The following is a 71,890-nucleotide window of genomic DNA, read 5'->3' on the forward strand; positions in this document are numbered from 1 at the left end:
TCCTGTTTTTTGCTGGTTTACTTCTTTACTTCTATTTTCTGGAAGATGTTCAGCTCCTTATAAGGAGTTAACATTTATTCATTTTATTATCTCAAAAGTTAAATTTCTAAGCTTTAAAAAACATGGAGTTAAAGGTGGAAACCAACTTTGAGAAAAATGGTTAAGCCCAGATCCTCTTCTTAGAACTGTTTAAAAAAATAAACCTTTTAATTTTAAAGTAGTTCTAGACTTACAGAGAAATTTGCAAAGATACAGCACTCCCATATACCATTTCCCTGTCAATGTCTTACATGAATATGGGACATTAGTGACAGTTGATGAACCAGTATCAATACATTATTTTTAACTCAAGTCTGAATAAAATACCAAATATCCCTTTTCTGTTCTAAGATGCCACTCAGCACAACACATTGCATTTAGTTGTGACATCTCCTCAGGCTCTTTTTACAGTTTCTAGGTTTTTCTTGGTTTTGACCTTGACATTTTTGGGAAATACTGGTCAGATATTTTGTAGAATATCCTTCAGTTAGGAATTACCTGATGTTTTTCTCATTATTTGACTCTGACTATGAGTTTGGGGGAAGAAGACCACAGAGGTGAAGTATCGTTCTCATCTCATCTCAAGCCTACGTACTATCAACATGATTCTATGACTGTAGAATTGACCTGTAGAATTAATCCACAATTAAGGAGTGGGGAGTTATCCTCTACCTCATTGACAGAAAGATATTTATACAAGTTATTTGGAATTCTGTAGAGGAGATCTGTCCTTTGTACCCCATTTATTTATTTATTCAATCATTTATTTATACCAACATGGATTCGTGGATTTTTTCCCCCCTTTTGGGTTAAAACCTAATACTACTTTGTTTTGTTGCTCAAAGTCTTCCAGCTTTGGCCATTGAGAGCTCTTCCAACTGGTTTTGTGTCCCTGTGATCTTTGGCCTACTTCCTTACTTTCTGGAACTACTAGACGTGGTAGGCTTATCTTGTATATTTCCTCTTCCTAGAATCAGGCATGTGTCCAAGGAGCCCTGATTCTTTTATTGGAGAATGGTGTTGGAGATCATGATCTGGGAGGGCTAGATGCTACTGGGGTGTCATTGCTTCTAGGCCCTCCTGGCTGACAGAAAGAATATATGTGTATGTGTAACACACATATATACACAATTATCTATGAATATTTCTCTGTATCTCTATTAACCTAAATATGGGTCATAGTGATGTCTCCAACTGTAACCCATTACTACATGGATCATTCTAGACTTCTTCCCTTGCTCATCTACAACCTCTTCCTTACAATGAGAATCCCAGCTCCTATTATCGGCTATCCATGGCCTAATCGCTTGGTCCCAGTGTACTGTATTTACATCATTCTTAGCCCACAACCTCAGCAGAACATAATTTTATAAGTTAGAGTGCTTATGTACAATTCCTTTTGCCTTTTTTATACAAACTCCATTCATTTCCAAAGTGACTTAGGTCAGCACTTTCTGCACCCCTTCTTTGGTGACAGCTCAGGCATTTATAACATAGTTACATTCTTTTGTCTTATTTTGTATTCCATCCTGGAATCCTAGAACCTCCTAAATGATTTTTAAATTTGCATAATTAAGGTGCACTCTGTGTGCTGAGAAGTGCTGACAAGAGTAAAAAGGCATGCTTAATACACCCCATCTTGCAGAGTCTTTATTGTTGGATCTATTTTCACTGGCACTGCCTGAGACTCCTCCTGACCTCCCTTGTTCCCAAGGGCTGAACAGTGTAAGCCTCTCCGGATGCTTGGGGCAACCTTTCCCGCTTCAGATCCTAGTAAGATGAGGTTGCTTCTGGCATTGATGACCCGTGCACACCTGTTTTCTACTTCATGCTCTGCAAGCCATGTCAAGTGCACCTGTTGTGGGGTTTCGTGGGACACGGGAGGTGGGGGGCGATTCCTTGCTCCCTTTCACTGCCATTTAACATTTCTCAAATCTTTCCACTTGCCTGAGAATCTAAATAGTTACCGATCTCCCTTACCCATCTATTCTGTGTTCCTTCTTCTTTTCCCAGTTTCTTGTGCTATTGTATCTCCTAGGCCATTCCTGATGCTTCATTCACTCAACACACACTTGGTGCACACAGACTCTGTGACAAGAATTGTGCCAGGTCCTAGGGACACAGAGACAATCCTCCTACCCGGTAGGAAAAACAGAACTGAATATATTTTTTGAGATTTGAGAATGTGAGCATTTGAGAATGTGCCAGTCACATTCATAAAAATTCTTCCACTTAATCTCATATGTACTCTTAAGATATGTTCTTGGCCCCGAGGTCCCACGGCTAGCCAAGGGACAGCTGGGGTCTGCACCCAGATGTCTGACTCCAGAGCACATGCTTTTCTCACTTCATGCCATGGCCCTCCCAAAGATAAAATTCAGAGCACTTTCCCATTCTAACCCATCAAGGATGTGTGTCTTTTTTTTTTTTTTTTTCAAAAGAAGCAAAATTATTTAGAGACAAGCCAGCAAGCAAACAAAGAAGCAAAGTCCATTCTAGACTAGGAGGCTCTGCCACTAACTAATTAGATTGACCTTGAGAAAATCACCAACTTTTTCTCAGCTTCCATTTCCTCTGCTATAAAATGAAAGGGCAGGACGGGTGACTTTGTGGGTTTTGTTTTTTTTTTTTTAAAGATTTTTATTTATTTATTTGACAGACAGAGATCACAAGTAGGCAGAGAGGCAGGCAGAGAGATAGGAAGGGAAGCAGGCTCCCCACCAAGCAGAGAGCCCGATGTGAGGCTCGATCCCAGGACCCTGGGATCATGACCTGAGCTGAAGGCAGAGGCTTTTTTTTTTTTTTTTAAGATTTTATTTATTTATTTGACAGACAGAGATCACAAGTAGGCAGAGAAGCAGGTAGAGAGAGAGGAGGAAGCAGGCTCCCTGCTGAGCAGAGAGCCCGATGCGGGGCTCGATCCCAGGACCCTGGGATCATGACCTGAGCCGAAGGCAGAGGCCCTAACCCACTGAGCCACCCAGGCGCCCCTAGACAGAGGCTTTAACCCACTGAGCCACCCAGGTGCCCCAGGACAGGTGACTTTCTAAGGTCCCACTGAGCTCTGATGTTCCTTTAATCAACGAGACACATCTGTAGCACCCTTTGGGAGAACTGTTCGATAGGAGGTGGAGACAAATGGAAGATAGAAAGCCTTTCCTGCTTATCTGGTGACAGGAAACATCTCAAAATTTTCTTAGTTGGTGTTTCTGTCCAAATGTGTCTTCCAGGGTTGTAGACTCGGTGTGTTGAAACCACTGTGTGCTCACACCGGGGGTGAAGCAGAAGCAAGGCAATGCATTTGTCCACACCCAGAGAATGTGCCACACCAGGATGAACCCTGCTATAAACTATGAGCTTTGGGCGATAATGATAAGTCATGCAGGCTCCTTGATTGTAACAGATGTAGCGCTCTGATGCAGGCTGTGTGTGTGGAGGCAGAGTGGATGGAAACTCTGTACTTTCTGCTCAGTTCTGCTGTGCCACTAAGACTTCTCTAGAAAATAAAGGAAATCACTCAACAAATACATGTTTTAATTTAACTGAATTTTCTATGCAACCCTCATACATTTGTAAATCTGAGTTTGAATTCCATCTTTGGGTTTTCCATAAACTCTGCTTTCCTTTACAACAAACTAGCTCATTTGCCTAACAAGAAATAATAAAGCAATTAAGGAAGAGAATGGGACCTCTGACTGGGTCATTCCTCCATGTTAATCCTAATTTTTAGGTATTTTAGGACAGCATGAATCTCAGAGTAGGCAGCTCACCTCCCAAGCAAGGTTAACCATACTACAAGGTGGTATAAAACTTGGATCAGCCAGAAGGCTGTGCAAAAGGATTAGGATTCTAGCTCGTTGGTTCTATGGTTCCTGAGAGAATCCTCCCTCCCAAGCCTGTTCTCCTTGCAAGAAAGCACAGCAGTCTTTGTTGTGTGGGCAGGTCATTGTTACAGTGACCTGGGCATGTCCTTCTGGGGTCCATTGCTAAAGGAAAAAATGTTAGAATCCACAGTCAGTGTTCTGCTGGTAAAGAACAAATATTGAGGAGAACTGGGGCTCCAAGCTGACAAAGTGACAGGAAGTCCCTGATAGTGGGTTAGAAAGAAGAAGAATGATAAGGAATGAGGAAGAAAAGGTCAGAGAAGGCCAGAGATAAAACCTCAGATCCTTCCTCACAAATCAAGTGTTGGAGCCTCACTGACATCCTTGTGGAGGCCTTTGCCAGGGTCATAAAGACCTCTGCAGTACCGGGCCACTCAGACCAGGTGTCCCAGCCCCAACAGAAGGGAAAGTCCAGTGACCACCCTCTCCTAACACCTATTTCAAATGCTACCTCCTCCATCAGGCCATCCTCATCACCCTACCCAGAAGCAAGCTCTGCACTTACCAATCCCCCTGCCATGATTTCATCTGTGTTTCCTGGAGCCCAGGAGAGTCAGGAAGGAATTTTGAGAAACTCCTTAATGAGAGAGTAGAAGGCCCAGAGAAGAAGAGTTCCAGAACAGCTGCACTTTCACCTGTCAGGAACATCGGGGTCCTGCTTACAATTCCATTTAAAAAGGGAAAAACCTCAAAACCATAAATGGACAATGAAATATCAGTATTACTCGGCCCTCTGTCCCCGATAACCCAGATGGTCTCAGTTGAGATACACGCTGGGCTGTTGTCAGATAACGTATCAGAGCGCATGTCCTCATTTGGCATTTGGAAAATAACATGGAGTTGATGACATTTCTCATATCTTGTCTGTATTATAGTAACGTGTGTCCTTCTTCCATCATCTCTATACATTTTAAACTGCCTATGTGTAGGAAGTGTATTCTTCTTTGCGTCCTTTAGAGTACCTGTCCCCGGGCCTTTCGCTCTGATGTTTAACAAATATAAGCCAAATGACTGTAAGAATATCAGATCAGATTCACTAGCAAGCAGATGTACGGAATGAAGGTGTTAAATTCTTATCTTTGCTTTTTGGACAGACACACGACAGTCAGAAGCAACTTGCCGTAGAATTTTACAAACCCAAAAGGAAGTCTTAGGCCCCTGTAGGAACAGAGGTGTTAATACTGTGCCACGAAGGAGACCCCGGCCTTCGGGATGTCCGTTTGTATAAATCTCAGTGTTTCCGGGCTAAGGTGCAAAGCCTGGCGTCACCAAGTGCTAGGTCTTACGTGGGTGCCTAATGCGCTTAACGTGGCCTTCTGCTCAGACAAGTGACCTGACCACAGACAGGTCCACCTAGATGTCCCCAGAAGATGATGATGAATGACTTTGGAATACAGGTTCCACATTAGTCAAGCAGGTTTGGAAAGATGAGAGAAATATAGGTCAGCCAGAGAGGAACACCAGCAGGACAGGCCTGGTTCCTTGGCACGGAGTGCTGCCCTAATAAATATGAGTTGAAGTGGCTCCCCTCCCCTCCTGTTCCAACCTGTTCAGTCAGGAGTCAGGCAACGCAAAGCACTCCCAAGGCCAGCGCCTGCCTATCTCTTATCTTTCTTGAGGAAAATACCAAGTACCTCAACTATCGTGTCCAGAGAGTCGACGTCACAGACTAGGGAGAGCATCCCCTCAGGAGGAGGAAGAGCTATCCTTGAGAGTCCTGTGAACCCCTCAGAAGGGTGGGCTTCAGGACAAGGTCTTCACCGGGAACTCACGTGACCTTAGGGACCTCATTAGGACACTATTGTCAGATTTGGTTTTCGAACAGCCTTGTGGAACAGTGTCTGGGAAGAAAATGAAAGGACAGTCCCAGGTGTTACCCCCCCACCCACTGCACATTTCCTGGTTTGCTTTGTGAGAGTCCAAATTCGAGGACCTGTAGTAAACCCCTCAGAAGATGGTTTGTCCATTGTGTTCATGGACCCCTAACACTGGGTAATGCAGGACAAGGAGAGACAGTCAGGACATTGTCAGGCAGGAGTGTGTTTTGGTCATGAGTTGGGGAGAGGTACATGGGTCCTGTGGTCCCATGTATGTGTATGAATCCCTTGGGGGAGCAGCAGAAACTGGGGGGATATCGTTGTGGACCTCTCTCTTCCCCCATATGCTTTCATCTTGTTTATCACTAACCCAGAACATTGACTGAAAGGACCGATTGCGTTTCCTGCTCATTTTATAATCACTGAAATAGCTCTGTAATGTTCATCTGGGCAGGGAGCAATTGGACGAGCAAAGAAACTCTGCCAATATCAGTGGGATAAGCCTCTGCTTCCAGCTCAGGTCATGATCCCAGGGTCCTGGAATCGAGCCCCACATTGGGCTCTCTGCTCAGTGGGGAGCCTGCTTCCCCCCCTCTCTCTGCCTGCCTCTGCCTACTTGTGATCTCTGTCTGTCAAATAAATAAATAAGTAAAATCTTTATTTTTTTAAAAGATTTTATTTATTTATTTATTTATTTGACAGACAGAGATCACAAGTAGGCAGAGGCAGGCAGAGAGAGAGGAAGGGAAGCAGGCTCCCCACTGAGCAGTGAGCCCAACGGGAGGCTCCATCCCAGGACCCTGAGATCATGACATGAGCCGAAGGGAGAGGCTTAATCCACTGAGCCCAATAAATAAAATGTTTAAAAAAAAAAAAAAAGAAATTCTGCCAATAGTTAGGACTTGCTAGCAGGTATACAAATGAAGATACTGCAGAGAAAGAAATAATAGAAATTGAAATCTTGATACATCCAGTTATCATTATCTGCATGATCTTGAATGAATCACAGGCCTTCCTCTAACTCATTCATTAAAATATTGTTTTATTCAACAAATATTCATCTTGTGCCATGTAGCTACACAAAGCACTGAGGAACCATTCCTTCATTTAACAAATCTTGAGTAAGTCCACTCTGTGCCAGGCACCCATCAGGTTGTTGGGGTGCAGCAAGGAATAAAATAGGCCAACTTTCTGCCTTCATGGAGCGGACAGTGGAGTGGTGCAGGGAGAGGGAGATAATCAACAAATAAATATACGGTATGTTGGGTGTGGGGTAGAGGAGACGACCCACAAATAAATACCCAGTATATTGGGTGATAAGTGCCATGAAGAATAAAGGCAGTGAAGAGATAAAAAGGACCATGGGTGACCATGGGTGACATATAGAATGTCCTGGAAGGCCTCTTGGGTGCTGCCATTTGAGCGGAGGCCTGAAAAAACCTAAGGGGGGAGGCTACAGGTGTCTGGAGAAAGAGGACATCCCAAAGAGTACAATAGGAATGGCTCATTATACACACAAGGTTTTTAAATTGCCTTTAGTCCCTTCTGGGACCAGACGAAGCATCAATTAACCACAGGGGCCTTACCTACCAAAGGGGGACAAGCGACCTAAGAGGAGGAAGAAACCCAGTGAATGTAAACGGTTTCGTAAAGCAAGGAAAGCTCTACAGATGGGAGGTAAGGCTATTTTTTAGCCGCTGACTGGCTTCCAGGCAACAAACATGCATCTATATTTGAAGGCCTTATCCACAAAGAAAATTGGTGCTGTCTGAGATCAAAAACTAATTCAAATGCTAAGAGAGTCCAGGATTTGGCTGTGTCTGTGAATGACGGTCTGACCTGCCCAGAGCTCCACACTAGGCCTGCCTTCTGCATGCTGATGTAGTCTCCCCTAAGCCATTTCCTGCTGCATCTGATTAGGCAAAGTAGATGTGACCCAACTTTATTTACAAGGAAATCCCTGGCTCACAAATGCCTTAGCTTTCGCCAATGGTTCAACCAGATTCATTAGCACTGGTTAGCTTTACTTCCGGGACTGGTGACTTTCTAACAGGGGAATCCTCCAGCTACAAGGACGTCCTCGTTCAAAGTGTTCTCAACTTTCAGCTTCTCTTACGTTTTGCCTTAAATCTAACTTAGGGGGATAATCGAGAACATATACACACAAATTCAGTCTGAATGTGGCATTTTGGAGGAAAACCCCAGCTGAGTACACAAGAGTATGTTTCAGCTTTGCTAGAAGAGACATAGCTATGCATTATACATGGACTATAAAGACATTTTTTGTAAGCCTGACTTTTCAACGTTTGAATTTTAGAGCTTAAAATGTTCCATGTGTTTAGTATTTCTTGTTCAGCTACACTAAAGAAAAGTGGTCAAAAATTCAGTCCCCGCATATGTGTGGCATATTTCAGGAATGTTTAATATATCATTATTTCTGGAGCTATGAGGTTTGTGAACACGGCTTTTACATCCATTACTGGTTGTAGCTAAGAGGTCGTTTATTCCATACATATTCATCGAGTGCCTACTATGTGCCAGGTCGCCTTTTAGAAAGATACAAGATCCAAGTCCACACACAGACCAGAGGAAACAGGCCATAAATGAACCTGTAAGTAAATATAATGTAATATCAGGTAATGAAGAAAGTCTTCTTGCTTTAAGCCCAGCAGAGGGGAGGTGTGTGTGGGTGGGGCTGGTATTTTAGAGAGAAAGCCTCTCCCCTGAAGTCTCATTTGAATAAAGACCTTAATGGATCATTTGGTTATCTGGGGAAGAAGTGTCCAGCAGATGAGCGCCCCAGGCACGCTGGACTTCCTGGAAAAGCCTAGAGGCCATGTGGAGTGAGAGACAGGGATTACTCGTAATCGGAAAAGAGGTCTTACAAGAAACCGTATGTCCTAGGTAGGGCTCCTGGTGTCTCCAGAGTGAAAGGGCCACCGAACCCAGTTCCATTTTCTGGAGCTTCTAAACGATGATGATCAATAACAAGGCGAACCTGCTACCAAAAATGCAGTCTCCTCCTTAAGTTTCCCCTATGGCCTGTAAAAATGGAGGTTTGGTGTCTCATCTCCTGGGCCCCCTTATCTCTGCATTTCTCCCTCCTGAAAAGCCCTTCATGACTCCTCTCCCTATTTAATTTCTCCCCTATTCCAAAGATCATTTAAGCTCTGCCTCCTGAAGGATGCTCCCCTCCCTGGGGGTGTTGGGGCTGACCATGAGTGGCTCTTTTGGCTTGGCAACTGGAGGCTTTTACTGGGGACTACCTCACCGTTCATACATAGACTGGTGTTCAGGGCACCTCGGAAGCTGAAGGCGGGAACGTTGGTGGGTAGTTCCCTGTGTGAGTTCCTCAGTCCCATGAGATTTTAAAACGAATTTCTGATTTAAAAAGAGTGAGAACTGGGCACCTGCATGGCTTAGTTGATGTCATGATCCTGGAGCGGATGGATCGAGTCCCTACATCAGGTTTCCTACCCAGTGGGGAGTTTGCTTCTCCCTCTGACCTTCCCCCTCTCTTGCTCTCTCTCTCTCTCTCATTCTCAAATACATAAATAAAAAATCTAAAAAAAAAAAAAAAGATTGAGAACCACTACTCTTGCCAGTGCTTCTCCAACATCAAATGGGCACACAAACCATCGACGTTTCATTAAGATGAAGACTAAAATTCGGTAGCCCTGGCGTGAGGCTTGGTGCTGCTGTGTCTCATAGCCCCTTGCCCACACTGGGTGGCAAAAAGCTAGAATACTTCTAGCCAGCACTTGCTTGCAGACACTGGCATGTTGCTCTGCCCTGTAAGTAGACTGCAGGTTTCTGGACAGCAAGGGAACCGCTGACACTTCTTGGCTCTTGTCCCACAGTTGGGACTAATAGACCCACTGTGGAATCTGCCAGATGCTTGCCCTACCAATGTGAGTGTGCTAATTGAGCCTGATTAGAACATCTTTTCTATGTCCACTTTTTTAGTCTCACTTAGGCTTCTAAAGTTCCCCCAAGTGTTCAAGGCTAAACTTCTCCGTAATTCAGAGCAGAATCCCAGAACCCCTTAACAGTTCCTCATGCAACCCTTTTCTTTCCCCATAAATGAAATAAAAATCCACCAAGCCTAAAAGACTAAAATGTACTCATTTGGAAGGATAATGCACGGTCTCTAGGAGGGCGCTCCCGGTCACTGAGGTTGATCAGTATCAAGAAGATGGCAGTACGAATCGATAATGTGTAGCAACAAGACCAGGATTCAGCAAACCGGTACCACCAGGCCTAGAAGGGACAGGTTCTGGACAAACTGTCTTGAGCCCAGAAGAGAAGTCTTACAAAGCACAGAGATGGAAAGTTTCTAGAAGATGAGGAATGGTGTAGAAAAGTGAAAATGGGGTTTGGGAATAAAATAGCTACCCCAAGCAAGCTGCCACTCTATATTTGCACAAGCTGTAAAAGAAGCAATTTACTTAATGTGGAAAAAAAAAAAAAAGTGTTTTTAACAGCGGCTAACTATAGAGCAAATGAAAAAAAATTTACACGTAAGACATATGTGTAAAGAATGTCTTTGTGTGAGCAAAAGGAATTTTTCATGTGGTATTTAATAAATATATACAGATATTATTTGTACTTATAAAAATACCACATGCAATGAAAGCTATGCATAAATATTTATAAAAATCCCTTTATCTAAGTAGGCCAGTAACATTTAATATTTTTCAATAAATCCATACATAAAATATATACGTTCGTGCCAAATGGAACATATATTTTGAAATATGAACCTCAAGTAAAACTCTGAGGAATCTGGAGTAAAATCCAGGTATCTGCCAAAGGAAACTTTGGAGCAGTTGTCATTTGAAGAAAAGAAACAACGCCGGGTCTCTTTATCTTCCCGGACTGTTTTGCTGGTCAGATTTCTAAGGTCTCTTCGGCTGAGTTTTGTACTTGACTTCCAGCCTGACTGCCATTTGACCTGCCTGCCAACTATTATTTTCTTTGAGGGTTTTACCACTCCACCCAAGTCTTTTGCTCTCCAGAGCTGTTGGGTGCGTTTCCTTTTTCCTTTTCACTTCACCTTAACGTCCGCCTCAGCCCTGGCTTACAACGCCGGCTTGTTGTGCATCCTCTAAGGTTTCAGACCCGGGGGCTTTGCGGTGAGGACCTGAAGCCCAGGGCGCTCGGCAAAGTCAAGGTCCTCTGCAGGGTATCTGCTTTGTGCCAGGATTTCCGTCCAACCCGAGAGTTCCTGGGCCCCACCGAGGCCTAGAGCGCCGGATTGCAACCCCCTACCCCACCCCCCTCCCGCGCCGGGTTCCAACCACCTACCCAGGCCGACCGTGCGGGCTGGGACCTCGCAGCCGGAAAACGCCGCCCTTTCCTGTCGCCTACTCATTAACCCAGGCCGACTCCTCGAGAAGGAAGAGACGGAGACGGATTAAGAAAATTAATTAACTGGGTCCAAGCTGGGCCTCCGGGCGGAGGGGCGGGGCGTGCTGCGGCGGTGGCCGGAATGACCGGCGGGCGCAGGTGCCTCCAAGGGCGGAATTTTAGGCTCCCGGGCCGACAGCTGCGCCACTTGCGCCTCGTCGCGCATCGGGGACAGCCGCCACCCGCCTGCCCCAGCTTCAGGCAAGTCTCTTTAGGGACCCCGCGGGAGAGGAAACACCTCCCTCTGGACTGGAAAAACCTGCAGCGTCGGCTGTTTGCGTGCCCACTCGCTCAGCCCGCAGACCCGGGAGTCTCCAGTGCGCTAAATCCACTCTCCGGGTTTTGGCAGCAGCTCCAGAGGGAACAAGCTGGAAATTGACAAAACACGACCTTTCCCCCGAGCGGGGGCCACGAGTGGCTGGGGCACCCGGGGGCCGGGCAGGGTCGGCGCGGTCAGGTGGCCTTCCCTTCCTTGAGAGTCACCCGCGCGCGGCGCCCGAGACGCGCGAGGCAAGATCGGCTTGTTGGGACCAGGAGAGGTGGGCACAAGAGGTTTAGTGCAGGTGTCCAGGGTGCGGGCGGAATTCCTTTGTCCTCGGGCACCCAGGTGCTAGCACCCCGGGGTCCCTCTTTGAACCGAGCTTCTCCCGCGACCTCTCTTTGTGCCGAGGGAGCTGAACGCTGCCGCTCGGAGCGTAGCCGCATCCCTCAAGGTGACGCCAGGGCGGTAACAATGGGTGCCCATTGTACTCCGGGGGCCCGCAGGCGCTGCAGCAGCTGACCGCCCCCTCCTCCGCCCGGCCAAGGCGCAGGTACCGCGGCGGGGTGGGTCTTGGGGGCCGCGCGCGCCCTGCGGCCCGCCCCGGCCCGCCCCCTGCGCCGCCGGCCCCGCCCCGGCAGCCCCGCCCTTCGCAGGTTCAGGCTCAGCGTCCCGTCGCCCCGCGCTCAGTTGGCTCGCACCTTCCCTCGCGGCGGTGGTCCGAGCGGTCTAGGAGTCCAGCGGCGGGCTTGGAGCGTGGGCAGAGCCTAGAGACCCGCGGCCTCGGGCACCTTCACGCCGACTCGGAGAGGACAGTGCTGTGAGGTGCCGCGCGGGCCGAGTGGGCTGGATCGGCGGGTAACGGGCCGGGACTGCGTGTGCCCTCGGGAGGCGTCCGTGCGGGGCGTCCCGCCCTGGGGCAGCGGCTGGGATCGTCGGGGTGGCTGGTGAGTCGCTGCCTGCCCAGGGCTCCTTCCTCTTTGCCTGTGAGTCTGTCCGATCCGCGGTCGTGGCCGCTTCCGGCGTGCGCGGGGTGCTAGGCTTGGAAACGCACAGGGAGCGGGGATACCGAGAGCATCGCCTTCCCAGCTGGTGTCCAAAGGACCAAAGGGGGCCAAAAAGCAAACCGGGAGGGGTTCGGGTGGCACGACCGGGACGCAGAGCTCCACCATTTGTGCCCACCACTTTTCAGGGTGGGGCTGCACGCCTCTGCTGCACCCTCCAAGCTATTGACAGCCATTCTGGGCGCGTATTGCATTTTTCCATCTGAGAACAAACCGCACATGGCTACCGCTCCCCTCCCATCGTAGGCTGGCACTGGGGCCACACATGGGTGCACCGTGCAGATCTGCGGTGACACTACCCCCCGGGTGCCCACTCCTGCCTTGACAGCGAGCATTGTGGCTGGAGCTCCAACCTGCAGGTCTGGCAGTTTATAATTTTTTTTTTTGACGGTGGTTTCTGAACAGCTGAAGCGTTTTCAAGATTTTTTTTTTTTTCTCCTTGAAACTGCCTTGACACAGAAGAGTATCAGACATGTGAGGACGAATGGATCTGGGCAGTCAGTCATTTTTTTCGTTATGAATTATTGTACTCCATCCCCCTCTCGACTTTGGGAGGCATGTGTTTCATCTTATAAATAGAAAGTAGCATATTTTTTGGCAGGACCTCCTTTATACTGTACAGTCTAGGAGAGGTCAGTTTAAAAATAAATATGCACTTGAATGTTGAATTACCGAGAGCCAGGCTGTGGCTGGGACAAGCTGCGTGGACAGCAGCATCAAAGCCAGGAGCGCAGCTGTGTTGAAAAGAGTAAAAGCCCCAGAGTGCAGCCCAGGCTGACAGTCAAGTAATTACATTTTGTTAAAAAAAAAAAAAAAAGTGAATTAAAATGAAGGCGGGAATAGGAATGTCAGGAGGGTATTGCATCATGAATCTTTCCAGCTCTGGTGTATTTGGGGGAGGCACTGGTTCTATTTACTGAGGGTGTTGGGGGTTCTGGGGAAGGAGGTGCTGGGAAGGAGGAGGGAATTGATGAATGTGTTAGGTAGACAAAGATTTTTCTCCCCACCCCCAAATTTTAGGCCTCACAATATTCAAGAGTTTCTTGGGGGTGCTGCCTTTTAGAACAAGAAATTAGGAGTGCAGCAGATGTCCCTATTTGAATAGCAGGGCCGGCCAGTCTTGGAGACTTTTCCCTTCACGTCTCCGGGAGACAAAAGGCTCCCTGAAGCTGTGATCATGCCCCAGGGGTATCTCGAAGGCCATTTAAAAGACTCCTCAAACGTTCTTAGAAAAGATCTTGCGTCTCACAACCAGCAGCTTCTCTTTTTTCCTAAACAGTTAGTTCTAGAGGTCTTCTCATTGACACCACCTGTAATTTGTCTGAGCTCCGATCGGCAGTTAAAGAATCACCTAGACCCCTCTGTGTGTGACACAAACCCTTTTCAGAATGGATCTAAACACTCAGGAGATAAGTTGGGGCGGTTGTGAAATGTTCAGCATTGTCACGGGTGGAATCAGGGATTGCCTGTATTTGTATAGTAGAGGAATGGTGGAAAGTTCTTCATTAAGTCTCCCAAAGAATGTCGATTTCCTAAGGGGACCTCACTCACTGAATGCAACACTGAGTACCAGCCTCTGGGCTCGCAGATAAGAACTTTACAGAAATTTGGAAGGGTTTCTGGATCCATGGCAGTTTCTGTTTTCTAGTGGTATCATCTGCAAGAGATTTACATTATGGATTCCATGATTGGAACATGGAGCTGTGGCTGTGGCAGCAGCTACAGACATGAAATCAGATGAGCTCCCCCTTCCCTCCAAATCTTAGCAAGGAAATTCTGTTTTCTATCTGTTTCTAACGTAACATATAAAGACAGCTAAAGTAATGAGTGTTGCACTTTTTCTTTTCTTTTCTTTCTTTTTTCTTTTTTTGCTTTCCACTGTAAATGTAAAATGTGCACGAAAAGTAAATACAAAACCCTAAAATTTACCGCAGGAGTGCTCGCATGTGCTGGTTTGTCTTTCTGCTGTCCAGCTTTCCTTTTAGCATGGTGTTTTGTTTTATGTCCAACATGCTCATAAAAGCTGCCCTTTTTTTGCTTCTAGAATTCATGGTATTCAACAGCACTGGGGATAACGTCGTTTTAAACCATATCACCCAAAAATTTTTACCAGGCCATAATTTTTTCCCAAGCTCTGTGCCCAGCAGCCATCACATTTATCCAGTGGTGAAGTACAATTCATAACCTGAAGAGACCCTCCAGAAAGACTGCTCTAATGTTTTCTTTTTAATTATTAAAGTTCTTATTTTTGGTCTGATTTCGTTTTGGCCTGGCCTAATTCTTTTTAACCAGTATCCTGTGTACCTGATTATTCATTGATTGAATAAGATCCTCAGTCAATTTTTAAGTGCAGTATGTTTGCCAGAGAGCAAGGATGGTCACTGGAGCCTAGTAGATTCAGCCGGATCCAAAATCTCCTTTACCAAGGACTGCAGTCCCAGAATTCTGCTAATACATCACGCTGTTCAGGACTTTGGGTGAGAAAGGTACTTCCTACGTGGAGCCTGTCCTGAATGCCAAGCAATCTTCTCAGCCCTTTACTTCCATTTAACCTGGTTATTTCTAGCAAGCATGCTGTGCTACAGATGTGGAAGCTGAGGACAGAACTATTTTATACTTGCCCAAAATTGCACTAAAAGGAAAAAATCTAAATATGCCTATATAATTTACTTGGCATGCAAGAGAGGCTAACCCTGCATGAATGTCATACCTCTTGAGGGTAAGGAAATGGGGGGAAAACCCTAAGGCTAAAAAGCCTCTCTGAGTCAGGCTCCCCAGGGATCAGAGCCTGGCTCTGGCACTTGATACCTATGTGACTTTGAGCAAATTACTTAGCCTGCATACCTCAGCTTAGCAGTTATGAAATAGGGATAATAATATTAACTTTGAGAATGAAATGAGTCAAAAAAAAAAAAAAAAAAGTAATGCACTCAGAACAGTGCCCAGTCCAGAGTAAGCGCAGGAAAAGATTGATGCTTTCATTGTTGCTTTTAGTTTTTTTCTTAGGTCTTTAAGGCTGGCTCTCTTGTTTAATATCCGTAATTACTCTTTGAGGTAGACAGTATTCTTCTTGTTTTCCGGATGAGAACACAGCCTCAGAAAGGTTTAGTAACTTGGCCAAGGTCACACAGCTGAGTAAGTTAGCAGAATCACGTTTGAATTCAGGTCTAGTTGACCTTGTACTAAATACCACATCCCCACCCCTGGGGAGGAGGGGCAGGGAGGCTGTGAAATCTGACTCCTGTGAGGGTTTGGGGTTTCTGGCCGAGAACTCCTTTAGTAGTACTCCATATTCAAAGGAAGATGGCAGTCCCTGCCAGCCTTAGGGAAAACCACGTGAATGATTTCATTTTCGAAGATAGTTTAGTGTCCCAGCTGTGGCACCAGTCTTCTCTTGCAGTGGATCCAGCCTCAAAGGGCCAGAGTGAACCTGAGCATCTGATTTATGCCATAAATGAAGAGATGTGCCTCGTGGACCCAAAAGCAAAAAGGGGAAAGAAAAGCTTGGAACATCCAGAAGCGAGCCCAGGATAAGCAGGGGTGAGGGTGAGCCGCATGGTTGCCCTGATGTTCTGAGAGGCCGAGGTCCCAGTGTCCCATGAGCAAAGTGGACGGTCCCGTCCTTCAGGCCGGTGACCACACCCACAGTGCCTGGCCCTTCAATCCCCTGGCACCCAGTGGACCTTTAATACATGTTTCATACCGACACTGCCTTGGGAGGAGCTACTCAAGAGGCAGGAGCCACCAGTAAGCCGGGCAGGAAGGTTCTGTCCTTGGAGGAAGTCGGGCCTCATTAACAGTTCCAAGCTCTACACAGGCCCTGGGCCCTGCCAGATAAGTGTCTGCTGAGACAGATAGAGGAAGGGGGCCTGGGGAACCTACCAGAGGTAGCCTGGATAACCCGCAGGGGGCTGGCCTGGCCTCCGCTGCCTGGGACTTGTGGGAATGTGATTAGCGGGGGCGGGGAGCTGGGCTGCTTGGACCCAAGTCGGGGTTCTGGAAAGCATGGCTCGAAATAACTCCGGTTGCCTCAAAACTAGGAGCAGTAGCCTTCCAGCTTTCCGCCTCCATTTGGAATCTGTCCTTCTCCTGCCCCACCCTTTTAAAGGTTATGAAAAGAAACAGCACCCCACAAACCAGAATAAATAATATAAGAAGCCAAGTAGTTTTACAGCAATAGTTGGGTACATTTCTTTCCTTTAAAAAAAAAAAAAAATGCCTTCCTTGGCCTTGATAGATTTCTTCAATGCCAAGTTCACCAGTGTCTCATGATGATGGGCTGAGTTCGACAGTACCCCTGGTGGAAAAGCCATTTTTAAAATGAAACCACAGTTTAATAATACGAATTGCAATATTGATATTTTAAAAGTTCTCTGTTTCTGAAGAGCCAAGCAAACGGATGGATTTGGAAGCTGGTGACTTCTGAATTAGTATTTGTGGAATGCTTGTTGCTCGCCCAAGTCATGGATTAATAGTAGAATCCTCGAGTTTCAAGTTTGAAATTTAAAAAAGCTGATTTTCAGTGATTTGGGCTTTGTTTGCATATTTGAAAAAGTCATTATTTGCCTTCTAGCCTTTGGTTCTTTGTTAAGCTATGTTGCAGTGATAACACATCTGCAGTTAGCTAGGACACCACCACCTACCTTGGACCCTGAGAGAGGAATAGCATCAGGAAAGGATTCTTTGGGGAAGTAGCCTGATGAAGGTCCCTTTCTGCAGGACTTTGTAGAGCATTTAATCTGTCACTGTGTTCAGTGAATCTCCACGGGGAGATGGTGTCCAGAGTCTCAGATCATTAGCCCACAGAGCAGTTGGCAGGGCTAGTCTGGCAGGAAACACACTCTGGGAGCCACAGAGCCAGAGGCAGAAACCACACCAGGCAGTCTGCCCTGCGGAGCTGAAGAAACCCAAGGACTTTTTAGAGTACCACAGGGTGAGTCCCGGCCACAAGGACACACCGGAAGATGCGAGCACACCTGTCATTCTGCTGTTTGATCAAGATAAGCCAAGACTGATGGAAACAATCACAGAGGTACAGGACGTGAGACAGCAGGGTCCGGTCTTAGCCCTGATCCAGTGTAACAGACCTCAAGGTCTGTCTCTTTCGATAAGCTGTTTGGTGCTACAGCACCTCTAGCTGTAGACTCCAGTGAGCCCAGAGCACACGCCAATCAGCATAGCTCTGGTCCCGCTAATAATGTAAACCCCTGGGTTAAAAACAGAGCAGGGCAGATCTGCAGCGAGGAGCCCCGAGCCAGCGTGCAAGGCAGAGAACTTCAAAGCCAGGCCTCTATTTAGACAACTTACACACTCGGGAATCTGTCATGTTCTGGTGACAACTTGAAGGTCGTATTTGTGGACACATCATGCCAGCGATAAATCACTGTGTGTTTAGTTGAAAAAGACCTGTTCTGTTCAAATTCATTCTAATCATTTAGGCTGCACACATTTTTAAACAAGCCATTTTTGGTTTAACGTGGCTTTGCCATTTCAGAATGTATTTGATTTCTTTCCCTTTTAATTTATTTGTTTATTTTAACTTTCTTGACTTTTTTTTTTTTACTTTTTTTTTTTCTTTTTTTTTTTTTTTTTGCCAAGGGTCAGTTCAGACACATAACACTGATTTTAACACAGCAGGAGATGGGGCTCGACTGGCCAGCTGTGTCACAAGGCAAAGCTCAGGTCTTCTCTGGGCAGGCTCTGCCCCTGCCTCTGTGAAGCTGTGGAAGGGGAAGGTTGGGGGGGCAGGGGAAGCAGATGGATGCTTTCCAGGCTCTTTTCTGGCCCTAGGCTGCTGTCTTTCTCTGACTCTTTCTCCCCCTTGTATTCGAGGCATTTCCACAGTGTCTTCTACTTGGTAACACTTCCTGCATTTAAATGATCATTTATTGCCCCTCATGGTGACCTAGCTAGACTCCTGGCTCCTCAAAAGACGGGAAGAACCTCATTTATATCCGTTTTCTTTCTTTTCTTTCTTTCTTTTCTTTTCTTTTCTTTCTTTTTCTTGCTTTCTTTCTTTCTTTCTTTTCTTTTCTTTTCTTTCTTTGTTTTTTTACAACAAAACCTAGTGGAAAAGTAGATAGCCTAACCCCAGTCTGTGACATTACTCTGCCTCTGGCTCGGTCTTCTCTTAGTGTTGTCGGGCCAAAGTCACGTTCACTTAGCAGCTTACTCAGATCCTGGCCTCATAATGTTTCCTCATACTCTTTCCCAGGCGACACACGCACGTTCGAAGGGAGGCAGCACTGGTCCTTTGGTCCTGGTGGTAAGGGTCACACAAGGTGTTCCAAGAAGCAAGCCAGCCCCAGAACTTCCTTCTCGGCTGGGTAGAAGGTGGTGGATGTGAGTGACTAACCAGGAGCTGGATGGCGCCAGGTGAGCTCTCAGTGAGCCCATCGGCTGCAGTCACATGGCCCACCGTGTGCCTATCACAGCACCAAACTGCCAAGTGGTTTTCTTGCCCTCAGATGGCTTCAGAGTGAAATGTCTTCTGTGATGATGTTAATTTTTTTTTGGCTTCCTGTAAATTTAGTATAAGTTTCTGTTCGTGGGTGGGTTTTGTTCTGTCCCATCTGCGAGCTGCCCTGAGGGGGCAGGTGGGGTAGAGCACTGCCAACCTGTCCCCAGGGCAGTGGGGTGAGGGAATTGGTGACTTCTTCCCAACGCCAGTTTTTTCTCAGAATGAGGAATTATGCTTGGAACCAGAACACCCCCGGGGGGTGGGGGGGGTTCACACAATTTAAAACAATCAGTTTATGCACGTGGCTAGGTCCCGATATCTAAAAGAAATAAGGTTGGAGAAAAATCTAAACAGTGAACTTCTGGCCTGGCCTCTTCCTTACACAGCTCTGGTTTCTTGGAATGATTAGTAATCCTTGCTTCTTCTACTGATTTGTCAGCTCATTGCCTAACAGAACTTCGTCAAGCATGTGACATGTGTTATCTCTGCTTTAGAAGACATGATTACTGTCCCCACTCTGCAGATGAGCAAACTGAGGCTCTCAGAGAAAATTACTGGCATTACTTTGTACCCTTAATTTGGTACCAGGAAAGATGGGAAAAGATGATGAACATTTTAGAAGCTGGTTAGCGGTATTTTGATTCTAAGGATGCTCTTAACTTCATTAAAAAATACTCTATTTTTTCCTTCAAATTCCCTGAAAACTAGGTGTTTCTGCAGACGTAGAATCCCAAACCCTAACATTTCACAGATGGAAGGGTCCTTTCTTCAGCCTTTGTCTCTCATTCTGACAAGATAAAACCAAGGCCCTAAGAGTTGAGTGACAGAAAATGAGTCCTTTTTCTTGGCCCAGTTCTCTTTCAAACTTTTTTTTCTAGCCAAAGCAAAGAAAGAAAATCTTAATATAAACCCAGTCTATTAACACATTTTAGAATTTTTTTTTAGTGCAAGAGGGGGGGAAAAAATGGGTAGGGAAGTTGGCCCTACTTTTCTCAGTCTCCCTTCCCGTCACCAGTGACCCAGAGGTGCCTTCCTTGAGCTCTAAGCATTCCAGGGAACACGGTGTGAAGAACATGGTCATAAAGTCCTTCGCCATACTAAGGACAGATAAATCTTACACACAAATCTGTGATTATATCATCTCTGCATGTCTGTAGCTTGCAGACACTTGCCAGGGACTGCTCCTTTAAGTTAGGAGCGTGGCTTAGAGGATGTCTACTCTAACTTCCCCAGGCACAAATGCTTCCTCCATCCCTCCCCTCTGGAATCCGGACTTGGGAGGACTCAGCGGGAAAGCCTCTCCCTTTCTTCAGGCTGATTAACTCAAGTTGTTTTAGATTTCTTCTTGAGACACAGCCCCACCTGGCCTCGCCATGAACTTTCATCACATGCCTAGTTCTGTCCTTGGGACCATACAGATTCCCTCTCGCCTGACAGCTTACCACATATTTAAAGAAAATAAGTAGAGGCCCTTACGTTTTTCTTTTGTGACCAGTAACCGTTGATTGTAATTTGCCCAACTCCAAGAAGTCCCATTGGTTCTCAAGGCTGGGAGAATTATACCTGGAGAGAAAGGATGCTTGTCCATTTCCATTTATAGGAGAAGATAATCTCGCCCCATGTCAGAGGAAGGAATTAATCCTCTGAGCCAGCTGGAGGTGGGAATTCCTTCTAGTTGTAGAGACTGTTCACAGGATGGACACAAACCATTTTATTGATGACTGCTTTAAGAAAACATTCAGAGAATAAATGAAGGTCATTATTTTGGTAATAGAATGCTTCCCCTCCTTCATGTTGAATCTAGTAGATGTTCTGGTCTTTCCTTCTATATAAAGATGATGCTGGGTGTCTGCACAGCACTCAGCTCTTATAAACACCTTTAAGAGAAGCAGGGTTGTGGTAATGATCTCCATTTACACAGAAGGCAACTGGCCCCCACGTGTGTCTGGAGTTCTACAAGGAACCTATAAGCCTGGCTCCAAGGGTTAGCCCAGGTGCCTTCTCCCCTAAGGCCTAGAACCACAGTGAGAACTCTCTCTGCTGTTGTGTTTGCCAATATGTTCATTCATTCAGTAGGTGTTTTTCTTAAGTACCTGCTCTGTGCTCATCCCACATTGCTCTTCAAAGCAACCCTTTTCTGTAGAACGTCCATTATAGTCTCTTGAGGTTTCTTTGTACCTCTTGGGCCAGATAATCCAAATTTCCCCTTAACCCGTTTCATTTTGAAAGGAAAGGTCAGGAGAGCAAGGTCTTTGTTTCTCCAGGGCCTCATTCTTTAAGACTGGCTTAAATATAACTAGCGAATCTGCATTCAGGGGAATGTATTGTCAATTTATTCTTGAGTCTTGCCTGTCTCTCTGAGATGCTATTTGTACATTGTAGTCAAGGATAGAAGCTCTTTCCCTTTCAAATAGCATGATGACAAATATTCTCTGCCTTAATCCCGAAGATCTGTAAGAGCCTATAGAATTACTGGAGCTTGCATTGATAGCCTCTAAGATTCTTACCCTGCGTGGATAGAGAAAGGCTAAAATGTCTTACACATGGATAAAGGGAAGAAAGCCTTTGTCACAAGAGGCCACAACTCTGTTGTTAATTGATTTTTTTTTCTCCCCCATAGGAGTCCTATAAAGATTCCATCTTGGATTTTCAACAGGATGGGCGGGGAAGGAGGAAGTCAAGGCAGTCTCTTTCAAACTTTCTCATTGTTTATTCATTCAACAAACATTTGTTCAGTGCCAACTATGAATTAAATCTAGTTGTGTCTCCCCAGAAGCAGGTAGCCCAGTGGGAGACCCAGTAGTAATAGCAGCAAAGTGTGCTGGCTGATGGGTTTGAGGTATCAAGTAGGTATGGTAGAGGCTTGGTTTGAGAGGCCTTGGGGGACCTGGCAGGAAACACCGGCTGCAAGGCTGGGCAGGACCCTGACTGCTAAAGTGGGCCTCACACGAGTTGTTTTCTGTCCAGGCTGTAAGGGTGGGCTGGCCATCGAAGACGGAGAGTGACAAGGTCACTTGGGCACTGAGGCTGGCTCACTCAAGGAGATGAGGCTGGAGGCGGGAAGACAGGTGAGGTGACAAAGGCCATTTGCAGGAGAGCGGTCTGGAGGCCTAGAAAAGGCTGAGGCCCTGGGGTTGGTGAGGGGAGACCTCAGTGGGCCTTGAAGTGGAGAATGAGGCAGGGAAAGAAGTTGGGGATGACAGCTGGGCTTTGGATTTGGGTGCCTTCCTGCCATTTACCGAGGGGAAAGTGTTTTGTGCTAGGGAGGCAGGAGGAAAGATGGCACATTCGTGGAGTAAGTTGAACAGGAAGTGCCCCAGTGGGGGGTCTGGGGAAGCCAAGTGAAGTCTAAAAAGACCAGGGGCGAAAAGTCCATTGCTGTCTGTGAAGGAGCCGTGTTTTGTTTGTGTTTGTTTTGTAATTTCTAGCTACTGATACCAGTGTGCACAACGAGTACCTTGGGCCCACACCCAGCTCCAAACTTGTCAATAGCCTATCCAAGGAGAAAAATCACTGATCCTGTCCTTGATGGTTACAGCAATGTCAAAGAGCTTCTGGTAGCTCTCTTTTGATTTCTTTACTCATCTTGTCATCAATGGGCCTTGGTCCACAGAACTACCTTTGGTAGTTAATGAGACTTGTTATATATGAACTAAAGACTCTAACTGGGAAGCTACCATTAAGAGGGGATTGTTGAAGCCACGTGCACGGTTGTGACTGCAGAGGGATTGTTAAGGGTTGGAGGTTGGACAGCAACTGTCCAGCCCTGTGGAAATGCCGTATCTGGGGCAGGGGCTCAAACTTTTTCTGTAAAGGGGCCAGTTCATAGTTTAGACCTAGAGGGCCACATAGCCTGTCACTGACTACTCAACTCGGACCTTGTCCTGTGAAAGCATCTCTCCAGGGGTTTCCCAGCCCCAGCACTACTGAGAAGTGGAACCTTGTTGTGGGGGGGGCTGCCCTGTGCATTGAAGAATGTTTAGCATCTCCCCTGTTCTCACCTGCTAAATGCCAGTAGCACCACCACCCCCACTCACGAGAATCAAAAATGTCTCCGGATATTGCCAAATGTCACCTGGGTGGGGGTGTGGAGTCACCCTCAGCGAAGAACTACTGAGCTACAGACAACGTATAAATGAATGGGCATACATGTGTGCTAATAAAACTTTATTTACACAGGGACGCCTGGGTGGCTCAGTTGGGTGAGCGGCTGCCTTCGGCTCAGGTCATGATCCCAGGGTCCTGGGATCGAGTCCCACATCGGGCTCCTTGCTCGGCAGGGAGCCTGCCTCTCCCTCTGCCTCTGCCTGCCTCTCTGTCTGCCTGTGCTTGCTCACTCTCTCTCCCTCTGTCTCTGACAAATAAATAAATAAAATCTTCAAAAAAAAAAAAACTTTATTTACACAAACAGGCCAAGGTCTGGATTTGGCCCATGGACTATATTGGCAGACGCAGGGTCTAAGGGATGGATGAGGGTTTATTCAGTAACATGTGAAGGCCTCTGGTGATCTTTGCCCAGAGAAGGTTCTGTCAGAATCCATTGTAAGGAGGAGATTTTTATCAACAGTAGCTCCTACTCATAGCACCTTTGCCTTCCTCGTTTTTATTGAGCTTAACACCTACCTGAAGATACCAGACATAAAATCACAAAACCAGAAAACAAAAATAACAAATAATAGGCTCTTTAAGAGTCCTCAGAAAGCCGCCTGTCCGCGCAGTACCGAGCCTGGATTACGTGATGTGAGTTAGAGAATTTTCTCTGGGAAGGAAGTGACTAAAGCGGATCTTGAGGGATGTTATGAGTAGGGGTTGATGGTAAGAAGGTAGGAGGACATTCCACATAAGGAACACGGGGTTTTTAGTTTCAGAAAGTTGCAGGGAAGTGAAGTGTCCCCAGTGAAGGAAGGGAGCCATTGTCCCCAGTGAAAGCCGCGTGGTGGTTGTGCGCTCCCCGGTGCACGTGCTTCCTCTGGGAAAAGAATTAACGGCGCTGAACGCTCTTTTCTAGAACAGGATGTTTGTTTTTCTCTTCAAGCCTCAGGGGGCTTTTGTCACTGCAAAATTTTAATCTTTTGGCTTTTCTTTTACATCAACTCAAATTTCTTTTGACAAAATTCTTTTGGTTGGTGTCTAGGACCATTTTATTCATTCTTGGTTGCTGTCAAGGTGCAGGTACTATCTCTGCCTCCCTTTGATGTTGAGATCATAGTGTATCGCTTCTTTGTCCTGTCAGACCTGGAGGCAGGTAATCTGCGGTGGCCATTCCATCCTAAAGTCACTTGCGTGCCAGTTGTCCTGTTAGCCAACCAGGAGCAATTAAGAGCACAGACTCTGGAGTCCAGTGGTGGCTGAAGTCCTAGCTCCTCCACGGCTTTGGCTGATTGACCTGAGATATGGGCTTAATCTAAGATTGTTTCCTAACAGGTACATTCAGTACCCGCCTGGCCCATAGCAGACACTCACATGTTAGTCATTCATGTTCACCAGTGTAAATTCCTTAGAGAAACAGGCATTTCAATCTTGCCACTTCCTTGCAGATCCCCTATAGACTTGGACTGGGGGTTGGCACTTGGGGAGCAAACCAACTCATCCCTCATGATGGAAGGGTAGTAGGGGTTACGGGTTTAAAAACTTCTTGACTTGATGTTCACTGTGTACTCTGTGTAGTGGGAGGGAAAGAGAAGATCCAGTTTGTGTCCATAGAAGAGCCTGGTTTGCCTGGTCTGAGAGGATGTTCATTCATTTTTGAACAAGCATTTGTGCATAGATATTTCCGTACAAATAACACAAGGAAGCCTGCCTTGAAAGTAGATGGAGAATGGGATGGCCACTGCCAGCTCCCAAAGATCACTAGTGCTGGTATGAGGTGGAGAAGCCATGTTTCAGCCCATCTGGTGAGAATGAATGATTTTCAAGGGCTAGGGTAGGTTGGGAGAATAACGTGGAGGATCCCATTATCTGTCCTTTCTCCCTAACAGAGAAGAAGAGTAATCAAGGGGCCTAAACTTTGGGGTCTAATTCTCTTTCTGTATTGATAGTTTCATTGCTGCTTCACAGATCAGGTGGGCTCCACAAGCCGTTCATGGTAATGGCATTAAGCTAGAGTGCCTGCCTTGGTCCTTCTAGCCCTGACAACGTGCCCCATGCAAAGCTAGTTGTGGAACATGAGTCAGGCATTTTGAGAGAACCTGTCCTCCTCCTGCCTTGCTCCAGCATCCGGGGATCGATGTCCATACTGAGTCCTCCCCAATAACCGATTTTAATAAGGAAAAAGGGTGTTTAATGGCCCATCTTCAAAAGTGCAGACTTTTCGAGGTGGAGGTGCCGTCTTCCAATTTTGCCTCTAAAAAACCTTTCAACTAGTACAATTAGATCCTATAAAGGTGAGGCTTGTACATGAATTAGCAGTGAGTCTCCCATATGGTATTTTGTGGGTTTCTACAAAGCAGGTCGTAAAAGAAAAATAAATACAAGCTGTTGCTGAATCATAGATGAGACATCCATTTACAAATAAGCGAAGGTGAGCTGTGTCAGACTGTTTGAGTGGGTCCATAAAATTGAGTCTGCTTGGTCTGGCTGTGAGCTCATGGGCTTGAGGGCTAAGCGGCTAGGGGCGGAGCTCACTGAGTGTCACCGTCTTGGCACATATAGCGACGCCATGCTCAGCTTGGATGATACAGGAGAGGATAAGAATCTCAAAATAGAAATGGCATCTTCTTATCTTCTCATGGGTGGAGTAAAATAGACTAAAAATACAAAAAGCATCCCTTCAGGATGATGTTTATTGGGCATTCTTCTGGTTCTTTTTTTTTTTTTTTTTTTTTTCCTGTATTGGATTTTGATTGAAGTTCGGTGTGAAACATCTAACACCATGATTTTTTCCCCCATGAATTTCAAATTTTTTGATGCAGAGAAGCCGTCCTACAGAGGTTAGCAGAAGGACTCACGTGAGAGCCCACGCTGTGGTAACGTCTTAGCATTTCTGAGCTAGCCGCTGGTCATCCCTATGTTAATAAAAACATGGCCATCTTCAAGTAGAAAGTCTTCTAGGTAAAGTCTGTGAGCATTTTCACAGGCAGATGTGACAGGAGGCCATGAATGATAGTGTTCCTGGGTGGGAGACAGAATGAGCAGGGACCTGCTATGCACCATGGAGGAGGCCTGGGATCAGGGCTGCTCCCTGTAATGTCCCTCAGACCTCGGTCACACACCTGGCAGCCACCCACTCCATCTTTGAGAGAAGCCAAAATCTAGGTGCTTGGACCTTCTGCCCAGTAATCCTAGGGCCTCAGAGGACAAGTTAATTCCTTTTCTATTACAGTTTAATGAATCCTTCAGATGCCTAAAGATTAGTTTTCCCTCAGTCTGAGTTTTTGTTCAGCTGCTCCCCTCCTTCAGCTTCTCACATGTCATGACCAAGTTCTTTGTCTTTCTGTGGGACTCCACAGAACATGTAGGAACATGTTTCAGGTAACCTTTATCCCTTCTGAAGTGTGGAGTCCAGGGGCGCCTGGGTGGTTCAGTCGGCTGAGCTTCCACCTCTTGATTTCAGCTCAGGTCATGATCTTAGTCATGAGCTCCAAGTCCGTGCTGGGCACCACGCTTAACTCAGAGTCTGCCTGGGACCCTCTCTTCCTCTGGCCCTCCCCCGGCTCTCTCTCTCTCTCAAATAAATATTTTTAAAAACCAATAAATTGTGACATCTAGGGCCAAATACATTTTTCCAGGTCTTATCACAGTAGCGTTATTTTCCTGTTGGCGACAGAGAGAACTACCCCAAAGATGGCTGGGAGTAGAGAGGTTCTTCATCCATCCCTGGGCTAATGGTTCAGACTTGAAGGAGGACCCGTTTCATTTTTCTGCTTGGGGCCCAGGTGGTGTGGCAGTGCTGGGTCTGGGTGCTAAAGAGGGGAGGCGAAGTGAAAAGTGATCAGAAGCTAAGATGTCCTTGAAGGATGTGACAGCGAGGCAAGCAAGGGGAAGTCCGCACACACTCACTTCCCGAAAGTAGAAGAAAGGAAAAAGCCCGAAGGTCCCTTGGGATGGTTTCTCCACCCACCCCCCCCAACCTGCTCCTGTTTTTATGCATGTGTGTTTCAAATTAACATTGCAACCTGTTTCATAAGATGTTAGAATTTTTTTTATCCTCTGTCCACTGAGAGTTACTCTAAAAATAATTAGTGGACCAACCAAACATTCCTATCATAAATGGGGTTTTTAAAATCTAAACCTCTTTCTTTCAGATGAGTTGCCAGTCCAGTCAACTCTTAAGTGATGCAGGAACTGATTTTTTGTGTGTGTCACTTCTTAACGAATCCCGTTTCTCTCCAGCTCCTGGCCACTACGCTGCTTTGGTCTTTCTGGCATCATTCTATTTGCCAAAAGGATGGTAAGGAAGTGAATCAAAGGGCTGCTTCAGGGTTTTTTGTTTTTTGATTTTTTTTTTTTCATTGAATTATTCCTGCTGTGATGATTTCTCTCGCTAACAAACACTGTCACTTGGGCTTCATTCTGTCACCAGAAAATGGAGTGAGTTAGCGTCGTGCTGGAAGGACAGCCCAACACGCTGCCATTCTTATCAAAACTGTCACTTCCCCTCGGGTCCTTTTGTATCCTGGAACCCTTGGATGTCTCATAAATTCCTGTAAGCGGGGCCTGTGCATTTGCAGCTGGACTCTGGGTCCCCACATCTGCCGGACGTTCTCTCTCACCTTGATGAAGGGTGACAAACCACTGGCCAGGGAGTTGACCCCTTTTGTTGGCAAATCTGTCCTCTTCCAGTGCCCAGGGACTGGGACCTTTGTTTTCTAAGGGATCTAACTTCCCAGATGAGTATTATCTCAAGTATCATCGAAGGGGGGAAAGAGGGAAAGAAAGTGATCCAAGAACACAGAGAAAGGGATTAGCAATCATGGAGAGTTCCAATTTCAGGGTCAAAAGGCAGGTTTTTGAAGAAGGGCTACACATGGGAAGATTTCTTCCTGTTTTCCTGTTTCTTTCTTGCCTTCCTGCCTTCCTTCTTTCTGACTTTCTGTCTTTGGATCTGAGGAAGACAGTGGGAGTAGAGGAATGATGGCAACACAAGAAAGCTGGAGAGCTGGGGGAGCCCCCAGTGTAGGCGGGCAGTATCCTGCGGGTGTTTCTGTACCAAGTGGTCGCAGTAGTCCTGCCCGGTAGAAAAAGGCCCGCAGTTCTCTTCATCTGGTCTGTGGAACCGCCGGAGGGCCTGCAGGGCCTGCTCACCAGTTGTGGGAGAGTAGTTCACACCTGGCCTGTGAGCCCCTCCTTCCTCCCTCCCACCCCATCCTACAGCAAGCAAGCCCCCTTCCTTCTGGGCAGAGGTGTCCGCCTGACTCAGGCTCCCCCACTGGGATTGGATTCATCCTTGCTCTGTCCACTGCTACATCGGTCAGCTGCCAGCGGCCTCCTGGAGCCCAGGTCTCCTTTTGTGAAAATGGTGAGCAGGGACAGGATTTTGTGCTGGACATTTAGGACCATCCCATCGCAGAGCGTCGTCTGGGTCACTAGCCGCGGTCTGGACGGGAGCCGTCTGCCCCAGCCCGGCGCCTCTTCCTGCCCGCGCTTCCTTCCACCTGGACACTTGCTGCATCCTTAAGTCTCTTGCCTCTTGCCTCTTCTCATTACTTTCTGACCACAAACCCTTCTCTTGGGAGATCTTCATTCTGCCTCTTAAACGTGACTGCCTGGTCCCCGCAGGAAGAGGTGATTTTTGTCCCTTGGCCACGCTCCGGTGAGACAAGCTCCCCTTTCTTGGGGGGGCAGGGGGGAGGTCTCACCCACACACTGCCACCCTAGGTTTCAGCTTTTGAACACAGTTGCCCCAAAAATGTTTGTGTTACGATCCTGTGAGTCAGATTCAGTAGGTTTTTCTGGGACCTTTATATAAAATTTACTCCAAGCTGCAGCCTGAGCCCTAAGCTGCCTATTTTGGTTTTTTGAGTGTTTGTTTGTTTGTTTATTTGTCAGAGAGAGAGAGCACGCGCACAAGCAGGCAGAGGCAGAGAGAGAAGCAGGCTCCCCACCAAGCAAGGAGCCTAATGCGGGACTCAATCCCAGGACCCTGGGATCATGACCTGAGCCAAAGGCAGCCGCCTAACTGACTGAGTCACCCAGGCATCCCTATTTATTTGTTTTTTAAATAGCTAATTGCTCATTCAGTCAGATGTTTCAAAAACCCCCAAACCCTAAAAGGATATACAGTGAGAAGTTTCTTGCCTGCCTGCATCTGTCGTATTCCATACACTCCTCCCTGTGGGCAGCACCGTTATGAGTTTCCTGTATGTGTTTCCAGCGAGACTTCATAGACCTACAAGCTAGGACAAGGAGGGCTGTGTACTTTGGCACAAGTAGATCTGTATACTTCAAAGACCGATATCTCTGAGCTCTTTCTCTATCAGCATACAAAGACCTGCTTCATACTTTTTAAGGCCTGTATAGTACACATTTGTATTAGATGCACCTTAATTCAATTTAACCAGTCTTCCATCAGTGGACAGTTGGGCTGTTTCCAGTTCCAGACTGTTGTAAGTTCCTGGGTTGATAATCTTGTACATGAATTATTTCCCATATATGTAAGTCGGCACATCTCTGTAAGTGGGATCCTGGTGTCCAAGGCATGGGATTTGCAGTTGTGACAGATGCTACCAAACCGGCTGCTTACCCGGGGAGCATCTGTTGGGGCTTCCACCATCGGTGTATGCAAGGCCTGACCCCCCCACCTCAGTTCAGTGTGTCATCACACATCTGTATCTTGAACAGGCGTGGCAGTGCCCCCCTTCCTCACGGGGGAGCTGACTGAACTCCTGGCAAGTGTGCTTGTTCAGCCTCGGGACCTTCAACTCGAGCCTGGCCACTTGGCGTTGAGCCTTATAGCCAGGTAGCCTTGGCAAAGGGACTCAAGACTCATCGTCTGCCCTTCAGTGCCTCATTTGTAAAATGGGGCTTGTAACAGCAGCCTCATGGTTTCATATGTAGGAGCCACTATGTTGGAACAGTACCCAGAACACAGGGCTGCTTGCAGTAGTACTCAGGGTTGGTGGTTCCCAGGAGTGAGTGTGTGCATAACTCCCCCTACCCCGCCCCCGCCCAGGACCAGCCACTTTGTTGCCACTGAAGAAACTGCCCGTTAGTTTCCTGTACTGGCAATGGCAGAGAAGATGCGGAAAAAACAGTCAGGCCAGGAAGGGAAAGGGGGCAGTGATGTACATTGGCTGAGAAGCCCGGGAGCCCAGAATATCCAGAAAGGAGGGGAGGAAGCAGCCAGTGTAAGACGTGCTCACTATTAGATTGTGATCTGTGGGATGGAGCCCGGTTGCCCCTGAGTGGAGGAGAAGGACAGGTAAGATGGGCGGGGCGGCGGGGGGGCGAGCTCCATTTCCCCAGCTTTACATCGCGAATCGCTACTCATCTAAAGTTGTAAAACTGACATTTTGGTCCAAAATTCCTTAAAAAAACAAAACAAAACAAAAAACTCCCATGTATCTGGGAGCTCATAGCACCAGCGCATAGTAGAAATTCAGTACAAATTATTGTTTGCCAAGTCCTAGAAGGCACATCCCTGTCAGGCAATAAACACTATGTAAATGTTTATAGAAAGAAAAATGCTTTTTACAGTATCTTCTCTCTTCTGCCCCTCCATTCTCAATGGCCGCTGCGTATGTGGCCTTCACTCACCAACCCTTTCCTTTCTTTGTGTGGCTTCCTTCCCACCTTTGTGTCCATGCCACTGACCTCAAACCCAGCTTCGACCAGGCTGAGCCAGGCTCTGATGAAAGGCTTGCGGTACCCATGGCGGTGGCCGTGGTCGTGGCCGTGGCCAGGAGGGGAGGGAGAGCTGTGCGTTCCTGCCCTGAGCCCCTTCCGGGTCAAGTATTTCCTCTCCCCTTCTCCCCAGCTCACCCAGTCCTTGTTCAGGTGCAGGGCAGTGGCACGGGATCCCGTCAGCAGGGAAGAGAACCATTCACTGGCTGCATCCCCATGGTACTTTTCTGCATAGTTTGAAGTACGCTCCCTTGGTTTCTAACCTCGCATAACCTTGACTCCACGGAAGGCCCTCACTTGCTCCTGCGTTGTGGTGGACACACTGTATCTTTCCATGGCAGCTGCCCTCCTGGCTGTGTGTGTGCTGAGGACACCACTCCAGTGGGCAGCTGTCCTTCGGGATGGCCTCCCACCTTCTGTGGGCTCGGTGTCCCCAGCAGCCCCTGCGAGCTGTCATCCACTGTGCGGTGCCCAGAGGCGCCGGGAGGCAATACCAGCTACCTGGGGTGGCGGGGCCTCGGGCTGTTAGATGCTTAACCAGGAAGTTCTGAGGTTGGGATCCAAGGCTTTGGATTTGTAATATTTGTGACAGCCACTAGACTCAAATTCGAGGAAAAACAGAGAACGTCTGGACCCGCCGGCCTGGCTTCTTAAACACGCATGTCCCCTTCTTCGGTAGCAGTCATCTCTGTTAGTGACACAGTGTTTCCTTGGGACCCTAACCTCAAATGGGAAGTGGCACTTCGGGGAGCTGGTTGGAGCCAGGGCCTTCGTCAGGACTAAAGAGAAAGAGAGATGGCAAGTGTGTGGTCCCAGGTGACAGCTGGGTTAGCGAACTCCGGGTTCAGACCCCCTCGCGCTGCCGGGGCCGCCTCCCCGCACACAAAGGCAGGGATGGTGGGCCTCTCCCGCTCATCGTTCTCTGCCTTGTTGAGCTTGGGTGCAAGCCAGTTCCCAAACAGAGCTAGTTGGTCCCTTGCCCATGGGTACCAGGGCACAGTTCTTTCCACCTGCCACAGGGAAATGAATGTGAAGCTCTCGCCGAAAGGAAAGACGTACGCAGCGGATACAGACGGCCTCTGGCTGCTACAAAGCAAATGTGTCTGGCTCTCTTCAAGCCACCACCTGACTCAGCCCTCCAAGTATTTATTTATTTATTTATTTGTTCCACTGCCCGTGGGAGAGGAGCCCGATGGGAGAGGTCTCAGCTGAGCCATTTCAGGAATTCTCACAGTGGGAAAGGTTTTAGCTTCCCCATGTCAGCTGATGTGACTGAAGAGTTAGATTATTTTTAAGAGATGAACCGTTTCTCCTCTGTAAGATGAGCTTAGCATTTCTGATTGTGCTGAGTGGCGTGTGCAGGGAGGGGGTGTGAGCCTTCCACGTTGGTAATGCGTGACCACAAGCTTGGTGGCTTACATCACTCTCTAGTGATTGTCCCACAGTTTCTGTGGGTTGGGAGTCCAGGCAGGGCTTCGCTTCGGGGTCTTACCAGGCGGTGAGCCAGTTGTCAGGGCTATGGTCTCATCAGATGCTCAACTGGGGAAAGAATCCACTTCAGGTTTCCTCAGGTTGTTGGCAAAATTCATCTCTGTCAGCCCTCCCTCTCCATGGCAGCTTATCCTTTCAAGGCTAGTGAAGGGAGACTTTCTCAGTCTGCTAAGATGAATATAACCTAACCAAGGGGGGAGCATTCCATCCCCTTTGCCATATTCTTTAGGTTAGAAGCAAGTCCCAGGTTGTGTCCACAAAGGCATTAATGCTAGGAGCCACATCACGGAGGTTTCCTCGGGGTTCTGCCCATCCCAGGGAGAGGATACATGCTGTATCAATAAATGTTCCAAAAGTATTCCCAAGGGAAGACCCAGCCTGTTATAGATGATCACACTGGCTTTTTTCTGTGAAAAGAAGCCATTTGAATCTTTTCCTTCCATCTCAGAATGCCCCAGGTCCTGAAATCCTTGGCAGCCCAGTTCTCTGCACTGTGACCTGATCCCAGCTGTAGCTGGCTGTAGGTGACTGAGAAAGGGTGATTTTTTTTTTTTTTTTGACTCCTGAATCCCTGTTTTCTCATGTGTAAGAATGCAGTTTGCTCCCTCTAATAACCACTGTCACTTAGTAAATATTTCCAGTCCCTTTGCTGATAGGACTGTTCGCTGTATTGCATTAATTTTATTTAGACATGGAGCTCAACGACAAAATACGATCAGTCTTGCTAGCGTGAACACCAAACAAAAGAGAAAACACATTTGAAAGCAAATCTGCTTGTATCTCGGAAGCTGAAATCACTCTGGTCATGTGCTGACAGCAGTACTTAGAACAGAGGAAAAATCTAAAATCTTAGACACATGTAGAAAATTGTGTCCATAGCCATGTTTGGAAAGTGCTGATGTCATAGGTGTGGGGTTTTTCGATCTCTTTCTTTTTTTTTTCCTTTTCTCCCCCTGAAAGAAGACTGTGGTTAGTGGACCCTTAGTAGAAAACCCGAAGATAGAGAGAGAAGACAAAATCAAGTGTGGCTCTTGACAGAACTGTTCCTGCCATTATGCACAGGCTCTGGTGAAAAAGGCGGGCCCTGGTGAACCCCAAAGGGCAACGTGCTAACTAAAACCTGCTTTGGTTTCCTTTTTCCAGGTTTCTCCCCACCGTGGAAGGGATTGGATGATGTACCTCGCTCTCTGGGACACCCCACTTGGCTGTAATCTCAGGAAGGCCTCTTAAACCCCGGCTCATCCTGCAGCCACTTCTGGAAGCTACTTGAGAAAAAAAAAATGATGTGACAGATCCTCTCAGGAAGGATTTTCAGAAACCCAGCATCCGCAGAAGAAAGTGGCCCATTTCCCTTTTGCAAAGTAGACATTCTCAGATCCCAAAATGCCAGCCAAGACACCGATTTACCTAAAAGCTGCCAATAACAAGAAAGGCAAGAAATTTAAACTGAGGGACATCTTGTCCCCCGATATGATCAGCCCTCCCCTCGGAGACTTCCGCCACACCATTCACATTGGCAAAGAGGGCCAGCACGATGTCTTCGGTGACATCTCCTTCCTGCAAGGGAACTATGAGCTGCTCCCAGGGAACCAGGAGAAAGCGCGCCTGGGCCCCTTCCCCGGGCACAGCGAGTTCCTGCGGGCCAACAGCACCTCCGACTCTGTGTTCACAGACACACCCTCCCCAGTGCTCAAAAATGCCATCTCCCTCCCGACCATCGGAGGGTCCCAGGCACTCATGTTGCCCTTGCTGTCGCCGGTGACATTTAGTTCCAAACAGGAGTCCTTTGGGCCAGCCAAGCTGCCCCGGCTCAGCTGTGAGCCGGTCGTGGAGGAGAAGGCCCCAGAGAAGAGCGGTCTGCTGGAGAACGGGACAGGCCACCAGGGAGACGTCTCATGGGGCTCCAGCGGCTCTGCATCACAATCCAGCCAGGGCAGGGACAGCCACTCCTCCAGCCTCTCCGAACAGTACTCTGACTGGCCGGCCGAGGACATGTTTGATCATCCCGCCTCGTGCCAGCTCGTCAAGGAGAAGACGAAGTCAGAGGAGTCCCTCTCTGACCTCACAGGTTCCCTCCTCTCCCTGCAGCTCGATCTGGGGCCTTCCTTTTTGGATGAGGTGCTGAATGTCATGGATAAAAATAAGTAATGGACACCATAAGTAATGGACACTCTTGTCCTTTGGGGGAAAAGGTATCAGAAAATAAAAACTGAACTAACCACAGTCAAAGAGAAGAGCTTCACTGGCTATGTGTGCAGTTGTGTGTGATGGGTTTTCTAAAATCATGTTCCTACAAAATATTTTTTGTACCTGTGATGCCCTGTTTGCAAAAACAATTAGCAAAAACAAAAACAAACAAACAAACAAACAAACAAAAACCCGTCCTGGCAGAAAGGAAGTGAGTCAGTCAGAACCCGTTTTCGGCAGGCATTGCTAATGTTCAGCTCACATTTTTTTGTTTCCAGAAACGTAGAACTCTGGCTCGGCCAGGATTGGCACTAGCTACGAAGGGCTGCACACGTCACGTTAAAGAACTTGACAATACTCCATTTTCTGAGCAAGAAGAAGTCAAAATTTAATACCTAAGCCTTTTTTTCTAGACTCTTTTCTATATTACCTTATTTGGGCTCATCATAGTGAATTCTTCAGTGTTAAAACTGTTCTCTGTTTTCACATTTGAACAACTCTATGGGTTCGGGGGATTTTCTCGTAGCTCTTATATATCCGATATATTATATCTATATCGCGCAATTTTGACCGTCAGCTACATGTTGGTAAGACACAAGCGAAGTATTACTGTAACTAAGTTATTTTTAAAGTTAAAATATATTTTTATGTGCCTTCAGCTTTTTATTGCAGAGTCTACATTTTATAGCTCCTACATCAGATGTTGTCATTTGACTTATTTCCATTGGGGTTCCATTGTAAGCTGCGTATGTATATGTTTGGAAAAGTGTATTCATACTTAGGTTTATTTCTTTCTCTTCATCTGTTAGCATACTTTTCACAGCATCCAGCAATGGATTGTTAAGTTTAAAGGCATAGGTTACTCATGATGCTTCTGCAGAGACTGTGGGCTACACCATATAATGTTATTTGGAAATATAGGTATTTTAGTACAGTACATACTTGCATTACGTAGGTACTTCATGCGACACAATAAAGAGTAAATGTTAAAATGAAATTGCTTGTTTATAGTAATAACAGGGCTAGAAAAATGGCTTCTCTAAAGTGTATGTGAGCCTTTAAAATAAGAGGCAATTTTCATCCACTCTACAGTTGATTTTTTGACCAAAGGTTTGAGATTCCAGAAACAGGACCCTTCAGTTTTAGGAAAAATGAACATGTGAGATCAGAATTTTTAAGTCAACACTTAGGCCAGCCTTTTAGGACTCATTTCTGTGAATCTCCTAACCTTACATTAACACACTTTGTAGCAAGCTCTTGTAACCCCAGTCCCATCCCTGTTGGACAGATGTTTCCTTGCTGCAGGTGTCATATAAACAAGATTAAGGAGGCTAAAAAGAAGGCAGTAGAGAACATCCTCCCCCCATAAGGAGAGATGCCTGAGGATGTCAGTTAAGGAAACAGGAAGAGGAAATGTACACAGTTCCTGCCCTGCTGTCAACCACCCTTCTTGTCCCTTCAAAGTCCAACACTTGCACATAATAACTTTCATTTCTCCTAGAACTATATCCCTGAAATGACTTCCTCTCTCAAATACGTCAATGATTGTCCCACCTGGTTTGGAGTTGTTGCAGTTCTAACATCTGATGGCCTGAAACAACCTCTGAACTTAGCAGAGACACACAAGACAACTCACCAACTAGAAGAGGAAACCAGTTTCCCTGGAGCACAGAGTACCTGCCTTAACTTCCCAGCTGCATTTCTATTCCACAATTTTCTAGCATTCTTTTTCTGTTCCAGAGCTTTTGAACACTCTTCATCTTTACTCATGGTCACATTTATTCTTTTACTCTTCATCTGCAGCATGACCTCAAGGAAAAGATAAACTACTAGGTGAAACAGTAATGTTTGCGTATTTCCTCTGTTTGGGTTTGTTTGATAGAATCTAAGTAATAATGCATCCTTGCTGGTATTTAGCTATATTACACTTTCTCTGCCCCCTCTCACAGACAGGCTCCCATTAACTTCGCTATAATTGAGAGGGCACAAACATGCCCCTGTCACAGAGGAAACAGAGCCACATCCTGCTTATGATTTTGTTAAGTCATTTCTCTGTGGCAGCCCTTCTAATACCTGGTTCTTTCTCCAAGGAGCAGGTGCAGAGCTGGTGGTGGCTTTCTGCAAAAAGGCACTTTGAACTTAGCACCTGCTGAGAGCTGAATTGATGTTCTCAGTCTGTGAACATCCTCCCACTTTAAACCTCATGTATCAAGATGCACGTTATTTGCAAACTCAGAATGATGAGCCACCTGTAACCCAACAACCAGAAAAGACACCATGCAATTTGTGTGAAATAGGGACTCTGTGTTGTAGGCAAGGTTCTCGGAGGTGATCTTTTCCTTGGGCGATGAGACCTAACAGAGGACGTGCTCTATTACTTCTGCCTCAAATTATTTGCTTAAAAAAAATCAAAACATCAGGGTACTTAGCTCTTCCCAAATACAAAGCCATAACTTAACACATTTCATTGAGTCAGGCCCCTGGCAACAAAAGCAGAAGACTAAACTGGTTGAACAGAAACCCAGGTCTCCAGAGTCATGGTCTCCATTATGTTATTCATACTTAGAGTTTTTTAAGTCTCTGCACAAAAATGCTTGAAGTCATGGAATGGAGAAAGTCATGAATCCATTAACTTGATAAATGTTTTTAAACAGACAAAAGAAAAGTATACATTCCATGATGGCTTTGCTCCTCCTAATATGAAGCCTGGTGAGACTGAATCATTTTGTTGTGAAACATACAAACAATAAAGCAAGTTGACGTGATGGTTTCTCTCCAATAAGAGTTTCTTTTTTGGAAACTGTTACCAACCTATTTCTTAATTTAGCAGTTCTAATAAAGTCCTCAGACTTTAGAATGAGTCTACCAAACTAAAATGAATGATCGACTTAATTTTTTTTTTTTAAGATTTCATTTATTTATTTGACAGACAGAAATCACAAGTAGGCAGAGAGTCAGGCAGAGAGAGAGGGGGAAACAGGCTACCCACTGAGCAGAGAGCCCAATGCAGGCCTGGATCCCAGGACCCTGAGATCATGACCTGAGCCAAAAGGCAGAGACTTAAACCCACTGAGCTACCCAGGCACCCTTTTTTTTTTTTTTTTGACAAGTCAATAAGCCACATACAGAATTAGGTTACTGGCTGCCCCCCTGTGTCACCACCCATACTTTTCGACCAGATCCAGCAACATAAGAGAAGTTTCCAGATGCTAAACGATAAGCTAGCATTGACCCAGACAGGTAGGTCACCTTCTGGTTTATTTGGCTGTGTAAGGCTTGAGAATGTCACAATACCCAAAACAATATTCCCACATTAACTTAATATGTGACTGAGCAATACAGTTATTTTTAAAGAAGATGCTGTCCCTGGTTGGTTGCTTGATGGCTATGTTTGTTTCATCTGATGGTTACCTGGAGAGGTGTGTGCTTAGTTGGGTTAGATAGCCCAAGATTTCATCCAGCCTGTCTTCCATCTGAGAATGTTGAATTCTCCTTATTCTTAGGGCACGTGATTAAGAAGTTGGCCTAAACATTTCTTACTTGAGTAATCCTCGTTATCTGCCATTTCAGTTATTCGTGGCCATCCACTCCTAGTAGATGATCCCCCTGACCAATGGCCAAAAGGTCAGCAGTAGCCTAACGCTATGTCATGATGCCTACTCGCCTTAAATCATCTCATTCTGCCAGCCTTTGATCATCAAACATCGCAGGAAAGGTGACTACAATAAGATATTTTGAGAGAGACTGACCACATTCACATAACTTTTATTACAATCGATTGTTATAATTGTTCTATTTTATTATTAGTTATTGTTAATCTTACTAAGCTTAATTTAGAAACTAAACTTTATGGATGTATAGGAGAACATAATCTACATAGGATTTGGTACTATCTGTGGTTTTAGGTGTCCTCTGGGGGTCTTGAAACATATACCCTGTGGATAAGGGGGGACCAATTGTAATATACTACATTTAATTGTCCTCCTTTTGTACTTAAAAAGAAAAAATCTATAGTGAATTCACTTCCATTGGCTTCCAAGAGAGGTCAATAATCTTTATTCTTTGAAGTTCAGGCAAATTTCCAACAGATCAGCACTGGGGACAGATAGGTAACAACATTGACCCAATTCAGTGTCACTTTGCCAAATACAGTTAATGTCCCAGAGTCTCCTTGTGCAGAGATGCCTGCCACACATCGGAATTAGGGAGGCTGAACTGGTAAAGTGGGTGTTATGCTTGCCATAAAACAATTATTGGAGTGAGTCATAAGAGATGTGTGATTTGTTGCCAAAAGATCATTAAGGAAAAAAAAGACCTTTGAGTTCTGGGGAGGGAAAGTCCTGGATGGCTTCATGGGAGAGGAGGACCCAAATAGTGAGATTTGCTTTTCAGGAGAGGGAGAATATTCAGGAGGAAGAAGCTTATGAGCAAACAAAAGGATATACTGCCTCCTAGAAGGCTTTATAATCCAGATAGTCCAAGAACAGGGATCAAAGTAGAAAATGCTCAGGTTCAAGCCTGGAAGAGTTGGGTCCATGCCTGCGAAGGGTCTCCCGGTGGAGTAAGAAGACTCTGGAACCTGAGATTGCTGGACAGGTGGCTCCCAAAGTTAGAAATTTATGTGCAATAAGCACATTACATGAAACTAAACTAGACATGAGCATGTCCAGTTAACAGTGCCTACACTATGACCCAAAGGTCGATCTAGGGACATCTCAACTGTGAGGCCAGTTAGCGTTCAGGGAAAGTCCTTCATGATGATGGAAGAAGCAAGAGGGACAAAGTATCTTTTGAAACAGCACAAGATGAAAGTTATTACAGTCCCTGGACTGAACCTACTTGGGTCATTGTCCTGCCAACAGAACCTCCAGGTTGCTTCTTCAAGCTCCCTCTCAACCATCTCTTCCCAGTTGGGTTGCAATTCCTGCAAGATTAAGGGATAAAACTCCTCAAGAAATAAAAAAAAATTAAATGTTGTTGAAAAGTCTCAGCTGAGAGGAAAACCAGCCCAATGGAGTAGAAACAAATAGCCCCTGGCATTCTCGCCAATGCTTTGAAGTCCACAGTCACAGAACGAAGTCCCGGAAAGAGACAGAAGTCCTAGATGCCTGTCAGTACTTGCCTTTTCTCAGCAGTGACTTCTGGGCTGCCCACTCCTCAGGGAAGACCACATTCACCCATTGGATTAGCCCTTCCCCTACAAGGTACATCAGGAAACCAACATCTCAGCACAGCACGAAGCCCCCCACGTTTACAACACAAACACCAGTGAGAAATGGGAAGATCTTTCCATTACATTGGGGTCTTGAACAAAGACGCCCTTGAGGTACTATTTCCATGGGAAAAAAATTCCAGCTTTGAGTCACAAGAAATGTGGATTCAACCCCCCCAAAGGATGTGTTGTCCTCTCACCCATGACCAGAGTTGTTTGTAAGTGAAATAGGCAAAACTTGAGTGACCCCAAAAAGACAATCCCACTCAAAACAATTTCTCCTTTAAGTAGCTATTCCCAGGGCCAGAAAACCCACCATTAGAGATGGTTCTTTTGGGTGAGGCATGCTAGGCAAGGAGTCCCCTTAGAATACTCCCGGAGTATCAAAATCTTAAAGCCTTTAGCAATGGGATGGGAACTTGTTTATCAGACATCTACTCTAGGAACACAAGCGTCTAGCAAATGGACCGGGACAAGGGACACACAGAGTTAAGAGACAACAGGAAAAGTGTGAAGAGTGAGTTCACTTAACGCAGAACTTTGCCTGGAACCCAATAAAAGAGGGGGTGGGGAGACAGGCTTTTCCAGGATACTTACCTGTCACCAAGGGTAGCCTTCACCAGAAGAGATAATAAGGGTTATAGTTGGCTGGTCTCCCTTTTGCAACCACTGCAATCAAATCTAATTTTGAATCAACACCAGTCAGTTAACACAGGAAGAGACTAAAGTGAAGCTCTCAGTGATGGGCGTGGTTCTCCTCACCCTACAGGCTATAGGATATTCAGGCCTTTATGCCAACCGTTGATATTTCTGAATCACTGTTGGATCTTCTCTCTGCCTTTCTTCCTCTTGACCCTAAACAATGACCTCTTAGTGATAGGGCTTCTTTAAGGAGATGATGATTTTCTTCTAGAGTCTCCTTTACAATACTTTCCCTGCATTCTGAGGTAAACCCTTCGCAATTCTCCAAAACACACAAAACTTTGCAAAGCCTGAAACAATATTTAAAATGACACTCTGCATTTATCAGAGTAAGCAGTAGTATCCAAACATCTCTTTGTAAAGTAAGCAGAGGCGTTGTTGAAAGCAGGATAAGAAAATTGCTAACTATCTTCTAACCCCTACTCTCACCGCATGAAGATGAAATTGGGATAGGACTAGACACAAGAAGGAAAACATTTACAGTGTTCTGTCCTCCGATTTTTTTTTTTTTTTAACCATAAATGGCCAGTAGGGAGAGCAGACAAACACAAGCTTAGATATTAGATTGCAACCAATAAAGTTCTCCCATCCTGGTAGCAGACCATGGGTCCTGTGACCAAATAAAACACTGTTTGTGAAGATTTGTTCCACAGTAACCCCCTTCTATTAAAAAAAAAAAAAAAATGGTGGCTTCACTGTTATTAAAATGGCCAATTTTCAACACAGTTGGCTCTCCAGACTTCATAAACACATTGAAAATTGATCAGGTGTTTTCGATAATGGAGAGGGGAAATTGTGTCCTGATAGATCAGAGAGGAGGGGAACCAGGATCTTCCTCGTGGAGACCCCAGTCTCAGAGATTGCTTAACCAGAAGTGAAAGAATACAAGTGAAATAGCCCCCTCTTCTAAGCAGCGGTGAAATGGGGTTGCAAAGATGACACTTTCCTTCTTTCCTTCCTACCCCTGATCATCTGAGGGTTTCCTCTCCAGGGAGACACCCCCCCACCCCCCCGCCCAGCCCCTAGTGCCCAGCCCTCCTTTTAGATCATGTGAAGGCCATGGGAGAGGACAGAGCCAATGGTTTGGAGGATGCTTTGCAGGGCGTGATTTCACCTAGACATGCCCAAGAAAGACATGTGTGGGTTTCTTGCCTTTCCAGCAAGGGCTCCTCTCATAGACTGACTCTCCTCTGAAAATAAAAAATGATAGTATATGAACAGTATACATGAGGTAGGCTGAATAATGAATGGCCCACGAAGATATCGGGTCCTCATCCCTAGAACCTGAAAATGTTACATTATCTGGAAAAGGGATCTTTACCCATATGATGAAGTTAAGAGCCTTAAGAGGGGGAGTTATCCTGGATTACCCAGGTGGTCCCTAAGTCCAATCACAATTGTCCTTACAAGAGGGAGATGAAAATGTAACACACAGAAGAGGAGGAAACAATGTGACTACAGAGGGAGAGACTGGGGTGATGTGGCCACAGGTCAAGGAATGCTGGTGGGCCACAGGTCAAGGAAGAGCTGGAAGAAGCAAGGAATGGAGCCGCCTTAGAGCCTTGAGCTTCTGGAGGGAGTGTGATCCTGTCAACAGCTTGACTTCATCCCAGGGATACTGGTTTCAGACTTCCAGTCTTTAGAACTGTGAGAGAATAAGTCTCCATTGTGTAAGCCACCAAGGTAATAATAATTTGTTAGAGCAGCATAGGCAGTGAATGTAATAACCCAAGCACTAGACAGAAGACAGGACAATGGGGTATATTAAAGCACAGAGCATGCTGTGGACAGAACTGGGTTTCCCCCTAAATGCCATATGCTGAAGGCTTAACCCCCAAGTGGCTGCATTTTAGAAACAGGGCCTTTAATTTTTTTTTAATATTTTATTTATTTATTTGACAGAGACCTCAGAAGTAGGCAGAGAGGCAGGCAGAGAGGAGGGGGGGGGTGGGAATCAGGCTCCCTGCTGAGCAGAGAGCTCCATGCAGGGCTTGATCCCAGGGCCCTGAGATCATGACCTGAGCTAAAGGCAGAGGCTTAACCCACTGAGCCACCTAGGCGCCCTGAAATAGGGCCTTTTAGAGCTACTTAAGGTTAAATGAGACCATAAGGGTGAGCCCTCGCCTGCTAGGATTGGTGGATTTACAAGGAGAGGAGGAGAGAAAGATCTCCACCCTCCTCACTACCCTTCTCCACTCACATACACAGGTCAAAGGCCATGTGAAGATTCAACAAGAGGGAGTGATCTGCAAGGCAAGGAGAGAGGCCTTCGGAGAAAACAGTCCAACCGGTACCCTGATCTTGAACTTTCAGACTCCAGAACAGAAAATTAATCCCTGTTGTGTAAGCCGCCCATGTGTGGTGTTTGTTGTGGTGGTCCAAGCAGCCCAATGGAGAGTTAACAAAGAAAACTCCCTTCAAGAGGGCTTCTTTGAGAGGTTAAGGACAAGCATGACCCCATCTCCCTGGACCTCAGTCTCCACTGTGAGATGATTATTTTACCCTGATTCAGTGGCACTCTGGCTGGTGTTGAACAAGGGAGAACATTCCAGGCAGGAGAATCAGCAGGAGCAAAACTTTAGTCCTGTGTTATGATTTCCAGAAAGCATCTCCCTATAAGTGCAGGAGAGAAAGCTGCTTTCATGTGTAGATGGGTAACACAGTGTCTAATCAGACCCAGGTGTGATGCCTCGGCCCATGGGGGCCATGGTGGCTACCTTCGGGAGGGTCACTGTCACTCCCAATTGAGTGTTGCCGTCTGATGTTAAGTCAAGTGTGTTCTTGGAGATGGAGATGGAGAGAAATAAAGGATTTAAAACGTGTTTTGAGGTTTGTTTCCAGCACCAGACAGTGTTTGATGTGGGCAGGGGCCAGATTATCCCTGTCATCCAGATAACAACAGAAGGGAAGCAGAGAAGACCTTGGAGGGGCCCTCGGTTGTTGATAGGAACATATCCTTCAGTAGCTCTTTGCCTAAGATGTGTTCCGTCCCACACAAATGCAAGCAAATGCAAATAGGCTTTCCCTGTCTGCAGAGGGCAGATCTAGGAAGAGGCCAGAGAACTAATGGAAACCCAGGGGTGCTGTGAGGACTTTGTAGATACCCCCCAGGAAGCTGACTGCCAAAGAGCCAGACTGAGTGCTGGAGGTGGAGCCCCTTGGGCCAGTGCTTCCCACAACATGGTGCACAAAGGAAACAGAACCATTGGAAGAACACCCTGGGGAATCAAAGGACTATTACAACTGAGGCAGGCCCCACCTACCACCACAGGTGGTGCAGGTTCAATGCCTCAGCACCCTGTTAATGCCTGGACACCCAACAGTGGCACTGTGGGAAGTCCCACCCCAGAGAAGTTATCATCTCACTGGCCCCTCTGACTATGCACCCCCAACCCCCGCCCCAAGCTCTTCATTAGACTCCAAGACCTGGGACCCATGTGTGGCACAAGCAGATGAAAGAGGGGTAAGCCCTGACTGCCATGTGGTGATATACCCTTCAAACCCTTCACCTGTAACAGGGAACGGGGAGCCAAGTAAGGACAGGGAACTTAGGAGTTGAGCCCAGTGAGTTGAAGAAAAGATCTAAAGAACAAAAAGCCTTCCATCTGATGATGGAAGAAGCGGTCCTGGGTCTGCTTATGACTGCCCATGGCTGAAATAGCTCATCCATGTCATTGACCACCGGAGAACATGAGGTGGAGAGCATGCTCAGTTCTCACTCTGAAAACCAAACGGCACCACTTCAAAACTGTGATCCCTTTCCACAGCCTCAAGATGGTAGTTTACACCCTTGACCCCATTCCTCACCTCAGGTTCAGTGAAGCCACTGTCCTCTGGCTTCCACCACCACGCCCCACCCAAGCTGCCTCAACCTCGTCACCAGTGATCTCTGTTCCTAAAGTCACAGCCGTTTCCTATCCCACCTTCCTTCCTTCTCTGCAGCATTTGACTCAACTGGTCCCTTGCTTGTTTTCTCCCCTTCTCCCTCCACTCCTTTCTGGTCCCTCTTCCTTGACCTGCTCTGTTGTCAGAGCCAGTCCTCTTGCTCCACTACAGATCTCAACGGTCAAAACCAGAAATAGACAAGACTGCTTGTGCTCTAAAATCCAGGGTGCTTGTTTGTTATTGCACTGTGTTGAGACATTGACACAATGACTGGAACATTCTGACCCGATAGAAAAGCCCCAATAGCGACAGAATGCCTAGAATGCCTAGAAATCCACACTTCACATGTCCCTTTGTCTGCTCGAGATCATTAGTTGAACATCTCCTGACATCCCTCCCCCCAACCCATCGAGCGGTCTCAGCCTACTCTATTGCCATTACCCCCCTGAATCTCTCCTGTAAAATTCTAGTGTCTATCTTGTGGGGGGAGAGGTCAGTGGTTAAACGTTGCACCTACCACCTCCCAGGTCTCCTGGCACCTGAAATAAATCTCTCCCTTTCTCTGCTCCAGACCTTCATCTCCTGTGTTATTGGCTTCTCTTGCAACAAGTTTATCTGAGTTTGTTTGGTAACATCATTGGTGGGTCCATCCAGGAGCTGTGCTTCTGATTTGTCCAGCCCCCTTAGGATTCCCCAGGAGGAGCAGGCATACGTACTAGGGCCACCCAGGGCTCACCATTCCATCCCTGAGTTAGTGGCTGTGAAAGATCGATAACATTGTCACTACTGTTCGCCCGGGGCCGTCCTTGTGCTTCCCTTTATCCCTCTGTTTGGGGCATAGCTTCAGCTCCCAGCCACTTCCTGATGACTCCCAGGTCTGCATCTCCTGCCCAGACTCACCTCTTGGGCACATTCTTGTCTTGAGCAGCTGGATGGCTGGTGGTGTCATTTCCTAGCATGGGAGAAGGCACCATATTGTTGGTGATGGTGAGCTCGGTTTGGAAGACAGTAAATTCAGGGCTCCTGCAGGACAAACAAGTGGAGGTGTGCAGTGTTCAGTTGGTATTCAGGTATGAGGCCCAAGACAAGAATGTGGATGTTGACTCCTTCCTACAACCCTCTTCTTCCACTCCCTTCCTATTTCTCACGTCCAACCTCTTTTTGCCATTCCTACGGCCACTAACTTTGTTCAGTTCCTCGTCATCCCTTGCTTCTGTTAAGAGCAACAGCTCCTATTTCCCTGTCTTCATACTGAGCCCTGCTAATGGTTTTGTGTTATTTTGCTGGGGATGAGTTTTCAAAATATTTTTTAATATTAAACAAATCTTTTAGACTTCTCCAAATGAATATCTAAACCCCTGAAGTTCTAAGTTAACAACCTTCAGAGACTCCTTCTTACCACACAGAACCCAAACTCCTAAGCAGGCATATAAGGCCCTCCATGAACTCACTATATTAGTGGCAGAACCTGAACATAAAAAAGCATAGATTTGTGAACAAATTACGCTAATGCTTACCGCCCTCTTCACAACACTTTAATCCAAATATCCAAGGGGGTAAAAATTGGATCTATGCTGCCAACGGTTAGGTTTAGAACTTAAACATCCTTGCTTCTGGGTGGCTTCCTCAGTCAGGACTTCTTCCTTTAAAGTTCAACTTTCTCGGGACACCTGGATGATTCAGTCAGTTAAGCATCTAACTTTTGGTTTTGGCTCAGGTCATGCTCTCAGAGTCATAAGATCAAACCGCCTGTCAGGCTCTGTGCTCAGCGTGGGGTCTGCTTGCAATTCTTTCCCTGCCCCTCCCCCTCATGTGCGCTCTCTCTTTCTCTCTTAAATAAATAAATAAATAAATTTATAGAGTTCAACTTTCTTAAAATTTAGATCACTTCTCTTTCCTTCCTAGCTTTTGTTGGGATAAATGGCTCTGGGGTCTCCTTATGATTATAGAGAAGCCTCATCTTTCTTCCCTCTCTTAGAAAGTCAAGCCGGAACCAGGTCATGTCCAGGAGACTGCTCTCTCCCTGAGGCCCATCACACTTTTCGTAGGCTCTTTCTGCAAGGTTTCCACTGTTTTACAGCTGAGTCCTTCCTCGTAAAAGGATGACACTGTCCTCACATCCGACCCCTAGTCAGGCGCGGGAGTTGTGGTTCCATGAAGGAAAAGATGAAAGAGGGAGTAAATAGATAAGAAGTAGACAACAAAAATTCATGCTCGCCAAAGAATTTTTTAAATAAAATGTAAGATGTAAAACCCACAAGAAGTTCAGACTTTTCAGGAGCCTTAGCTAGATGAGAGCCGTGCCATAAATTCTGAAAAATAATTTTTGATAAAAAGAGAACAAGGTATGATGCGTGTCTAATGTATTAAAAGGAGATACCGACTAATGGGACTGAGCCTTTTAAAAGAATATATATACATGCAAGTGTTTCCACAGATCTGGATTGTTTTTCCATATTTACACGTTTTTGTTATCTACCTTATAAAAGAATATAGCCCTACAGAAATTTATTATTGTTTGCTAAAAGAAGACAGAACCATTACAGCAAGCTTTTAAAATGGTGTTGGTTTAAAGAAGGGTAAGAAATGTGATTTGGAGCCCGTGGGCACTTACAGTCCTGAACAAGCCTAAACAAACCTTTTTAATCAGCGTTAGTGCTTTATGAAATTTTTAATCTGCCACTTAAGAGACACTAATGCACAAGTTGACAAAAAAGAAAAAAAAAAGCTGTCACCTTTACCACACATTATCGAAATGTGCTGAAGCAAATGCATTTCAAGTGCCCTTCCCTGCTGATGCATGAACACATAACAGGACAGGGAGGCAGCAGCAACTGATTTTATTTCCTAATTGGTGGCATTGGCTGTTTCTAGGACAGCCAGATAGTGCCAGGCATAAAGACATATAAATTATAGTAACGTAAAATAAATATAAATAATATTAATATAGTAACATATAATAAATAAAATATAATATTATACTAATGTATAATAAAGACAAATAAATTATAACAACAAGAGAAACAACATGTTAAAATTAATTGTATTGTCTCCTGGTAGAAAGCAAAAATTGGATCTTGGGCTATCCAAGTATTTTTAAGTGCCATGAAATGTGATTTTAGTTCAATAGCTTTCTATCATGAAAAGGTGGACACACAACTATGAATTACACATAGCACCCCTTATCTCCCCCAACGCTGCAGCTGTCACGAGTCACAGGACACTTGATCCACAGGCAAGGAAAGATTTACAGAGCCGAGTTCTAACCACAGACTGGAGCACACAACAGGGCATCAGAAAGAATTCCCACTTGTGCCATCCTGACATCTTGGCATTCTTGGCATGCTACCTATGACCTCACTGTCCTAATGCTAGACCCGAGAATGAGGGAACGTAGCCCTGGACTCTCTTCCCTGTATCAAATAGAAGCCCTTTATTTAATGAGTCTCATAGTTCTGAAAGCAAGAACAAACCCCACAGGAACATGCTGCCTACACATCAAAGCCTTACGTTCATTCATTGTGTGTGCCCACATGACGTGGTGTGTACGGGTAGAGTGTGTGTGAGTGCGTGCATGTGTATGTGTGTGAGAGAGAGAGAAAGAGAGAGAATGGCTGACGGGCTAAGGCAGATGATCAAAGAGACACTGAGAAAGGATGGCAAATTGCTTGCAAAGAAGTCAAAGGATATGTAATATTACAAAGCCCAAGTTGATTTTTGCAAGGGAGACAAGAAAGAGCAACTGAAATGAGCAGAAAACATACAGGGAAACCCAAAAGATGTAGGATAAACTACAAATGAAAATCAAAAGTGACTTCATTGGAAAGAAAATAAGGTGACCCCAAGCAGGACTGTCCCTAGACTGTGTGCCCCCGGGCAACATTTTTTTTTTTTTTGTGGGGCTCTTGTCTATGCCAACAATTTGATTTTTAAAATATTGACAAATTGGGGGCGCCTGGGTGGCTCAGTGGACTAAAGCCTCTGCCTTCAGCTCAGGTCATGATCCCAGGGGTCCTGGGATCAAGCCCCGCATCGGGTTCTCTGCTCAATGGGGAGCCTTCTTCCCTTCCTCTCTCTCTGCCTGACTTTTTGTCTACTTGTGATCTCTGTATGTCAAATAAATAAATAAAAATCTTTAATTAAAAAAAAGTATTGACAAATTGATGGATCTTTGTGAGGCATAAGGATTTATGACTGGAGATTCAGGATAATGGGTAGCTTATTACTAATATTTGCTTCTTGTCCCATCAGCGTGTGTGGAGAGTACTCACAGCGCCTGAGCACCTGTGCTTTCCGTCCGGGTACCAGAAGTGTCTATTTGCGTTCTTTATCATTAAATATGCTCATTTCACCTTTCCCACTCCCCGAGGAAAGGGTAATGACATTGTCATCGTACACACCATGGTTCTTCAGAATATGTATGCACTGAAACAGCCTAGGTCTTCTTGTTTCTGCATTTCCTTCATCCCCTTTGTTTCATGCTGATCTACCCACACTCAGGACACCCCATTCATCCTGCCACCCATGAATCCCAGTTTCTAGAAACTCTCAACAGTTCCTTCTGGCTTCGTGGGTGAGGACTATACCCTGGTGGTCTCACCCAGAATATAAAGGGAAACGGGAATGTTAATTTACTTTGTCATCAGGTGAAATTCACACTGTTTGAAACTGTATGGAAAAAACATAGAACAGCATGCATTTTTCTAACCTTGTCTTCTCTTGAACTCCTTTGGGTATTCATTGAATTCCTAGAATGTGATTTCTTTCAATGCTGACAGCACCTCCACCTTCCACCTCCGGTTGGGGGGAAGGGGAGGGAAGGGGCTGTGAGTAGACAAAGAAGCGTGGTCCCGTTGGTGCAAGGAATGTCTGTGTCTCACCAAAATGGCTTAAACTGGATTTCCTGGTCAACACGTCGATTGGCACATAGAGAGGGCACCAATCAGAAAGTTCTGCTGCCGTTGCAGAGCAATAGCTTGAAAGCTGTCAGAAGAGAACGACAGAGCCACCTCTGGAGGACCGCTCAAGGAGGGGTTTGACCATCCTGCTGCCTGTGATGAGAAGTAAGCAGGATAACGCATGTAAACTGCCCCATCTACTGTCCTGGGGTGCTATAGACCAGAGGCCGCCATATATAGGAACGTGGAGGAGTGAGAGCTGCACATGGTCCCAACATGTGGCTGCTCAAGGGTTGGCAGTGTGCCATGGTACCCCAGAGCCCTGAACTTGTGTCTCCTACCTAAGAGTCATCAAAATCAGTGTGTCTGCACTTGTATGGTGGCTCAATCTTATGAAATTTCAATGAAGAAAAGCTGGGCTATCCTGGTAGCAATTGCTTGTCAGGCCACCCTCTTGGAATCAGGGCCAGGCCAGAGGTCCCAGAATGATCTTATAGATAGGAGTTCTGGAGCTCTTTGGGGCATCTGGTTGATTCCACATGGTGTGTGGGGAGTAAAGATCAAAGAACATGCCAAAAGGGAGAAATGGGGATCAGAATTCACAAAGATATTGATCCTAAGATCTTGCCTGGATAATACAGTCATCCCAGTTATTCCAAGGTACCTAAAGGGAACTTTGAAAATGTTGATGAAGGCATTCCAGAGCATGAGGGGCCCACAGGTATCGGTCCTGGGACAAACGTGCTGGGATTCGAGGGCTGTGCTGATGTCAATGATGACCAGTGACATCTATTAACAACCTGAAGTGTTGTGGAAAAATCTAAGACACAGGGCAGTTAAACAAAATGTCTAATAAATTGTTTCTAAGTGGTGGAGTCTCATTTGAACCCAAACAGTCTGGCTCTAGGACCTGTGTTCTTTGCTATAGAAATATCTAAAAAGATTATAGACTTAACATTAAGACAGACCTGGATTTGACGTGCCACAACGAAAATACCAGTATGGGACCTTGGGGACGAATGGGGATAATAGGACTTCCTTCACAGGATTGTTTTGCAAGAATCAGCTAACCCGGTCTGTGAAAGACCAGATTATAAATTCCTTCAGCAGTCCATATTGTCTCTGTTGAAACTGCTTGTTCTCCAGCATGAAAGTAGCCATGGTGGATGCATAAGTGAATGGACTGTTGCTGTGTCTCAGTAGAACTCAATACAAACATGGGGGGCTGACTTTGGCCCACACAGGGCTTTCTTTGTCAACTACTTGCTCTGAGTATTAATTGAGATGGTGCCAGTGAACGTTTCATAAAAGTTACCTACACTTAATATTAACATTTAATAAATATGAACTTATTATTATAGCAACAAAATGATACATTGTAAACTTGTTACTCTAAGATTCTAGTATGCCTGCCACTTTTTTGTCTCCTTATTTTACAGTTATATTGTATATATATAGTATATATATTGTATACATATTGTGTGTATATATATATACATCTGCCTGCCTCTCTGCCTATTTATGATTTCTCTCTCTCTGCAAAGAAAAAAAAAGAAACCTACAATTTATAAGCACATGTAAAATGCATCAAAAAACAATATATCTGATATATCTGATAAGGGGTTAATATCCAAAATATATAAAAAACTTCTACAACTGAACACCAAAAAAATTAAATAAATAAAGAATCCAATTAAAACATAGGCAGAGGACCCACATAGACATTTTTTCAAAGAAGACCTACAGTTGGCCAACAGACATATAAAAAGATGCTCCGCATCAATAGTTATCAGGGGAATACAAACCGAAACCACAATGAGACATCACATTATGCCTGTTAGAATGACTAGAATCAAAAAGAAAAAAAATAACAAGTGTTGGTGAGGATGTGGAGTAAAAGGAAGTCCTGTGCACCATTGGGAATGTGAATTGGTACAGCCACTGTGGAAAACAGTATGGAAGTTTCTCAAGAAATTAAAAATAGAAATACATTGATCCAGTTATTCCATTATTGGGTATTTATTCAAAGAAAACAAAAACACCAATTCAAAAAGATATAGGCAGCCCTATGTTCCTTTCAACATTATTTACAATAGCCAAGATATGGAAGCAAACTAAGTGTCTATTGATAGACAAGTGGATAAGGAAAATGTAGTATATACACACAATAGAATATTATGCAACCACAAAAAAGGGATGAGATCATGCATTTGAGACAACATGGATAGACCTAGAAGCTATTATGCTAGGTAAAACAAATCAAAGACAAATACATATGATTTCATGCACAAGTGAAATCTAAAACAGCCACAAAAAAATGAATAAACAAACAGAAGCACAATCAGACCTATAAATACAGAGAAAAAAACTGATGGTTGCCAGATGGGAGGAGGTGGGGGTTGGACAAAATGGGTGAAGGGGAGTTAGAGATACAGGCTTCCAGTTATTGAATAAATAAGTCACAGGAATGAAAGGCACAGCATAGGGAATATGGTTAATGATATTGCAGTAATGTCATATGGTGACAGATGGTGAACACAGCATCATGTATTAGCTGTTATATATATGTTGTACACCTGAAACTAATGTAACCCTGTATGTCAATTATTCTCAAACAATTATAAAAAGAAATATATTTCTTATATATTTGATCTTTCCATGGTTCCTGGCTCTGGGTTTCTAAATCCCTGTAATTTCTTAAGTGGTAAGAGCAATAAAGATGTCTTTATATGTTAATGAAGTGACTTTGGGATCCCACCTAAGGATGGAGGCTGGGAGTCAGAAGAAACAACCAAGTGAGTAGAAGTTTGGAACTTTCAGTCTGACCCAGATCTCCAGGGAGAAGACAGGGGCTGGGGAGGAGATCCGGTTCAATCACTAATGGTCAATGGAGGAAGGGATGAAGGGAGACAGACATGTGATGAATGCATAATCCGCTTCATCATCATTTATTTGTGATTTCCATGGTCATTTATAGGATCATCTATTTGGAATCTACACAGCCCCTTCCTGCACTTCTTTAATGAACATTAACTTCGGGAGATGATCCCTCCCTCCATTCTGTTCATGTGGTTTACAATAGCTACCATCAGTGCCAGCTGGTTTTGGAGGTCAGCTCTGGATCCAAGCAATGAGCTGCTTCTGCTGGTCTTATTTCCAGCTGCCCGAAGGACATTTGTCAGAAAGAGTGGAATCACTGAGTAGTGAATAGCACAGGCCAGGGTTGGAAGGACTGAGTCTTCATCCAGTCACCCCCAAAGCCTAGCCACAACCCATCCTCTCCTAATTTGTTTATGAGAGACAATGAATTCCCCCCCTTTGCTTAAGCAAGTTTCAGCTGATCTTGGACTGTGATGACATCACCCATGGGTGATGTGAATCCTCCCCATCTGGTTTATCCCAAGGGAAATTTTCCCATCTGCCATTCCCCAGATGTGTGGCTTTCGTATCATCAAAAGTAACTTCCAAAGAATGAAGCTCATTTGAGGGCACTTCCTTCATCTGGAGGACCAGATGGAACCAACTAGGTCAAGAAGAGAATTACTTTAAATGACTGGGCATGGTTTTTGCATTTTTTTAAAATAACTAATACAATTGAGAACACTGTGCCCAGTTAGGGAAAATTTTTCTAAAGGAAAACTCCAAGCTCATATCACTGGGCTAAGAGGAATTATGGCTTATTTTATAACAAGTGGCCTGTACTCAGGGTTTTGCAGCAAAACACAATAAAACTAGTAAACACAAAACCTAGTAAAAAAAGAATTCTCAGGTTTTTTTCATTTTTTGCTTTTTGTTTTCTTCCTAGTTCTTCCTAGTTCTTCCCTGGGTTCTTGGGTTCATCACATGGACATTTGCTAAACAAACAGCAGATGTGGGTACATGGCTTCTGGTTGGCCCAATGGTCCCAGTGTTTGTGTGGACAGCCTTATCAAAATACCAATGACCAGGTGACTTAAACAGAAATGTATTTTTCATAGATCTGGAGCCTAGAAGTTTGAGATCAGGGTGCCAGCAACCTTGGGTTCTGATGAGACTCTCTTCCTGGTTTGCCTTCTCACTGTGCTCTCACATGGCCAGGAAAGAGAAAGAGACCAAGCTCTCTGATAGCTTTTTCTAAAAGGGCACTAATCCTGTGATAAGCACCCCAGCCTCATGACAGCATCTACACTGGTTATCTCCCGATGGTCCCACCTCTAAGTACCAACACTTGGAGGTTGGGTTTTTTTTTTTTATTTTTTTTTATTTTATTTTATTTTATTTATTTGACAGAGAGAGATCACAGGTAGGCAGAGGCTGGCAGAGAGAGAGAGAGAGAAGCAGGCTCCCCGCAGAGCAGAGAGCCCGACGCGGGACTCGATCCCAGGACCCTGAGATCACGACCTGAGCCGAAGGCAGCAGCTTAACTCACTGAGCCACCCAGGCACCCCTGTGAGGTTGGGTTTTAACATATGAATCTAATAGAGATACAATTCAACCCATTGTGCCCCCTTAGACCGCTGATTTTTAGAGATTAATCTATTGGTCATTTTAAAAGTTAAGAATTAACTATCAAAATATATTTTCATCTATTATACAGACAACAGAATGAGAGGGATTGAACAGGCCTCTTGGGAGCCAGAGACCTGGGTTCAAGCTTTGCCTAGACTATATATTTAATTAGGTAACTTGAGTTTTTTGAGCCTCAGTTTTCCCTTCTATAAAACTGAGGTTATAAGATGAGATATGAAATATTCTTAACCACTTGAGCCTAAAAGATCTTCTATTGTGAATATCTCTTTAATTTAGTTTAATTCCCCCCCCCCCCGCCCCACTCAGGGCATCAGTCATTCACATCTTAGTGTGAACTAATCAATCTGTTTGCTTCCTCTGGGATTAGCCCTGAAGAAATAGACATTCTGAAGAGATGGGGCTGGGGATCATTTTGGAAGATGAGGTGTATATAGTAAAAGACGAGACCTTGATGGTGTTGCAAAAGAAGATGAAACTGGACATTTAGGAAATAGGGCAAATTATCTGTCAGTAGTGAGGATAGGCTGGTCAGGAAGAAATGGTCCCAAAAGGATGCAGGAGAAAAACAAGTAGTCAGCTTCATGGGTTTCTAAAAATCTGCTGTAGAGAACGGGCTCCTGGCTTCCAAAAGCTCCTTATGCTCCCTTCCTTTCTCCTGTGGCACAAATGCAGGCAGGAATCCCTGTCACGCCTTCTAATAATCAATACACCTGGGGCAGGAGAAGGGAAGCAGAGGGTAGAGGGTACTGTTTGGCGAGGCCCATCGTCCCCCTGCGACTCCTGATCCAGAAAGTAAGGAAGCCATGCTCAGGGCCAGCTGGAGTCTGCCAAGCTCCAAAGCAGATACAGCTGGTCTGGGCTTTTCTGTGAGGCACGATTGTAACTCTCTGCCAGGAAGTCTCTCTGGAAGGCAAAGAAACAGAGACCAGACACCTAACTTCATAAAAACTAACAAGTGTCTAACCCTCCCAGCGGCTTGCTTGTACAGCTGTACCCGTTGCTTGTGACATCTCCTTTAGCTGCCTGCTCGCCAACCCTAATACTCAAGAACACTTTCTCACAAAGGGACAGAGGAAACCCAACACCACCAGGGATTCTTTCCAAAAGGGATTGGAGAGTCCCCTTCCTCTCAAGATTACTTGATCCAACTACATTCGTCTTAGGAATATTCTTCTGTCAGAAACTGTGAATTTCAAATGACAAAACTCTATTTTCTGGAATCTTCCACAATTGTAACTGCCTATTAATTACGTCTGCTTGTCAGCTGGCCCCACACACAGGGATTAAATGTTTAGTCTGCAGTTTGTACAATCATTCTCCTGCTTCATAATTACTCGCTAGAATTACTTAGCTCTGAAAACGTCTCCACAAAGTCTGTGCTTTTCACTATATTATAGTAATGCATTATCAGGTCTGCATGCATAAGCCTTGCTCAGGGATTGTGCTGAATCTTTAGGCAATACCTGTCCTTTGAGCAAATTCCCAGTTTTACACCTATTTCTCAGCCTCTTCTGTTGAGGGCTATCTGAATGGGTTTTAAGGGCAGTGAGGAGAAGCCTTCTCTGTGTCTACTGCACACACACAGAAGTTTCCACACCTGCTGATGCTCCAAAAATACTCACTCCATTTTCTAAACCAGGCCTGTCCAAGTTGGAATAGTCATGAGGTTTGTGGGGTTTTTTTTTTTTTGTTTGTTTGTTTTTTTTTTTTTTGTTTTTGTTTTTTTTTTTTTTTTTTGGCACAGAAGAGAGAGAGATCACGAGTAGGCGGGGTGGGGGAAGCAGGCTCTCTGCTAGAGAGCCTGATGTGGGGCTCGACCCCAGGACCCTGAGATCATGACCTGAGCTGAAGGCAGAGGCTTAACCCACTGAGCCACCTAGGCACCCCTGGAATAGCCATGAGTTTTAAGGAGCTCCCACATGGCCTTCCGCACTCACCTGCCATGCCTAGATTTGTGTCAGACTCAGACCAATGGAGTCAGGAGGGACAGGCCTAGCCCATGAGAATAGACTCTTGGCTTCAATATAAAACTAGAAAAGGAAAAAAGGCCTGCCCCAATGGCTTAAGGAAAATGTGGATCCAAGAGATGGTTACCATTTCAGAGCAAGGCTTTCATGGTGCATCGTGAGTCTCCTACCTCAAAGTCAGCTACCTCAAGGACTTCTACAGTCCAACACATGGGCTACTTCCAGTGCTCTAATTACTCACCATCGGAAACTCCATTTCAGCCAGACTGGCTTATTTGTCCTACTCTCCTGGACCTAGATCTTTTGTCACCTTTGTGATTCTGCTCATGCTTTCTGCTGCCTGGAATGTCCCTTTTCAATACTCAGCTCAAATCTTCCTCCTCCATGGAGGCTTTCCTTTCCTGCCAAACCCGAATAATCTCTTGTCTCTCCAGGACAACTCCATACGTTCCATTTATAAAGTAATCATCCCTGCCTCTCTTGGGTTGTTATCTTTGAGTGTCATTCACATCTTTTAGGGTCACCTAACTTTGCATTACTGGTGTGTTCTCTTTACAAATATAGTTTCCTTGAATGCAAAGATCTTGTCATATTCCCTCACATCACTCAGAGCATCAACAGCAATACACAGTAAGTGTCTTTACTGGACTTATTTCATTGGCTTCATCACTCTCAGAGTTTACAGATTCTTTGCTTTCCTAGTGAAAGCCAAGTAAAAATCAGCAGAACAGTGATTCACCCCTGTAGCAACAGTGCTTCCTCAGCTCCTTTATTGATTGGTACTATGATATTAGGAGTTGCCTTTGTTTTCTCACTCCTGCATTCTGTGTGCTGGCTACCAGAATGTGCATAATAAATTGTTTGGGGGGGGGTGTGTCTAGAACGAGAGCTAACTTACTTTCTACTCCCTGGGAAAGTGGGAATTAGTCATGGTTACTGAAAAGAAGAGAACACATTCAAAGTAAATATAAGCGCATAAGATTGCTTTTCACTAAAATTCTGAACACCCACATGAGCCTGAATTTGTAAATATTTACTGTAAGTTATGGTAAAAAATATTGGCTTCCCAAGCCCTATTTCTGCCAAAATATTTCTTTTCTGCACTTCTGCCCAGTGTTCTGGCCTGTGGCTGGCAACGTGTCCTCTATCTTAGGTTAACATCATAGCAACGGTAAAGCTGTAAGTGTACTTTCGTGTAGTATGGAGGAATACAGAGATAGAGAATAAAAGAAAGAAATTGAAAAAGAATTAAAGCAGCAACATAGTGAATGACAAACTATTTCTAATGATGTCTGGCATCTACTATATGAGTTATATGAAACATTTTATCTTTGAACACAAAAATCTTATGAAGAGCCCAGGCAAAGACAATTAATCCCCAAAGGTAACAGATTCACATTTGGGGCTTCCCTCTGCTCATAAGTGCAGAAAAAGCCCTCTGTTCTCCTACCTCCCCCCCCAAATTCAGGGCCACATACACTCACTCTCATGACCTCACCAGGAAGATCATGGAAGAACTGAAATTCTCATAGAGGCCCCCCACCCAGAAGCTAGTTGCCTACTGTCCTTCTGTCTTCTGGTTCCTGAGCCCACATGAACAATCTTAATTTTCATGTTGAATCAACTTGTCTTCAGAACTTGACCATTTTTTGAGTTCTCCAAAGAAATTCACCAACACAAAACCATAACTGCAAATGTCACCTCTACTGAAGGTGTTATAGAAGAATCAGGGGAACCCAGATAGTTTAGATATCCCACAACTACAACTGACCCCACTAAATCCTTTTGTGGAGTCACTTGAGCGCTGTTAATTACTCTCTCTATTCCTCTCCCAGTGGAGCCCACCTCCAGCACAAGGGTTACACCAGAGCAGGCACAGAAGGGCTCCCCACCTACCCCTTAACTCTTCCAGAGGGATTGGTCTGCATTGACCTCAATGGTCTCTATCATATGGGATTTTAGACCACAGGGAGATATTTAGGGCATAGTATATTTCTGCAATGATAATATTTCTGCAACAAACCAGACTATTTGGATTGTTGTGCCCATCCCTCTACTAGGTATAGACTCAATAAGACTTAAAGCCTGCTGAGCTTGGCGTCAAGAATAAGGCAGAGGCCAGGGCCAAAGGTCTCTATAATTTGCAAAGGTCTCTATAATGTCAGTGTAAAGGGAAAACGTGGGGCCCCTTGTTCAGAAATTATTAGTAATTTTGAGACAGTGCCCTCAGATCATTAAATCAAGAGCAAGACTCAGCTCAGGAGGGGTCCTGTGGAACTGTACAAGCTGCATACCCATGAAGTTGGACCTGTTCTGAAAGTCACATGAATTACAGCCATGTACATGAAATGTGTACCATTTGTGGTTAATTACCATGCAGCATAATAACAGTTGTGCATTTCATAATTATGTGAGTAAAAATATGTAATCATTACATAAACACTGCTTTGTAATAATACAATGCCAGGTCTTGTTTGCATTAGGTGTGAGATTTACTTCATTGAATGGCATATTAATTGGAGAACAAAGCCCTGTTCATAATCAGGCAGTTTTCAGAGGAGCCTCGTGGCAATTCCTCCACTTACACATTTTACTTTGAAGGGTGCCTGGATGTTGTGACTCAAAAAGCCATCATCTTAAACAGCACCAACCAAGACCAGGAATGGTGGAATTAGGAAATGAAAATCAGTCTCCTTCCGAACATTTCAGTCACGACGCACTAGTGAATTAAAATTATACCAAGAGTCAGTCATGTTAAGAGAGGTGGTTCCTACAATTTTGGATTTTCTCTACCAGTGAATTTTCCAAGTGAGTTAGGAGATGGGCATAAAGTTGACACATTTTAATTTTACTATGTCAGAACATCCAAAAATAACCACTAATTTATAAAAGAAAGAATATTTATAACAAAAAAATACATATATTCAAGAACAGGATTCCCAAAAAAGGTTCTTGAAATTAAATGACTTTGGTATTACAAATGACTCATTCCCATTGCCATTTTTCCTCCCATGGCCAGAGACAGGCAGGTGAAAATTTTTTCTCTATCATCAGCCAGGTTGGAAGACTGACATTTACAGACTATGGGTCTAAGGGTCCGTGGCTACAGAAATGTCTATAAGGAGGACTGAAGTCTCATTTCGCTTTAACATGCATGATTCCTTACAACACTTCCTGGCCAATTCTTTGCTTTGGAGGAACAATTCATTTGGATGTTGTCATCAGGATGTCAGCTTTCTCCTCCCTCTGCACACTTCCTCCAGCTCCATTCCTTAGAGATTTGGTGAAACCCGGCCCAAACCCCAAATCTACATCATCAGACCCTCAGACGTCCTTGTCATGCAGGTTTCTAGTAACGCCTATGTCTTGCTTTTCTCTCTGTCTCCCTGTTCTAGTATTCACGTGGAATGTCTCTTGTTCAAATCCACCCATCACTTCCATGAAAAGAAGCATCTGTTCGGTTCCAGCTTTCCAGGATTTAGGCAATCTGAGACTTATTAGCACGGGGTCTTCAGGGGTCATCCTCCGTTCACCTCCATCTTTCCCTTTGTCATCCCTGCCTCATCCCTGATCTCCCTGGGACTTCAGGAAAACCCCTTCCCTCTTGAAGAACAGTTCTGCCCACAGGCAGAGCCTTTGAGTCCCCAGACTAGGGGTCCTACAGTGGTGGACCCTTAGTGTCCACCATAGCTTGGCTTCCAAACCAACTCCCTCCGTACAGGAATTCTGGTGCATTTAGTGTTTCTCCACTCATTTCATACCGTTAACTAGTTCTGCACACTACTGAAACTTGCCCTGCTTCCCTTAGCTCTCAATAATTTCCTGTTCATCTGGATTTATGCACCTCTAAGGGCTGTATGTACCATATCGTATAATCCATTGTCCAGCCTGCTTTCTTCATGTTTCTCATGTATTTGTCTTGTCCCTCAGTTAGGCTGGAATGTATCTGCAGGTTAGGGCAGTAATTCTTACGTCTCTAACCATTCATCCAGCAAGCAAGCCTTTGGGTGTCTCCTATGTGCCAGGTAGCACCTGCCCCTGAGGAGCTCATGGCTTAGGAAGGGGCAGAAGCAGGTATGTAAATAGACAGATTACAACATGCTGCAGGATGTGATTTAATAGAGATGTGAGCACAGTGTATGGGAACCCAGAAGAGGAAGAATGAACTCTACCCAGGGAAGTTGGAAAGGGCCTCTGCAGGATGCGTAGGAGTTCCTAGAGGAAGGGCTATGGAAGATTAAAACATGCAAAAGCATGCAGAACATAAGTTACAAGTGAAAACCTAAAAAGCTCGATTTGACTAGGGCATGGAGCTTCTAGAATGGATGGGAAAGGGGTAAGGAAGGAGCAGATGTCAGACGGACTACAAAAAAGTCTTCTGAATTTCTCATAGCTCCTAGCCCATTATCAGATATAGAGTCTGTGCCTAATTAATAATAGTGGTGTATCTGTGCAGAGCACTTTACCATCTTCCAAGAACTTTTACATTCTTGATCCTTGTTCTCACAGTCCTGTAGATAGAGATCTCCCCACAATTTACAGATGATCAAACCGAGCCTTGGAAGACTTTTAGTGATGTGCTTCAAGTCACTTAGCCCAAGTCCTATCTGGTGAGACTCTAACCTAGCTCTTAATTCTGTGTCCAAAGCTCTTTCCACCCCCCAGATAGCAGGTGAGCAGGCCCATGGTTGCCGTTGCTACAAAGCCTTATGGAACATGATTCAGAGCAATTTAATAGGAAATTTAATTTAATTTACAATTTAATTTACAGCCACAGTATCCAAGTTCAAGTCCTGGCTCTATCACTTACAACCCACAGTGACCTGAGGAGAGTGACAAAATCTCTCAGCTTCTGTTTTGTTGTCTGTCAACAAGATTATGTGAAAACCTTTCTTCACAGAACCACGTAGGAGATCAGAGTATCCAGCCCTTACATAAATTGGAAGTCACTACGTCAATGCCTCAAAGCTATTTTTACGCAGTTGCTCAATAGACAGAGGGAACTTTAATTGCACATTATGTTTCAAAAAATAAATACAGACCTATTTTAAGTTATACCGAATATTTTTATTTTGGCCCAAGTTTCTGATGCGTCCTTAAGGCTATTCATTCTCCCTATTTTTCCTGGACTGTACTTTACGGGGCTCAGCTTTATTTCTAAAATGAATTGCAAACTCACTGACATCTGAATCATTTGCTGTCCTCGTGTCACACCACAAGGTCTATTTTTGGGGACTCGAGGGGGAGAATTGATAGCAATTACAAGCTTCTGTAAGAATTTGTTATTGGCGCAGATAAAATGAGTCCTTTCTCTATGGGCTCCCCTTTGAAAGAAATTGGTGAAGAAATGCCATTTTCCAGGACTTTTGTACCAGTGAAGTACTGCCACTAAGAAGCAGGGTGTGGGGAGAGGACAGAAGGAAATGCCATGCAAATGTCAGTCAGATCTGTCAACACCCACCCCAGGGACTTGGCAGAACCTTAGTCAGCTTTTCCTCCAGGTGCCAACATGCAGGAAAAACCAAGCAATCTACTTAAAATTAAAAAATTCCCTCTAATGGGGCGCCTGGGTGGCTCAGTGGGTTAAAGCCTCTGCCTTCGGCTCAGGTCATGATCCCAGGGTCCTGGGATCGAGTCCTGCATGGGGCTCTCTGCTCAGCAGGGAGCCTACTTCCTCCTCTCTCTCTCCCTGCCTCTCTGCCTACTTGTGATCTCTGTCAAATAAATAAATAAAATATTTTTAAAAAAAATTTTTAAAAAATAAAAATTACCCCTAAGACCAAAACAAAAGCTAACTAATAAGACTTCGGGTTGAAAATAAAATAAAGACACCCCCTCCCAACAATATATCAAAAATCACATGGTCTAATTTTATCCCTTCCCCTCAGGGCACCCCACCTCCCTCCAAACAACCAAGCCCTTCAATCAATTAGTGCCATCTAGCATGGAAAAGGAAAAAAAAAAATCACAGGCGATATTTTCCACTGAGCTGGCCACCCCCCCCCTTTTTTTTTCTTCCCCGAGGTTAATAGTGAAAGTTCTGTTTGTTTCACAATGCATTAATTCTTACTGCTTGCAAGAAATTACTTTTGGAGGTATCATATTTTAATATAAGTTTCCATTAATCTTTCCACATGATTCCCTTGCTTTTAAGGAAGGCCCTTCCAACCAGGCTCCCCCAACAATGCCCACGCTTCATACCCTCTTAGCCCTGAGACAGGCCAAACACTGTGTTCATCGCCTGGAACACGGCCCTGGGCGCTGGTGGCGAAGAAGAGAACATTTGCCGCCACAGTCAAGTGTCATGGTGGTTTTCTGCTGGCAGGAGCAACCGAACATGAGTCGTTGCACTTTTCATGCTCATGAAGGGATTTTCCAAAAATCTAAGCTATGTTTTGAAATCGGCATTCTTACGGGGCATAGCTCCCTATGCTCCTCATTCTTTCTCCAGCTCTCTGCTTCCCAAAGTGTTCCGGGGAGAAGTTTTGGAAAACACAGCCAGAGGAAAGGCAGACCCTTTTTGCCAAGGACTAAAACAAGAGGCTGATGAAAAGAAAAGTTGCATTATGTTTTTTAACATTTTGATTAGCCGAATGATACCCGCTCTTGCTCACGGACTGTGTTCTCCATTACAAATGCCAGAATGAGAGAGGGTGATTGCCAATGATACAATGGCCGTCAGAGGACAGAAAGGCCCCATCCACAGGAGAGCACCAGGCATGGAAGACCACTGACTTGCACTTTGCTTTTTTCCTTCCAAATTCCAAGGCCCATCGTTATGTTCAGTACTATTATCACTGGTGTGGTAGAAAGTCACGTTTTGGTGTTCCCAATAAAGGACATCCAACCCCCTGCAAAATCCCCCTCCCATATGGAAAAACAAACAAACAAACCAAAACAAAAAAAAAAAAAACCTAGCTTGATCATGTGACTTGATTTGACCAATGAGGCCTCAACACGTGCGCTAGAGGCTTGATAAGCACTTAGAGGTTGAGGCTTGTTTTCCTGAAAAGCTCCTTGGGATCCCAGAGGCCAAGTCAGGAGAAGTCTAGGCTGGCCCGCTGGAGAGAGGCCCACGTGCAGGGAGGGACCATGTAGAGCAGAATGGAGGTGTCCCCGCTGAGCACCCGCTGAGTGTGGCCAGTGCCACAGAGAGCAGAAGGAGTGAGAGAATTTAGGATTGTGGAAAAGAGTAAATCATCGCGGGAATCCCTGGGGGCTCAGCTGGTTAAATGTCTGCCTTGGTTTGGGTCATGGCCTCGGGTCCCCCAGGCTCAGAAGAGAGTCTGCTTGTCCCTCTGCTCCTCTCTGCATTCACGCTAGCGCGCGCGCTCTCTCAAATCTTTAAAACAAACAAACTATCGATAAATAACTGAAACACCCAGGAAGGAAAAAGAAAACAAATTTAGGAGCTGAGTTTTACTCCACTGATGAGGGTGGCACGGTGCGCGGTGACCTTGGTTGGCGTCCGAACAGCCAGAGGTTGAATCAATTACGAACTATAGGACTGGGCAGATGAATTCTCTCTAAGCCTGTGCTCTTATCTCTGCATGAAATTGAGAGGGGTTCTTTCATGGGGCTGTCGTGAGGGTCAAACAAAATAAGCGGTATAAAATACTTAGCTCAATGGGAGGAGCTCGTAACATTTAAAAAAGTGTTGGGAATAGCCTCGTTGTTTTCCTTGAGATGGAAATAGAAGACTAGCAATTCTGTTAGAAATATAGGGACGTCTTGTTACAAGTTGGCCAAAGGCATTGCCCCACTCTGTGACCCTAAGGACACAGCGCGGCTGCAGAACTCAGCCCTTGCCGTCCGGGGCCTCTTGGCTGCGCCCACAGCCAGATGACCTGCACCTGTGTGCCCTCTTCTCCTTTAAAGAAAATACTGGCATTGAGTTTTCACAGGTGCTTAAGATTTACTCCCAGGGCCCAGACACAACCACCTGTCCTTGTTTCCTTTTGGGGGGTGGGGGGGAGGAAGAGGTAAAGCTCAGCCCTGCAAACCTGACTTAGCTCCAGGAATCCAGCCCACCAGAGGGAAAGCACAGCGTTGCCTTCTAACCAGAAACGGGGTGTTCCGAACAGGCACAACAAGAGCGGGCTTGGAGGGAGGTCACCCCCGACCCAACACACCCCATGAGCACAGTTGGCCTAGTTTGGGCCCCAACCAAAGACCTGGACTTCATAAAAATCCAAGTGTTCCTGGAACCACCTAGCTGATAGGAAGGGGGTTAAGTGTGTGTTAGAGGCCTCCAACAAACGCAACCTGTGCATGTTAGAAGGTGCCTAAAAGATGTTTTAAAAGAAATAGGGCTTGACCAGGGGCAGCCATAAATCTCAGACACCTGTGCCACCACCTATAACCTCACACAATTTTAGAGGAAAACCTAGTGTTACCTTCGCCGGCAACACGGGCCTGCTGATAAGGAAAGATGGAATGTATTTCAGGCAGGTACTATTTTCTGAGCAATTTAGAAACTTCATACAGGCAGTTGGTGGAAACGGGTGACAGGGCAGGGAAGGAGTATGGAGCCCGTATCCACAGCCCTGCATTCTTGTTCAGAATCTTCTAGTGCATTAGAACTTGCTGGTAGCCGGGTCCTCCCTCTGTAACTGCCTCACCTGAAGGCAATCTTTCCTCCCAGCACCTGGGCTGGAGCCCATGGACTCCTAGCCGGCCTGCTGCCTTTCCCCAGATCATAGCCTCCCTCCCTCTGTCGTCCTGGTGGCTTCTGGCCTCCTGGCCTTGCTCACTCCTCCGGGAAGACCCCCTTATTGTGTCTGCAGATTGGCTCGGGCAAACTTTCCAAAGCCCCAGTCAATTTCCCCAGATGCAGATTTTGCCTGGAGAACCTCTGCTCCACTTTGCAAGGTTGCCCAGGCACTTGGAACGTAGCAAGTGTGAATGGTGGGAGGTGGAGTTGGACCAGGAAGCCTGGTGCTACCAAGAAGCCAAGATTCTATGAAAAGGGAACTGATGACCGTAGACCCTACAAGGACAAGGGCAATGGCCTAAGAGAAGCAAAGGAAGAGTGATGAGCTGATGGCAAGACAACAGGGACAGGGAGGAGAGGCTGCTGAATGGGGCAAGGTTTCTACCCCCACCCCACCTCCTCTAAACCGCTGGCAGCAAAATCCCTGCCAGCCCCACTCCCTGCTCCCACACTGAGGCCACTGTGTCTCTGCGACCACCTGGAAGAGGTTAGCTGAAGCCTCCTCAGATTAAAATCCCAGACTACAGGAATAGGATTCCTCAATGTGGAACTCATGGTGGGAATGTCCGTTTGGATCACTCAAAGAATCTGACCCAGGCATGCTTTCAGGAAGGGACACGGTGACCACTGTGGAAAAACCTAGAAGCTGTAGTTAGAGGGGAACCCACAAGAGAATCTCTTGAACACTGGCTGGAGGAGAGCATAGGAGACCAGTGCCAGATCATACGTGGGCCACCAACCAAGAAGTTTTCCCTGTTTCTCCTCTTCCTCTTCCCTACCATCCAGGGCAGCCCAGTGACTTGGGGTGGGGGTGGGGAATCATGGACATGCTCTGCAGAAAGCGGCAGGCACGCCACCCCTCCCCATTTCGTGCATGTTTCCAGGCTAAAGCCCACCTGGACAGAGGATGGTGGAGCCCCTGCCCCAGCTGTGACTATTCTAGGTCCTGGACACGCTTGTATTACAAATAAGATGTTTGACAGGTTTTCATTACTATCTAAGAAAAACCAAAAAGATGATGGCCCCTATGTGAGATTCCACCCAAAGGTGCGAGTCAGGAGAATGGACCCAACAGGTTTGCCAGAGCAGTCATGAAAACATATCCCTTGGTGATCATGCCAGCTTGAACTCCATGTGTTCCCTATATCAGTTCCATGTTCATTTCAAACAGGGGCACCTGGGCAGGGGGCTCAGTCAGTTAAACGTCTGCCTTTGGCTCAGGTCATGATCTCTCTGCCCTTCCCTCACCCACCTTGCTATGGTCTCTCTCTCAAATCTTTTTAAAAATTTAAAAAAAAAACCTATTTCAAGTAGGCTTTGGGGGAAAATACAGTTTGTGAAGTGAGAGAGAGAGGATTGGGAGTCCTTTCAACAGATTAGTGGAGTGCCTCCAGGAAGAGTCTCTATCCACAGGAGCCTTCTGGAAGACAGTGGAATGTGCATGGTCGATTTTTGTCTTTTCAAGGAGTGTTCCTTAAGAGTACAGAGGTAGCCTCACAGCCAAATGCACTCTTCCTTGAGAAGGTTTAATTCCAGAAGAGCTGCTAGATTTTTACATTTCCCCCAGGACCCGACACAATCCAGCACGAGTCAGCTGGTCTTACATTCTTCCAGGGAATCCTTGGGAACGTACTTGCATGCAGTGGCTCCTTCTACTTCCATGAGCTCCAGCTGCTGCTCAGAAAAGCTGTACCCCTCCACCTTCTCAGAAAGGCAGCAAAGACTGATCTGCTTCTGTCACCTGAATTAGGACCTTGCCATTCCCACCCGAGTTCTCATTTAAAAATCACTTATCAATACGGGGTGCCTGGATGATTCAGCCAGTTAAGCAGCTGCCTTCTGCTCAGGTCCTGGAGTCGAGTCCCACATCAGGCTCCTTGCTCAGCGGGAAGTCTGCTCCTCCCTCTGCCGGCTGCTTCCCCACTTGTGCTCTCTCCTCTGTCAAATCTTTAAAAAATATGTATCTCTCTTACAAACAGAAATCTCTTATAAATAGTAAACATGCTCTGCACACTGTGAAATCACCTAAGTATTATTTTTCCCCATGAAAGAGCATCTTCCCAGAAATTAGCCTGCAGGGAGGCTGAAGTTTCTGGTAGAAACTTCTGCCTATGAGTTCTCCAGTCCAGTGGCTGAAGGGGAATTCAGACACCGGCAAGGAAATCCCAGGGGGGAGCGGACTCCCAGTTTCTGCTGCAGTAACTGAGAATACCTCCTGAATATTATCAGAGACTCCCATCTCTATGGAACAGCACAGAAATCTGCTTATTGAGCAAGCACTAAGCAGAGCTCACTGTGCGACAGGCACTCTTCAAAGACAACTCACCCCATATAGCAGCACTTTGAGGGGAGTAAGATTATTTTCCTCACTGGGCCACAGAAGAGATTGAGGAGTGGTAAAGTTAGGTAACTTGCCCATGTTACTCTGGAAGTAAGAGGCAAGGCACCCAGGCAGGCCATTCCAGGGACCGGTTCTTATCTCCTGCACTGCTGCTTCTCAAACCTCAGCATACCTTCGAATCCTCTGAGGGCTTGTTAACCTGCCCGGTGCTGGGCCCTCGAATCACCTGGGGTTGCTTAGAACTGTGAGAGCAAAGCCTCAGATATTCTGAATTAATAGGTATAGCTTTTAAAGCCCCTGGGTGGGGAGGAGGGTATCTGGGGGGTAAAGTTGGTTAAAGGTCCCAACTCCTGATTTCAGCTCAGGTCCTGATCTCATGGGTCATGAGCTCAAGTTCTGTGTCAGGCTCTGCACTCAGTGTGGAGTCCGTTGGAGACTCTTTCCTTCTGCCCCTCCCCCACTCACTCGCATGGGCATGTTCTGTCTCTCTCCAATAAATACCTTAAACAAAAACAAAACAAAAAACAAAATCCCTGCACATCATGCATTGAGTTTTTAAAGACTCTACAAGGGATTCCCATGTGCAGCAATAGTTTGAAAATCCCTGCTCTAAATTCTTGTCACTTAGAGAGCCATCAATTTGCCGACGCTCAGTTGTCTGCATCCTCAAGGCTCCCCGTTGGTCCCCACTGAACATGACGATAAAGTTAGCCCAGGACAGAGATGAGTTACTGATACCAGAAACTACCTTCTACTCAGGATGCCAATTTTTTCTTTTAAGATTTTATTTGACAGAGATCACAAGTAGGTAGAGAAGCAGGCAGAGAGAGTGGGGGAAGCAGGCTCCCTGCTGAGCAGAGAGCCCAATGCGTGGCTCGATCCCAGATTCCAGAGATCATGACCTGAGCTGAAGGCAGAGGCTTAATCCACTGAGCCACCCAGGTGCCTCCAGGACACCGATTTTTTCCCCCCTAACCAAGCTGGTTCCCTCACTAAAGGACCAATTACACTCTATTCCTGATGCAGACGGTAACTTGATGTTGGCAGATCACTGAAATTCTCCCTCTTTGTATTCTCCCCAATTTAGAGTGGTGTGCCTTCCAAAAGGATTCTGTTTCGCAAAAGACCTCCAGGAAAGTTTTCTTACAAGTGCACTAAAAACCGTTATCTGATTGGCAGTAACCCCTAAGCCTCTGCAGGGGTGATGGCTTCCACTACCCTGATAGAGGCAGATGTGCCTTTCCAAACACGAGTTGACTATCACTGTGAGGCCTGCTCAGAACTCTCTCGGAGCTCCTTGGTTCCTTCTGCACCACCCACTGTAGTAAGCCATAAGAGTGTCAGAAATCCTAGAGCTGTTTGCTGGACTTCCCATTACCAAAACAGACATAGGCACAACTTGAACAACTCAGGTAACCGTGGATGTTGCTGGGGAACCTCTGTTCCGAGTTACCCGTTCGTTAGTCTTCATGAAAGGGTCTTGAGTCGATAAAAATGACTTGTGCTCATCAGCTTGTACAAGTAGAGATCAGCCCACTACCATGTTTTCTGAACTCACACTGATGCTCTTCTCTAGCATAAACTTGCTGTAGATTACCTGGGGAAAATTTTAATAGATGACAGTATAACTTCATAAAGGGATGGCAAGATGTCTGCATAAATTCAAAATTATAAGATAGGCCCGGAAGACCCAGTGTTGGTCATATCTATGCACCCATTTGGTCTATAAATGTAGTTCCTAAATAACAAACTCTTCCCTATCTATATCCATGTTTATAACTGCATCTAGATCTATAAAGATACTGTCTTGACACATTCCATACTCTAGTCCCTTAATCCTTTTCAACCTAGCAACCGGTTGATGGATTTGGCAAATAAAATACAGGATACCCAGTCACTTTTGAATTTTGGGTAAACAATAAATTTTTTAGCATAAGTTTATCTTAAATATTGCTTGTATTTTATCTGGCAACCCTAGATCTTCACTTTTTATGAAGATCTAAGGCTTGGAGTGCTTATTCTTTTTTTTTTTCTTTCTCTTTTTGCTCCCCTTCATCCAGCTTTTCTCTCAAAAAAAAAAAAAGTATCAAAGAGATCTATTTCTACATACATGCAACCCTATAGCTAAGGTATGAAAACAACCTAAGTGTCCACTGACAAAAAGTGATAAATATATAAATATGTGGCATAATGAAAGTATTAATTCATTGGTAGGAATCCTTCCACAAGGCATATATATATCAAATCATTGTGTAGCACACTTTAAATGTTATTTATCAATTATATCTCAGTAAAGCGGAATAAAATGAGTTAAGGATGTGGAGGGAGGGATTGTCAGGGGAATGGAAATCCATCTTATCTTGATAGCAAAGTACAGCATCTCGATCATGTTGGTGGTTTCACAGGGGTACATCTGTTGAGATGCATAAACTGCATATTTTAAATAGAATCATTTTTTGTGTGTTGATTTTTACCTCAATCAAGTTTTGGAGTCCATTCCAAAGTTGAATTTGGAAAAAAAATTTTTTAGAAAGTGACAAATGTTGACTCAAAGTAATTGCAATCTGGGGGCAGATCTACAGAATCCAAAGAGAAATAGGTCAACTAGACAGTTTGGCAATGTCAAAGGGATAAGATTCTCTCTCTCTCCCTCTCCCTCATCTCAGTCAGAATGATCACTTCTCATCATTGCAGGTTTCCAGTCTCACAACGGGCTGCTCCCACAGTCAAGACTGAATAAAGGGGCTGAGAAAAAATTGCCTCCGCTTCCATTCCTTGTTAATGGGCCCGGATTCCCTGTCCACTTTGCTCCTGCTCTCTGGCTCTCCTGGTTGTGGGCTTTTACCCTGGACACTTGACTTCCGGCTTTATGCAACTTCTACAACATCCCTTAGTAGATGTTTGGGAGGATTTTTTGTCCCTGCCCCCACCCTCAGCTTCACCCAGGGTCTGGGCCCACTTCTCTTCTGTCCCTGATTCTGCTTCCATTATCGCCATAAACCTTTTCTCCATCCCAATGTTCAGACTCTCTTTTTAGTCCCCTCTAAGGCTACAGTCTGTGACATAAGATGAGTGGGGCTCTCAGAATGGTTGGCACATTGGTCAACAGTTGTCAGGTTATAAAATAAATGTTAAAACCCCAGTCATTGCTTCCAATATCCATTAAGATTTCAAAGTTACGTAGGAAAAGAAGACTGTATTTCAAACCTAAACTTTAGAGTTTGAAAATAAAAACAGCTAAGCTATTTCCCAGAACAGAGAGGACCATTTTTCAGAAGCCTACCAAAATTTCAAAGCACAGTAATAATGCCTTCCCAATCCCCTCCAAAAAGAACAATATTGTCCACCAACAGAGTGTCACTGTTTTACTGTCATCAAAACTAACCAGATTTCCCTCTTTATTCCTCCACCTCACTTTTTTATTCTCTCTTGGATTTCCTCAGCTATAGTTCTAAATTCTTATCATATATTTCTTCCCAACTTCCTCCATCTTAATTACTCACAATATGGAATTTACATTAAATCTTCTGTTTCTAGAATATGATTTTTCTAATCTTATTTTAGCTTTGAGTATAGATTGTGATTGATTCATGGTATTTCCCTTCCCATTATCTAATAAAATGAGGGCAAGAACAAACAAAAAGGCTATGGAGAAAATTACTGCCACAAAGCAAGAAAAGGGGGTTAAGCTGATGCTATTGACTTTAATACTGGTAAATAAGGAAAGATACAGATGATCATGAAGTGGAAACAGAAGTAGCACACAGGTAAACATACCTTTACCCTGGCCCGTTCTTCCTCCAAGTTGTGTATGGCTGAGTCAACTGATCAAGTCAAATAGGGAAAGAAACCAACTTGATCATTATCTTTACCCTTTTCAATCTGAGTACTGGGCATGGAGAGGCTACTAGAGGAAACGTATCGCCCTCGACCCACAAAGACAACAATCAGCCTTGTTGTCTTGTGCTCTTTCCTCTCTTTATTTTTCCAGTGACATGCTTATATATCCTCACACAGCCAATGAGCGCATAGGGTACAGAAGGGGGCGAATCACAGGGGGAGCCTAAGCAAGAAGACTGCACCAGCAACCAATGCTATACACTTTTTCTTAGGGCGTTCTGCTTAGTCTTATGAGGCAACTTTTCTTGGCAGCTTGCCAGGTGCCATCTTTTAATGGCGGAGGCCACCCTGGCCAGGGGCCTGCCTCTGACAGAAAAGGAAGTGGAATGGGTATGGCTGTACAGGAAAAAAAAAATTCCATGGTGTATAGTCTAAGGGCCAAGGCTACACTCTCACTGGAGAGGAGCACACCCATCAGTAGACCTTGACCATTAACAAAATCCTGACACAATGAGCAGGGCCTACTTTATCTGACAAAGACTGTAAATATCCCAGTTGGATTCGCTCCTGTTGTCATTCCCTTGAGTTATAAAAGAATGTAGATCACAAAATTCAGCCATCAAGCTATAGCTGGGAAGAGCAAACAAATTAGTTATAAATGATGTGGAAAAGATCAAGATGTAAACTTCAGTGCATTAGAACAATGTCTGGACAGAATGACCTAAACATGAGTACGGTAAAAAAGAAATGCCATGGCAGTTATTTCAGTATTTGATGGTAAGGAAGAAAAGGAAAGGAAAGACAAATAAGAAAACACCAAGGATCAGAAGGAAAATTGTCTCACACTATAGAATAACTTGATCAGTATGTGGTCCAGAAAAGAGGGATTCACAGACTTCATAATAACAATAACCCTACCAAGATGAAAACAAGGACCATTGACCCAAGGAAATAACTAGATTTCCAGCATTAAGGAATTAACAAATAATTTAGAAACAGGAAGAGACACAGTAGTTCAAGCTATAGATCAATTACTGACATAGAAGAAAGATGAGCTGCTCATGATGAACAAAGTTCATAGAGATCAAAACATTGAGAAATTAACATGTATGGAAGACAGACAAATGTGAACCAACATAAGGATAATGGTTATCCTTGGTGTGTAGCAAAACCAACAAAGAGAAAATGAATTTGAATATATAATGTGAGAGAACTTCCTTGAAACCAAGAGGGGGGAAAAAAACCCTAAATCTGTAGCCTGAGAGGGACCTCTGTTTTCCAGAAATGTTTGATACATAATACACTGAGCATTGCCTAATTATATCATTAAATTTAAAAGATAAATAATCCTTCCAGTGACCAGCCAGGAAAGTAAATCATGTACACTGGGGTGGCGGCGGTGGGGGGCGGGGATCAGACTTCTTTGTAACAG

The 71,890-nt window shown here is 45.3% G+C and overlaps 1 protein-coding gene across 4 annotated transcripts; it reads left to right on the forward strand.

Moving 5' to 3' along the window:
- Positions 1–11,434: 11,434 nt before the first annotated feature.
- Positions 11,435–37,156, forward strand: CDC42EP3 (CDC42 effector protein 3). 4 transcript variants are annotated; one of them, XM_045079227.1, is made up of 3 exons: positions 12,028–12,355; positions 19,372–19,557; positions 33,348–37,156. In XM_045079227.1, exon 3 carries the CDS (start codon positions 33,588–33,590, stop codon positions 34,350–34,352), a length of 765 nt encoding a protein of 254 aa, XP_044935162.1. In that variant the 5' UTR covers positions 12,028–12,355; positions 19,372–19,557; positions 33,348–33,587; the 3' UTR covers positions 34,353–37,156. The 4 variants fall into 4 exon arrangements, with proteins under 4 accessions (XP_004765548.1, XP_044935162.1, XP_004765547.1 ...); XM_004765491.3 differs by lacking the exons at positions 12,028–12,355; positions 19,372–19,557 and adding an exon at positions 11,435–11,688; XM_004765490.3 differs by lacking the exon at positions 19,372–19,557.
- Positions 37,157–71,890: the final 34,734 nt, after the last annotated feature.

Source organism: Mustela putorius, unplaced genomic scaffold (assembly GCF_011764305.1).
Source record: "Mustela putorius furo isolate JIRA1106 unplaced genomic scaffold, ASM1176430v1.1 tig00000281_pilon_pilon_pilon, whole genome shotgun sequence".
In the NCBI taxonomy this organism is placed as follows: Eukaryota; Metazoa; Chordata; class Mammalia; order Carnivora; family Mustelidae; genus Mustela; species Mustela putorius.

Coding starts and splice junctions, on each gene's coding strand:
- CDC42EP3 (XM_004765491.3), top strand. CDS start 33,588: ATGCCAGCCAAGACACCGATTTACCTAAAAGCTGCCAATAACAAGAAA.